This window comes from Mauremys reevesii, linkage group 12 (genome assembly GCF_016161935.1).
Source record: "Mauremys reevesii isolate NIE-2019 linkage group 12, ASM1616193v1, whole genome shotgun sequence".
Classification (NCBI taxonomy): domain Eukaryota; kingdom Metazoa; phylum Chordata; order Testudines; family Geoemydidae; genus Mauremys; species Mauremys reevesii.
The window spans coordinates 25416067-25486940 of NC_052634.1; the positions used below are offsets into that span (position 1 = coordinate 25416067).

Here is a 70874-nt window from a genome sequence, read left to right on the forward strand (position 1 = left end):
CACGTAGCAGAGGATGGTTTCGATCCATCGACTTCTGGGTTATGGGCCCAGCACGCTCCCGCTGCGCCACTCTGCTGCTTCTGCACACTCTCCCCCTGCCACCTAGCTGCCACTATCCGGATTAGTGCCTTACACGCCCTCGCTCTGGCAGGCAGATGCGCAGGCTACTAGGCAGCTGCCCTGGTTACAGGATTTTACAGCTAGCTTCTACAGGGTAAAAAGGATCTATTTGGGGTTTGGACCCCATTGGGAGCTGGGTAGCTGAGTGCCAGAGACGGGAGCACTTCTTAAACTGTTTTCAGTTACGCTTGTGGGGGACGAGGTTCAGCCTTGGATCCATGTCTGCAGCAGGCAAGCACCTCTGGCTCAATCGCCCCCCGCCGTATTAGCAGAGTAAAACGCGGAGCGAACACACACGCCTTGCAAAGGAAGAGGAGCCGGGATCTCGAACAAAAGTCAGCATTTTATTAAGATGAAGTTCAAAGAAAAAAAAGTGTACGGTACAGAGTTTCGGCGTAGAAGTTTCTGGTGCTCAGGGAACAACGTACAGCTTACCCAAGGGATGCAAAATTCAGTTTAAGATCGGGTGGAATAAGGAATACATAATCTGCAATAGCCCTGACGGGGGGGTAAAAGGTTAACGTACAGATACTGAGTTAGGAGGGTATGTTGTCCATATGAGGGCTACGTTCGGGTGTGGAATATAACGAGCGGTTACGACGATGAGGATGGATTGACCCGCGTTTGGTGAGTTTTAACGTTCGGTGTTTTGGAATCTTTGCCACAATCTAGTTGAAGCAGGGTCAGTATGAAGTCTGCCCTGCCATCTGTTGGTGATGTGTTGTCAAGGCCTTTTGGGGCTGATGTCATTTGCATGGTTACACCCACCCCGGATTGCATGATGGGAGTGCTTGTCCAAACGGTCATTTCAGCTGCTGCGATATCCCCAGTCTCTTTGTTATTGGGGCAGGAGTAATCCAGTGTATTTTCCTGTTGATTTTGGATCAAGGACAGAGTAACTGTACCTGGCATTTGAGGCCTGAGAGCGTCACCCTCTCCTGAAAAGTACTCACCATTAAGGGGTATGGGTTCCTAACGGCCGTTCGTGGTGGGAGGTAGAAATGGATGTTTGTTGGTGTCTTGCAGGTGCTACTGCTGTCCTTTCTGCTGTCCCTGGTGTGGAAAGACAGAGGCAGAGGTGGTTTTGAATCTCTTCAAGTTGTTGTGAGTGCTGCAGTTGCTCACCCTAAGCTTATGCCGTTAGATCTCTTTCACGGTGTATTTTAGTCCTGAGAAGTAAAAGGTGTGTTGTTAGGGATTGAGATAGCAAACGTTAGTTGCAGAGATGGTGCATGTACCACAGAAGTTGTGTTTCCCCCCCCCCCGCCCCCTCCAAGAGTCCAGTATTTGCATAAACCCACGCAGTGTCCTGTGACTAACAATCTCGTTCTGCTAACTCTTCCAGCAAAACAGGCCAAAGAAAGTGTATGCGAGCGCTGTACCACAGCCCCGTTGCTCTTTTGGGTTCCTTCCCACAGAACTTTCGCTCAATACCAATCCAGTTCCTTGCTGTTGCTTGTCTATCCACTGCATGCATGTGCTATACCGTACCCTGAGCTGATGCCCGGCTTTTGTGCTCAATACAGCCTTGCCCCTCCGTGTCTCTGTGGCGCAATCGGTCAGCGCGTTCGGCTGTTAACCGAAAGGATGGTGGTTCGAGCCCACCCAGGGACGACGCTAAGCCTGTGCTGCTTCCTTGCTTCCCCGAGGCCTGTGGGGGAGCCTCAAAGGTCCCATTTTGCTGCCTCTTGGCCTCAGTGCTTTCAGCTGGTGGTCCAAAGAGCGGGCTGGATGCCATTCAGAAACCCATCTGCCAGCAGCCGTGCCGGAGGCTCAGGCTTAATCCTCAAGGCCGAGCACAAAAACTTTCAGCCGGGAACATTTCGCTCCCTTCCCGCCTCCGCCCAAGCGGCAAGGGAGAAGTGGAGGAGACACGCCGGCTCAAAGATGCCTCCCTCCCACTTCCCTGTACGCTGTGCAAAGCTCTTGGCCTGCCTCATGCCTCGTCAGGAAAGCACGGCCATGCAGCCCAAGCCTGAGTCACGTCCGCAGCCTGGCCCGCCCCAGCTGACGGCCGCGCAGAGCCACGCGAGTCAATGGCAGGTCGAGTCCGGAGCCTCGGCTCTTTCCCCTGACAGCCACACACACAGCGCTGCCTAGCGCCCCCAGAGCCTCCCTCGTGTTCTCCCGCAGCAGCCGCCTGCCGGGGTGGTGGGAAAAGGGGACCAGGAAGCACTGCAGCCTCATTCCAGGACAGGAGGCCCTCACCACGCCCAGGCCTCCCTCTTGCCTTCAGCCCAGGCAGCCAGAGGTGCCGGGGAGCTCCCTGGCAGGCCGCTTCGCCTCAGCCACCTCTTGCCTCATGGCCTAGGCTCTTGGTGCTCTGCTGGTCACCGGCTCGCTTGAAGGCCCAGAGGGAAAAGAAACAAGTGCATGCATAGCAGAGGATGGTTTCGATCCATCGACCTCTGGGTTATGGGCCCAGCACGCTCCCGCTGCGCCACTCTGCTGCTTCTTCACGCCCTCCCCCTGCCACCTAGCCGCCACTATCCGGATTAGTGCCTTACGCGCTCTCGTGCTGGCAGGCAGATGCGCAGGCTGCTAGGCAGCTGCCCTGGTCACAGGATTTTACAGCTTCTACAGGGTAAAAGGGATCTATTTGGGGTTTGGACCCCATTGGGAGCTGGGTAGCTGAGTGCCGGAGACGGGAGCACTTCTTAAACAGTTTTCAGTTAAGCTTTCAAGCTTGTGGGGGACGAGGTTCAGCCTTGGATCCGTGTCTGCAGCAGGCAAGCGCGTCTGGCTCAATCGCGCCCCCCCCCCCCGCTGTATTAGCAGACTAAAACCCGGAGCAAACGCACACGCCTTGCAAAGGAACAGGAGCCGGGATCGCGAACAAAAGTCAACTTTTTATTAAGATGACGTTCAAAGAAAAAAAAAGTGTACAGTACAGAGTTTCGGCATAGAAGTTTCTGGTGCTCAGGGAACAACGTACAGCTTACCCAAGGGGTGCAAAGTTCGGTTTAAGATCGGGTGGCATAAGGAATACATAATCTGCAATAGCCCTGACGGGGGGGTAAAAGGTTAACGTACAGATACTGAGTTAGGAGGGTATGTTGTCCATATGAGGGCTACGTTCGGGTGTGGAATATAACGAGCGTTCTGACGATGAGGATGGATTGACCCGCGTTTGGTGAGTTTTAACGTTCGGTGTTTTGGAATCTTTGCCACAATCTAGTTGAAGCAGGGTCAGTATGAAGTCTGCCCTGCCATCTGTTGGTGATGTGTTGTCAAGGCCTTTTGGGGCTGATGTCATTTGCATGGTTACACCCACCCGGGATTGCATGATGGGAGTGCTTGTCCAAACGGTCATTTCAGCTGCTGCGGGATCCCCAGTCTCTTTGTTATTGGGGCAGGAGTAATCCAGTGTATTTTCCTGTTGATTTTGGATCAAGAACAGAGTAACTGTACCTGGCATTTGAGGCCTGAGAGCGTCACCCTCTCCTGAAAAGTACTCACCATTAAGGGGTATGGGTTCCTAACGGCCACTTGTGGTGGGAGGTAGGAATGGATGTTTGTTGGTGTCTTGCAGGTGCTGCTGATGTCCTTTCTGCTGTCCCTGGTGTGGAAAGACAGAGGTGGTTTTGAATTTCTTAAAATTGTTGTGAGTGCTGCAGTTGCTCACCCTAAGCTTATGCCATTAGATCTTTTTCACGGTGTATTTTGGTCCTGAGAGGTAAAAGGTGTGTTGTTATGGAGTGAGGTAGCAAAGGTCAGTTGCAGAGGTGGTGCATGTGCCCACCCCTGGTCCCAGAGTCCAGAATTTGCATAAACCCACCCACTGTCCTGTGACTAACAATCTCACTCTGCTAATTCTTCCAGCAAAATTTTTCTACCAGGTTCTCATTCAGCAGTATATTTCTACCAACTTTAGCTTTTAAGTACCATCAAAGACAACCTGTTTAAGTATAGCTAAAATTCCTACTTCTGCATTGAAGATTTTTAGTGTATGCTATAACACATTATTTAAATTAGAATAATTAATTTTATTTTTAAACTAAAGAGAGAAAAAAACCATAAAATATTTGTTTAAAGATTGCTAAAGAATCCCATGGTGCAAAACACAAATATTTAATTTTCAATCTCTTTTAACTTGCTATTGTTTGGAACCCATGTGCCTTGTCTAAAGATTTTTATGTTGGTTTGGGTGAGTTCTGAAATCAAGAACTGCTAAGTACCGTTCTACTGTTCTTGATTCATGTCACCAGGATTACTACACTTAATTACTCTTGCCCTAATAAGAAAGAGTTTGGAGATCCCTCAGCAGCCATAATCACCATTTGGACAAGCACCCCCATCATGCAATGCGGGATGGGTGTGACCATGCACATCAGCAACTAAATGCCTTTGCATCACATCACCAACAGATGGCAGGGTAGAGTTCATTCTGACCCTGCTTACACCCTCCCACCCAGCCAAGAATTGGTGGTCCTGATACATCACACTCCCTGTTATACCAACTCATTGGTATTGAATGCTGAAGTTATGGCTAGCAAAAGTAGCCACCCATCTCTGCCCTTTAGCATCCAGCTTAGCCCTTGTTAACACAGAAGTCAGTGGATTGTTCTCTGTCCATAGCTGAAACTGAGCACCGGACAAGTAGTCTGGAAATTTCTCAGTGATGGCCCATTTCAAGGCCAAGAACTGCAGCTGGTGGATGGGATAGCGAGTTTCACTATCAGGCAGTCCTCAGCTGGCAAAGGCCACAGATTTACATTTACCTTCCACTTCCTGGTAGGCGAGTGCTCCCAGACCCTCCAAACTGGCATCAGCATGCATGATAAACCGTTCGTTTGGGTCAGCAAGGACTAGGACTGGCACATGAATCAGGCAAATAATGATTTCCCGTAAAGCCCTGTCACATCTCTCATCCCGCCATGTCCCCAATGGAGAGGAGAGGAGCCCCTCCCCTGTCCCAGGCCAGGCACACCAGATCTTTGGGGGGGGAGGTGTCCATGGCCCAGCCCAGGCATGCTGGAGCTGCTGGGGAGAGAAGTTCCTTCCTCAGCCCAAGCCCACCAGAGTTGATGTTGCAGTGGGGGAGCGGTATCTCTCATCTGGTTTTTAGATGCTCTGATAAGAGGGAGCAGGAGAAAGATTTTTCTTCTCCTTGCATTTCAAACCCTTCACACACACACACCCCCCAACCACTTTCTGCTCTAGCCTGATCTCTCTCTCTCATGTCTCCAGGGCCGTCATTAGCCATAGGCAGCTGCCTAGGGCACCACTAGGTCTGGGGGCACTGCTCTGCTGGGAGTCTGGACAGACGGGAAGCAGTGGAGCATGTAAGAGCAGGGCTGCTGGGTCCTAGAGAGAGCCGAATGCAGCACAGTCTGAGGGAGGGGATTGGCTGCTGGGGTCTCTGGGAAGGGGAGGGGGTAGGGGTTGGGGAAGGAGCTCACCTGTGAGTGTGACTCTTTCCCCCCGGCTGAGGTGAGGTGAGGCAGGCTCTGCAGCTCTGGAACCAGTGTCCTTTGTTGTCCCCCATAACATCCATTCTTCTCCCCCCCTGCCCCATGGAGCACCCCCTCCTTTCTCCCTCCTCCTCAGGAGCATCCCTCTCTCTCTCCCCTCCATCAGGGCTGGGTTGGGTGAGGTGCTGGGGGGTAGGTGGGGGGAGGAGGCTGGCTGGCTGCCTGCTGAGGAATGACAGTGAAAGTAACTCACTTCCTGGGCAGTGAACCAGGATTGGAATGTCACATGGAGCTGGGATGGGGTTAGCCAGATGTGTGAAAAATCAGGACAGGGGGTTGGGGTAGGGTGAGCAGATATCCCTATTTTATAGGGCCAGTCCCAATTTTGGGGTCTTTTTCTTATATAGGCTCCTTTTACCCCCACCCTCACCCCCTGTCCTGATTTTTCACACTTGCTGTCTGGTCACTCTGGGTGGGGGTAATTGGTGCCTATATAAGACAAAGCCCCAAATATCGGGACTGGCCCTATAAAATCAGGACATCTGGATCTGGTCACCCTAGTTGGGGAGCGCCTCCCCCCGGGCTGGCAGCTGCCACCGATCCATCTCATCCGGGGGGGAGCTGCACAGGGCAGGATGAGCTGCTGTGGCTCCATGGGTGACCTGTCCCTGAGATCAGATGCTGGGCTAACTTCACCATGGTCCGTAAGGCTGGTGGTGGTGCCCATTGGCGTGTGATTGGACCTGAGGGTTTGCTGCTGCTGTTGCTATTCTGCACCCCAAGAGGTGGATTATGGGGTCTACTACTGCAGCTGTTGGACCAGCAGGCTGGGGGTGAGCCAAGCATGAAAGCAGTACTGTGTTGCCATTTAGATTGTCATTTAACAACTTTGTTTGCCAAAAATTCTTGCTAACAATCCTGAATCCAATTTCAATATTTTTTTTAAAAAAAATTAATATCTTAGCCAAAAACAGAAAATTAAGTTGTTGACAATTATTAGTGACAGGTTTGGTTTGGGGCAGGGAGTGGGCCAGTTTTCATCAGAGAAACAAAAAATGTCGACTGACTTTCCTATAGCCTATTACTCCTGATAAGAGCCCGCCAACAACTGTAATATGCTCATCTCCTTACTAGTGTATAAAGCAGGGGTTGGCAACCTACGGCACACGTCCCAAAGGTGGCAGGTGAGCTGATTTTTGATGGTACGCAGCGGCAGGCTGAGCGGCTCATCCCATCACTGCTGTGGGGTACCGGCTGCTGCCCTATTGCCAGCTGGGATACCGGCCGTCGGCCCCACTCAGCACCTGCTGCTGGCCTGGGGACCCCCCAAGGAACCCCAGGCTGGCAGCGGGCTGAGCAGGCCGGTGAACCACTCAACCTGCTGTCAGCCTGGGGTTCCATTCACTCATCCGGCAGCGGGCTGAGTGGGCTGGTGGCGGGCTGAGCAGGGCCGGTGGAGGGCTGAGTGGCTCGGTCTGCTGCCAGTCTGGGGTGCCAGCAGCACTCAGCCTACTGCTACTCCGGGGTTCCTGCTGCCGGCCCCTTGCCAGTCAGGAGCCCAGCCCCCGGCCCCACTCTGCCTCCTGCCAGCCTGGGTGAGCAGAATCCCAGGCTGGTAGTGGGCTGAGGGGGGTTGGCGGCCGGGATCCTGGCTGGCAGGAGTTGGTGGTCAGAACCCCAGACCAGCAGCGGGCTGAGCAGGGCCTGGGATCCTTGTCTAGGGTTCCAGCCACCAGCCCCGCTCAGCCTGCACCCGGTCTGGGGTTCCATTTACTCAGCTGGCAGTGGCCTGAGTAGGACCTCAGATAATAACAATAGTTTATTTATATAATATACACATAGAGAGAGACCTTCTACAAACGTTAAAATGTATTACTGGCACGAGAAACCTTAAATTACAGTGAACTTGGCACACCACTTCTGAAAGGTTGCTGACCCCGGTATAGACTGACCATATGTTGTACTAAGATTCTCCTGCTTTTTTTTTTATCCTGTGAGTCAGTATAGCTTTTGCCAGCCCAGAAGTTGGGCAGCCAATGTTTTACGTTTTCACAATGTTTTCTCCAACTTTCATAAAGTAAATACATAGTTAATATGAGTTAAAAAGGCCACGGACACTTCCTTGTGAAGAATCTGTACAGCAGCTCATGCTAGAGCTGTGAAAATGTCAGTTTTTGATGGAACTTTAGAGGCAGTGATTTATCATGTATTTTATCATGTGAATGTGCTGCTATTGCTAATGTCTTTCCAAACAAAAATAATGCACACTAGGACTTCTGTAACATTTCTGTGCTACCTTAATCTAGATGAGATGATTCTGTGCTGACTTCATTTTGGTCACTTTGTGCTTTACCTAGCAGTAAAACTAGGGTTATATTTTCCCACTGTTTGGAAACCCAGCTTATTAAACTGATTTTGCAGCCAAAGACGCCAGAAAGATTGCTTTTAATTAAAAACAAATCTTTGTTTCAATACCTCTTCATATACATTTCCAATAACATTTTGACAAATTAAAAAAATTATACTATTTGCATCATTCTGTCAAATCAGAATTTTTTCTATAGGGCTACTTCTTTAGTGCCAGTGCATCAGCATTACAGTTTGCTTCATTAAGTTAAACTGGTTTTAATAACGTGAATGTGGCAAGTTTTCCAATACTGTATGCTTATATTTGTGTTGCTAAGAGCAGATCAGGCAGAGGGGCACCAGTTTCATAATCTCACCTAGGGCACCATAAATCCTAAGGACGGCCCAGTGTGTGGGTGCCACTCTCCCCCCCCAGAAGATCTCTGGTGGGTGCCCCTGTTCGCCCTTACAGCATCCCTGGTGCACGGGGGCCTCCCTCTGTCCCAACTCAGGGTCCCCATGGTGTGAGTGCTCCCATCCCCGATACAGGCTGGGGGGGGGGAGGGTATAACTGGCTCGCCCTGTCCTGCCCAGGCGGTGCTACAGCAGCTGTTCCCAGGGGCAGCAACCCCACTGTCACCCTGCAGCTTTAACCTGCTCCAGGGGTGACCTGCTTCACCCTCCTGTGGGAGCCTGGGGACCCCGAACTTCACAGACACCGGCTCAGCATGGCAGGGTGCAGCCCTGAATTCCGTCAGATCGCCTCAGCCTCTGACTGCACAGCAAGGATCCCACGCGAGAGCCTTTGTGCCCCACGTGTCCAGCCAGGTCCGTTCCAGCTCCAGCTTTCAACTCTGCTTGTGAGCTCCCATCTCCGGCCACACGGGGGCAGCACTAATGGTCTCATCTAATTTTGACGCTTCAGACTGCAGATTATAACCGAGCGGGCAGATTATAGCCCAGGAAGCCAAATCCTTCCCCAAACTGACAGTTGAAGCAGAAGATCCCCTTGGAAAGATCAGGATTTTTGCCTTTAAAAACAAGGAAAATGTGCATTGTTCTTTTCTGTCTACAGCGAGAGATTGTAGAAGCTCAATTGATTTAATTGACTGGAGGTTAAGAGGGGATTTAGTCACTGTTTTTAAATACACAGTTTTAAAAATTCCCAGAGGGGGGAATATCAGATTTTAAAGGGTTCTTTAATTCACCAGACAAAGGTTGAACACGACCCCATTGGTTTGCAGTCAATGTCACAAAATGCCATCTGGAAATGACCATTTTTTAACCGTGAGGCTAATTATCTAGTGGAACAAGCTCCGCACAGGAATTGGTTAAATCCCCATCACTGCCCTGCGTAAATGAAGACTGCAGCTCTTGCTGCAAGACACCTGGTGTGTGGGTGTCCCTGTTCCCCCTTCAGAACCTCTGGTACATGGTGCTTCCCTCCTCCCAGTTCAAGATCCCCATCATGTGGGTGCTCCCATCAAGGATCTCTGGTGGGTGTCTCTGTCCCCCACCCCATGAACTAGCTCCCATGTGTGGTTTCCCCTGCCTGCCCCCATCCAGGATCTGTGGGTGTCTCTGTTCCCCTTTTCAAGATCCGTGTTGCTTGGGTGCGTCCCTCACCCCAAGTCAGAATCCCCAGCGTGTGGGTGCTCCCATCCCCCCATCCAGGCTCTGCGGGGGGGGGGGGTGTCTGTATACAAAGAGACCATGTCTCACTGTCTTGCCCAGGCTACGCTGCAGGGACTATTCACAGGTGCAATCCCACTACTGATCAGCAGGGGAGTTTTGACCTGCTCCATTTCCAACCTGGGTCGGTTCACCCCTCCTTAGGCAACCTGGGGACCCCAAGCTTCCCCAGGATCACCATATTGATGCTGAACTTAGTGTGGACACCCGATCAGCACAGCCCCCTACAGCCCAGAACTCCTGAGCTCAAGCGATCCACTGGCCTCAGCCTCCCCAGGAGCTGGGATCACAGGCACCAGCCACAGGGCCCGGCTTGTTTTGCTGCCTGGCAGCTCGAGCTTTAAACTCTGCTTGTGAGCTCTGTGCCTTGGCCAGATGGGGACAGCCTGGAACTGGGAAATGCTCCTGCTTCCCCCACCCCCGTCTCATGTCGAGCTGCAGGCGCCGCTGTCCTGCCAGGTAAGATCCCGGATGTTTCGGTGCCTCCTTCCCCCACCCAGGAGCCCAGGTGTCCGGGTACCTCTGCCCCCCATACAGAATCCTGGGTGTGTGGGTGTCCGTCCCTCTGCAGAGGATCCCGGAGCGTGGATGCCCTTGTCCCCCCCTACAACATCCTGGGTGTGTGGGTGCCACTCTCCCCCCCTAGAAGATCTCGGGTGCGTGGGTGGGTGCCCCTGTTCGCCCTTACAGCATCCCTGGTGCACGGGGGCCTCCCTCCGTCCCAACTCAGGGGCCCCAGGGTGTGAGTGCTCCCATCCCCCGATACAGGCTGGGGCGGGGGAGGGGTATAACTGGGTCTCCCTGTCCTGCCCATGCGGTGCTACAGCAGCTGTTCACAGGGGCAGCAACCCCACTGTCACCCTGCAGCTTTAACCTGCTCCAGGGGTGACCCATGCAGGTCGGGAGTGAGGGGCACCAGCAGAGCTGAGAGTCTGGAGGTCAGGACTGGGATAGCAGGGGCTGCGGGTCAGGAGTGAGGGGCACCAGCAGAGCTGTGAGTCTGGAGGTCAGGACTGGGATAGCAGGGGCTGTGGGTCGGGAGTGAGGGGCACCAGCAGAGCTCTGGGTGTGGAGATCAGGATTGGGATAGGAGGGGCTGCGGGTCAGGAGTGAGGGGCACCACTAGAGCTGGGGGGAACCCAGGGGGCTGCGGGTCAGGAGTGAGGGGCACCAGCAGAGCTGTGAGTCTGGAGGTCAGGTCTGGGATAGTAGGGGCTGCGGGTCAGGAGTGAGGGGCACCAGCAGAGCTGTGAGTCTGGACGTCAGGACTGGGATAGTAGGGGCTGCAGGTCGGGAGTGAGGGGCACCGGCAGCACAGTAACTGGGGAGCTCAGCGAGGAATCCAGGGGGCTGCGGGTCGGGAGTGAGGGGCACCAGCAGAGCTGTGGGTGTGGAGATCAGGATTGGGATAGGAGGGGCTGCGGGTCGGGAGTGAGGGGCACCGGCAGCACAGTGACTGGGGAGCTCCGCGGGAAGCCCAGTCGCTGCAGGTCGGGAGTGAGGGGCACCAGCAGAGCTGTGAGTCTGGACGTCAGGACTGGGATAGTAGGGGCTGCAGGTCGGGAGTGAGGGGCACCGGCAGCACAGTAACTGGGGAGCTCAGCGAGGAATCCAGGGGGCTGCGGGTCGGGAGTGAGGGGCAACAGCAGAGCTGTGGGTCTGGAGATCAGGATTGGGATAGGAGGGGCTGCGGGTCGGGAGTGAGGGGCAGCAGCAGAACTGTGAGTCTGGAGGTCAGGACTGGGATAGCAGGGGCTGCGGGTCGGGAGTGAGGGGCACCGGCAGAGCTGTGAGTCTGGAGGTCAGGACTGGGATAACAGGGGCTGCAGGTCGGGAGTGAGGGGCACCGGCAGAGCTGGAGGGAGACCAGGGGGCTGCGGGTCAGGAGTGAGGGGCACCGTCAGAGCTGGTGGACGCCTAAGGGGCTGCGGGTCGGGAGTGAGGGGCACCAGCAGAGCTGTGAGTCTGGAGGTCAGGATTGGGATAGCAGGGGCTGCGGGTCGGGAGTGAGGGGCAGCAGCAGAACTGTGAGTCTGGAGGTCAGGACTGGGACAGCAGGGGCTGCGGGTCAGGAGTGAGGGGCACCACTAGAGCTGGGGGGAACCCAGGGGGCTGCGGGTCGGGAGTGAGGGGCACCGGTAGAGCTGAAGGAAGCCCAGGGGTCTGTGGGTCAGGAGTGAGGGGCACCAGCAGAGCTGTGAGTCTGGAGGTCAGGACTGGGAAAGCAGGGGCTGCGTGTCAGGAGTGAGGGGCACCGTCAGAACTGGTGGACGCCTAAGGGCCTGCGGGTCGGGAGTGAGGGGCACCGTCAGTGCTGGGGGGAACCAAGGGGCTGCGGGTCGGGAGTGAGGGGCACCAGCAGAGCTGTGGGTCTGGAGGTCAGGACTAGGATAGCAGGAGCTGCGGGTCGGGAGTGAGGGGCACCGTCAGTGCTGGGGGGTACCAAGGGGCTGCGGGTCGGGAGTGAGGGGCACCAGCAGAGCTGTGGGTCTGGAGGTCAGGACTAGGATAGCAGGGGCTGCGGGTCGGGAGTGAGGGGCACCGGTAGCACAGTGACTGGGGAGCTCCGCGGGAAGCCCAGTCGCTGCAGGTCGGGAGTGAGGGGCACCGTCAGAGATGGTGGACGCCTAAGGGGCTGCGGGTCGGGAGTGAGGGGCACCAGCAGAACTGTGTGTCTGGAGATCAGGATTGGGATAGCAGGGGCTGTGGGTCGGGAGTGAGGGGCACCGTCAGTGCTGGGGGGAACCAAGGGGCTGCGGGTCGGGAGTGAGGGGCACCAGCAGAGCTGTGGGGCTGGAGGTCAGCACTGGGATACCATCCAGCCTGATGGTAAGTGATGCCCAGCTGAGCCCATGGCCAGTACGTCCTGCTCCACCCACGACCAGGCTGGGAGCCAGGACTCCTGGTTCTTCTCCCCAGCTGTGGCAGGGCAGTGCAGGCTAGTGGTTAGAGTGGGGGTTGGGAGCCAGGGTATCCGGGTCCCACCGCTGGCTCTGGGAAGGGAGTGGGGGCGAGTCGTGGTGCCCCCCCCCCCCGGCTTGAAGTGGTTTCCATCCTGTGCAGGGTTTACAGGTTTGTTCACTGGCTCTCAGCACCTCCCACTATACAAATTGTCCCAGTGCCGTGGGGTCTAGTGGTTAGAGCCGGGGAGGCCGGGAGCCAGGCAGGGGCGGTGGGTGTAAGGGGCCCGGGGAGGCACCTGGCCCGTGCTCCACCCAGAGGCCCTGCTTCCACTCATCCTCTCCCCCGCAAGGCCCCATCCTCACTTCGCCCTTTCCCAAGCTCCATCCGGACACATGGGGCCGTGGGGGGAGAGGCCGGGGGTGCAAACGGCAGAGAGGCAGGCAGGGGCCTTGGGGTGGGGCGAAGAGGCACAAGTGGCCGGGCCTCGGGGGACGAGACGTGAGAGGTGGGCAGGGGGGGTCAGGGGAGTGGAACAAAGGGGTCCTGAGGGGGGCGTGTGGGCGGGGCTGAAGGGGCGTGTGGGCGGGGCTGAAGGGGGAGTGTGGGCGGGGTGGAGGGGGCGTGTGGGCGGGGCTTTGGCAGGAGGAGGCTGAGTGGCAGCAGGCCTTGGGGCAGGGCCACAGTCCGGGCCCGCCCAGCCTCCCCAAGTGGAGGAGTCCCAAGCTGCCCATGGAGCCAGGACTCCTGGGTTCTGTTCCTGGCTCTCCCACAGACTCCCAATCTGAGCTGGTGCAGCCCATCTCACCTTCCCTGGTGCCTCAGTTTCCCCCGTGTGAGACGGGTCCCAGTGTGAACAGCTGCAGCGCCGTGGAGAATCTCGTCCCTTCTCCTGGCGGCTCCTTGGTAGCCCTGGGGAAGCAGCCAACTGCTGCAGCCCCTGGCTCCCGTCTGGGCAGCCCGGGGTGGGGGTGGGATCTGGGCAATGGGAAGAAGGAATCCCCCCTTCCCGCACCCCACCCCGGGGACATGGGGGGAGGCTGGTGCTGCGGGGGCAGGGAGTCCTGCAGCCCTCGCAGGGGAGAAGGAGCAGGTTCCCGGCTTGGCTGCTGATGGGGGGGGGGTGGGGGGCACTGCTGGACTGGGGGCTCCCCCCTGCGGGGTGGAGATGGAGCACGGCCTGCTGGGAGCGGACGTCTCCTCTGGATGGGGGAGGGTGACACTGGCCAAATTGTGGGAGCCCCTGTCCCCAGACAAGGAGGGCCTCTCAGCCTTGCCGGCTCGTCTCTCTTTCACCAGGATTGGCCCAGCACCTGGCCTGGCCCAGACCCCCCTTCCTCAGCGCCAGCAGCTGCCCATTGTGGGGAGTGGAGCGGCCGGGGGGTGGGGGCCTCTCAAGCCCCCCCGGGGAGCTGGGCCGGGGCACTGGGGGGCAGAGGCTGCGATGGGGGGAGGTGGGTTGGAGAGATGTCGGGGTGAAGCTGGGACTCAGGGGAATGGGGCAGGCTGCAGGGAGGAAGTGTGGGGGCCACCGGAGGAGCTGGGGCTGGGAAGCTGCGGGGGACACAGCCGGGGGTAGTGGTGACACCGCAGGGGCTGCTCAAGAGGCAGTGGGCTGTGGGGCAGGGCGGGAGCTCGGACAGGGGTGGGGGGGTCAGGCTATTGCGGGTCTCCCTGTGAATGGCACCAGGCTGCAGGGAACCCCCCGGCCGGCAGCGCCCCCTGCTGGGGGGTCTGGTCAGTGCAGCCCCCCCCCGATGCACCCTGCTGGGGGCTCTGGTCACTGCAGCCCCCCCCCGCTGCACCCTGCTGGGGGCTCTAGTCACTGCAGCCCCCCCGCTGCACCCGGCTGGGGGGTCTAGTCACTGCAGCCCCCGCTGCACCCTGCTGGGGTCTGGTCTCTCCAGCCCCCCCCCGCTGCACCCTGCTGGGGGGTCTAGTCACTGCAGCCCCCCCCCGATGCACCCTGCTGGGGGCTCTGGTCACTGCAGCCCCCCCCGATGCACACTGCTGGGGGCTCTGGGCACGGCAGCCCCCGATGCACCCTGCTGGGGCTCTGGTCACTGCAGCCCCCCCCCCGATGCACCCTGCAGGGGGCTCGGGTCACTGCAGCCCCCCCCCGATGCCCCCTGCTGGGGGCTCTGGTCACGGCAGCCCCCCCCGCGCTGCACCCTGCTGGGGGCTCTGGTCACTGCAGCCCCCAACCTCACACTGGAACTGGCCGGGGAAGGTTTCTTCTCGCGCTCCCATTGGTCAGGGCTCTGCCTCCTCTTCCTATTGGCTGTCTCGGGAGGCGGAGTTTCCGAGAGGCGTCACGTGGCCTTGAAGCATTCGCGAGGCGGCTCCTGAGCAGCCCAAACACCCCCAGCTCCCCTCCCCAGTGCCGCCCATCCCCTCTCTGCCCCGCCCCCAACCCCCCCCCGAGCTCCCCCTCCCCCAGTGCCGCCCCTCCCCTCTCTGACCCCGCCCCCAACACCCCCGAGCTCCCCCTCCCCAGTGCCGCCCATCCCCTCTCTGCCCCCGCCCCAAACACACCCCGACACTGCTCCTGGTTTTGGGAGGGGAACAGGAGAAAGGACAAAAGAAGCAAGAGACGAAGAGAAAGGAGGGAGGGATGGATGGAGGAAAAGGTGAAACAAAAAGAACAAACCCTAATGTCCCCAGTGATTTTAAGGGACAAAATCCCAGGTACGGAATAAAATTCGGCCTCCTTAAGCTCGTGTTTTCCATGCCTAGAATTCAACGGTCACCAGATGGATCAGACTGAACAGGTTTCAAACCTCGAGGAGGCTCTTACCTTCTAAACAGGGACGGCTGTTTTCTAGTAAAATCAGGAAAAGGGAAGGAGAAAACTCGAAAGAGGTTCCTCCTGGCGCTCACGTCCGTGAACCCGAATACTCTCTCAGTCCTCAAAGAGAGACCTGGAGAAGGAGACTTGCTGAAGCAAAGCCACAGGGGTCTCTGAGGTTTCCCTGGCCCCTCACCCCTCTCCTGCCTGGCTGATGTCAGCATCTCTCTGTGAGGTCACCACCTCCCCACCACCTTTGACCAATAGTCTGAGGTCCTGCAAAAAGCCTTTGTGATGTCACTGCCACACCCCTCCCTTGCTGTGCTAATGTCCTGCCCCTGCCCAGGCACTGTGGAGGTTTGAGCTACTCCCTGTGGATCACCCCACTCAAGGAGCGTTCGTTCTAGGCAGCAAGCCAGCTAGACAGGAAAACGTCAGACGCTGCTCCCAATGCTACACTCAGTTTTTCAGAAATTAGTCGACTTTATGGTCAGAAGAGACCATTAGAGCATCTATTCTGACCCCCTGCATATCACAGGCCTCCTGTATGACACAATAGCTACTTTTGGAGAAAACACATTCCAGAAAGGGATGTTGCTCCTTGGTAAAATGTATTGAGCTCTGTTGACAAAAAAATAGTATATAAGAGCTATGTATTATTAATTCTTAAAGGCAAAAAAAAGCCAACCAAACAAACCCCTCTCCCACTGCCTGCTCATCCATACTCTTCAAGGTCAAGTGCTCCCAGTCAACCTTTGAAAACAAGTACAGGCACAGATTAAATATATTACCACTGGTTTGTTTTTGTTTTGTTTATTTTACTTTTCAATAGTAAATGTCTGGGGAATAGTCACAAAACAATTTCGTGTTGAATATGAAGTTGCTAATGTGAAGAGATTGAGTAACACTGCTTCCCAGAAAAGTGTAACGCACCCCACCTCTCCATCATCACATACTTCACCCACCATGCCAGACTAGAAGTACTGACAGCGGATCAGCCACTGACGCATCTAACCTAGTATCCTGTCTTCACCAGTGGCCAGGACACAGCTGTTTAATTCCTATGTATCCTACTGTGCAATATCATACCATAGGCTTCTCCATAAAGGGATAAATCAGTTGTTTAAGTAGTGTGGGTTCATTTCCAACAATGGCTAATGCATGCTATTTTAATGGTGATCATGCACTGTTTGCATCTCACTGTGTAATACCAAACCATACGGGAGGCAGTGTTGTCCAGTGGTTAGACTGGGACTCAGGAGACCTGGTTTGTCTCATGGACCTACCATGGTGACCGCAGGCAAGTCACGGCATCTCATGCCTCAGTTTTCCTATCTGTAAAATGGAGGATACGATACTGACCTCTTTCGTAAAGCACTCAGCAATCTAATGAAAAGCACTGTAGATAATCTACCGATCATTATTACCGCTACCATGTGGTGGAATAGATGAATAGTCCATTTTGTCTGCTGTCCTATCCCCAATAGTGTCTAATGCTGAATGCTTCAGAGGGAGGCAAAACAAATGTGTCTACTTATTCAATCTTCTGTTATGGAACGTTACAGTATGCCACACCAGAACTTTCTGAGGTCTATTTTAGCTGATATTCTGCCTCAGACAGTGGCCATTTCTGGATGCTTTGGTGAAAGGTGTAATCCTGTTCCCCTGCATAATGTACTTCACTATCTAATATACCATAGGATTTTCCATAGCAAAATAGGTCAGTGGACCTATAAGGTATCCTATCACCAACAGTGGCCAGTGCTACATGATTCAGAGGAAGAATAAAAACCTTCACAAGTTCCTATCTCCCCTCCCCCAACCATCTTGCACAGCAGGAGGGGGCTGAGCAGGAAGTTGTGATGGGGTAAGAAATGCAAATACTCGAAGGAGCCTGTGCCAGGAACCAGGTGGTGCAGAAACCACAGCCCCCCTCCCATCTCTAACCCCCCCTTGGCTGGCACTGGATCGTGCCTCCTGTGCCCCCACTCTGCCACCTACACAAGCCCTGGGGGGCCGGGAATAGCCACGGTGCTGGGCCCCCCATCCAATTGAAGTGTTCAGTGTCACACTGAGTGACTCAAGGTGTGTGTACAGAATGGGGATGGTGTGTGTGTGTTTGTGTATGTCTGGTTTTCTGCAGGGGTTGTGGGGGGGATTATTTGCAGCTGTGGGGGTTATTGTGGCTGTGCAGGTGTGTGTTCATGTGGCTGGATTTGTGTGTGTGTTTGCATCTGTTAGTACTTGTGTTGGTGTTGGCTGGATTTATGCGGGTGTTTGTGTATATTAGCAATTGTGTGTGTGTGGGGCTGGATTCATGCATGTGTTTGTGTATGTTTGCAAGCATGTGTGTGTGTGTGCATGCTCTGCTGCCCTCTGCCAGCGCAACAACCGTTTCTCCATATGTCACAGCCCCCATACCGTCAACCCCGGTGGTGATTTCCTGATCTTACAAGGGCTGGCTGGCCTGACCCTCCTTCCCTCTGCAGAGTGTGGTGGGGCTGCAGCTCACCCCCTGTGGGGCAGGAGTGCCAAGGTGCAGGGCGCTGGGCTCCAATGCACTTAGGGGGCAGCTTGGGTGAGGAGGGGCAGGGCGTGTGGTGTCCATTCTGCATTGCCTGGTGCTGGGCCACTGCACAATCCCCAGCCACACCGCACAGTGCACCCCGAGATGGGGCAGGGGGCCAAGCAGACGATCCAGCATGAGGGGGTGAGGATGTGTGGTTGGGGGGAGGAAAACCTTGGGCTGCTCACATCATAGTTATGCCCATGGTGGCTGCAAAATCTTTTTATATACTTCTTCTTATCAGCAGTGTATTGTTTTCCCTGGAGTTTAGAACTTGACCAAGAAATTTGTACCTAGATAAAATAATCTACTACTCCTGGTTAACGCAATGGACTTGACACCCACTGGGGTGTCCCTACACAGGTACAAGTACTAACAAGATGGCTGCCTTTTAGCCATAGTTTTTAATCAGGCCAATAAATTGAAACAAACCCCTGTTAAATCATTTCTCAGCCTGAGTCCTTCACCCACATTCAAACACCTGTATATGAAGTAGTTGTAGCTGAACGTTTAAAGCAATGGACTAGAAATCCATTGGGGTTGCCCTGTGTGGGTTCTAATCCTGCCAACTACAGAAACACTGAATTATTGTTGTTGTTGTTATTATTATTACTGTAGTCTTAGTGCCTGAGCATCCACAGTGCAAACTGGAGCCAGATCTAGTTTCACTCTATCTACACTTAAAACGCTGCTGTGGCGCTGCTATAGCACTTTTGAGTAGACAGTGACTGGAGGGGTTTTCCCACCCCTGTAATAGCTGCATTGACAGAACAATTCTAACCAGGGCTTGGTCACCTTAACTCTATGGGTTTGGGGTGGGGATTTTTCACACCGTGAGAGACATCGCTCTGCCAGTGAAGTGCCCAGCGTACACCAGCCCTTAGATCCCTCTTGGTATTTCAATGCAGGCACTGACCTGTGAGAGGAAAACATCAGCTCACAAACACAGAGACTGAATTCCCCACATTTAATCTCGCTGCACTTTCCAGAAAGTCACAAAATTCAAATTCATTCTTGCTAGGACAGAGGAAAAATAAGTGACACTAAGTTTTTGGCTTGGGTAAATAAAATTAAGTGTTTAATTAATATAGTAAAAATATGTTCTGATTCTTCTAACTAACACCACAGCGTGAAATAGGAACAGAGACAAATCTTGTCAGTGACGACTAATTTCACAAATGATCTTCCCATTATTAATTTCCACGCCGCCCCCATTGGAGGTCTGGGCACCTCCAGTGTCACTGCTCTGCGTTCACTTTCCCCCTAGAATTGTTCTCGGACATTCCCAAATTTGGAAAATTGTGCAGTTCAGAATGTGAACAGTGACCCCGGCTCCTTCCTGCACCTGCTCTACATTGCTCCACAGCAGCTTCTCCACCTGCAGAGTCACCCCAGCACTGCAGTGCAGCCCCCCAGGGTTCAGCAGGGGCCCCTGGCAAGGACAGTGGGTGCAGCTAACAGCCCGGTGTTCCTGGCACAAAGCAATACCCCCTACACACAAGTACAGAGACTGAATTACCCAACTTTAACATCATGACACTCTGTAGAAAGCCACACGTGTCAGTTGTATTTTGACAGGGAGATGCAAAAATCAGGTGACATTATCTGATTAAAATATGAGCATATAGATCATTATTGCAACCACTGTTATATATTTGCTACAAATCTGGTACAAAATGTGGCATGTAAGATGTGTATGAAAAGATTATGATTTGCTGAATATGATGATGCTATTTGTATGCATGTATAATTTTTGTACTTGAAGTTGTGAGCACTGGCTCCATACTTGTATTTCAAATACGTTTGCTCCTGGGGTAACGCCCACAAGGTAGTTAGCCAGTGAGTGGCCCATCAAAAGGACACAACTCACAGTGGACCATGGGAGACACCCATCTACACTGAACAGACTTTTCTGTGAACGTTCCATCTGATGTATCCTGCAAAGTATCCATCCTGCAATAACTGAGCAAAATCAGGCATGGATGTGGACTTGCCCATGTGACTCCAAGCTCCCATCTTTCACCTGTGATTTTCCACTAGCTGTGCTGAGGACTTTGAAACAATGGCTTTCCCTCCACATGGCAGAAGTTATGCGAGGCCCTGGAAACATCTCCACTGTGCCTCTTTCCTGCTCAACCCTCTGGACCATGGACTTATAGGGGGGAGGAATAGCTCAGTGGTTTGCACATTGGCCTGCTAAACCCAGGGTTGTGAGTTCAATCCTTGAGGAGGCCACTTAGAGATCTGGGGCAAAAATTGGTCCTGCTAGTGAAGGTAGGGGGCTGGACTTGATGACCATTTGAGGTCCTTTCCAGCTCTAGGAGATTGGTATGTCTCCAATTATTATTACCTTACCCAGCCTCACCTGAGCTGCTCTCCAGGTGCATTAGAGCCCTGCACCTTGGCACTTCTGCCCCACAGGGGGTGAGCTGCAGCCCCCGCCACACTCTGCAGAGGGGAGAAGGGTCAGGCCAGCCAGCCCTTGTAAGATGGGGAAATCACCACCAGGGTTGACGGTATGGGGGCTGTGACATACGGAAAAATGGTTGTTGCACTGGCAGAGGGCAGCAGAGCATGCACACACACACAATTGCAAACATACATGAACACCTGCACAAATCCAGCCAACACCAACATGAGCCAGGGGAGCAGAGCAGGCTGGGGCTGGGTCACTCCACTTACCATGCAGGGGTGGGGGGGTGGAACTGGGAAGCCCCCACTGCAGGAGCTCCCCACCCCAGCTCACCTCGGCTCTGCCTTCTCCCCTGAGCTCGCCAGCACGGCTCCACTTCTCCTGCCGCCCAGGCTTGCGGTGCCAATCAGCTGTTTAGTGCGGCAAGCCTGGGAGGGGAGGAGAATTAGACAGGGGGCAGCGTGCTCAGGGGAGAAGACGGAGCAGAGGTGAGCTGGGACAGGGAGCGGTTCACCTGCACGCCCCCTCCCCCCCGTTACTTGCTGCGGGCAGCCCTCCCCCTGCAGCCCCCTGCCCCAGCTCACCTCCACTCCACTGCCCACCCTGAGTGCGATTTTTGGTGCCGCCAACCACTTGGCACGCTGGGCAGCCGACTAGTTCGCCTAGTGGTTGCACCGGCCCTGGCCACTGCCTGTCAGCAGGATTCCTCCTCCTCCTCCTCCTCAGTGAGACTAAATCTCCCCACCTAGACAGCCAGTCCATCCGCTGCACCCCAATCCCCCATGCCTGAGCCTCCCTGCCAAAGCCCTGCACCTGGCTCCAGAGAATTAAGTCTCACATCTCACTGGGAACTCGACTTCTTGTGCCCAGAGAGTCTCAGCCCCCCTCAGTAGCTGACCTGAGAAACACAGTGTCTGCAAAAGCAGCAAAGAGTCGTGTGGCACCTTATAGACTAACAGACGTATTGGAGCGTGAGCTTTCGTGGGTGAATCCCCCCTTCGTCGGATGCGTCAGTGTCGGCCTTTCCCAAAGAAGTGCCTGGAGGGCCTTTTCTCCTGTGACCACGTGGCCTAATGGATAAGGCGTCTGACTTCGGATCAGGCGATCGAGGGGTCGAGTCCCTTTGGGGTTGTGCTTGTGCAGTTTTACCTTTGGGCTGAACGTCCTGCTCCCTTCAGGGCTGGAACCTCTTCTTGGCTGCTCAGGCCAATGCTCTGGCTTCAGCTAGAGCCCCGGGAAGGAGTTGGGTGTCACAAAGGCTGGGGCATGAGCCCCAGGTGCTTCCAGTCTCGCCTTTGCCCTTCCTGACTTGCCAAAGAAAATGGGCGGCTGCCCGGGCTAGCGTGTGGAGCAGTTTCCCTCTGTCCCTGTGCTGGAGGGGGGTTGCTACTTAGCACCTTTGGAGCCTGGATGTTTCTCTGCTTCTTATCAGCTGGGGAAAAGGCTCTTGGGGTAAAATCTCCTGCCCCACTGCAAAAGTGAGCACGGAGAGTCCTTCTCTCTGGTCACACACTCCCAGGGGTTAATCGCCTCCTGAAACTGTCTCTTTCTGTCTCTTCAACCCACCTGGTCCCCGTCAGTCCCCCTTTGTTTTGCTGCTCCCCAGTCACTTACTGCAGGAAGCGCCGTCCACGGGGCGCAGTAGGTCCCACCGCTGCCACCAGTTGTCACGGAGTGTGGGGGAGTCCGGCCCTGCACCCCTCTTCCTGGGACTCACAGTGACTCTCAGCCAGCCAGTAAAACAGAAGGTTTATTGGAGACAGGAGCACAGGCTACAGCACAACCAGGACCCCTCAATCGAGTCCTTCTGGGGTTCAGGGTGCAGGGATCCCAGCATAGGATTCCCTGAACTCTCCCCCCCAAACCGAAACTGACCCAACCCCCTCCAGCCGGCTCCCTGGCTTTGTCTAGCTCCCCGGGCAAAGGTGTGGACCTCCCCTCCCCCCTGCTTAGCTCATGGTACAGGCTGAATACCTGTCCCTCACCTAAAATCCTCCCTGGCTCTCCCAACCCTCACACAGACAGCCCCTACTCCATCACAGCAGGTCAGGACTGGGATAGCAGAGGCTGCGGGTCGGGAGTGAGGAGCAATGGTAGAGCTGGGGGGAAACCAGGGGGCTGCGGGTCGGGAGTGAGGGGCACCTTATCACCATGAGCTGCTCCCCGCCAGGCACCACACCCCATTCACACGCCTTTGGTCACTGTGTAGCTCAGTGGCAATCACTGCCCCGAAGTGACTCCGGCGCAGGCACCCACAGCACAAACTCCCCACACCGGATTCTGTCCACACACAGAGAATTCTCTCCGCCGGGCTCCTTCGGTTCCTCTCGCTGCTCCCCGTCCTGCCGCCAGACACTGCTCATCTGCATAACCCCGCCCATGGACACGTGACACACTCTGTCGTTTTGCTCTCCAGTGAATGAGTCGCCTGCGGGGAGTGAACACGTCACCAGACGTCACAGCCGCCGGGCGGGGATTGTCTGTGAGCCCCGCGCTGGGGGCGGGGCTTCAGGGAGAGACCCAGCCCCATAGACAGCCTGGGGCAGGGAGCTATTGGGGGAAGGGATGAGGGGAGAAGGGGGAAGGGAGAGACCCAGCCCCATAGACCTGCAGGGGCAGGGGATATTGGGGTCAGGAGGAGAGGAGAGGGGGTTGGCAGAGACCCAGCCTGGGGTTCAGGGGAAATGGGGTGGGGTGGAGGGAGCTGGGGGAGAGAAGAGACATGTGGGGTGAGGGGGTGAAATGTTGGTCCAGGGAATCTGAGTCACTCCCAGGACATGCTGTGCAGGGGGGAGCACAGGGGCAGGGAGAGAGCCCCAGCTCCAGCCCCACAGAGCCCCAGAGGGATATTGGGGGCAGGGGAGGGGATGGAGGGGGGAGAGACCCAGCCCCATAGACCCCTAGAGGCAGCGGGATATGGGGGGTAGGAGAGGGGATGGCAGAGGAGACACCCATCTCCATAGACCCCCAGAGGCAGGAAATGAGGGGAGAAAGGGGGAGGGAGGGATCCAGCCCTATAGACCTGTAGGGGCAGGGAGATATTGGGGGCAGGAGAGGAGAAGGGGGGTTGGCAGAGACCCAGCCCGGGATACAGGGGAAATGGGGTGGTGTGGAGGGAACTGGGGAAGAGAAGAGACACAGAACAGGACACATGTTGGGACAGGGAAACTGACTCACTCCGAATACATGCGGAGCAGGGCAGGGCGGAGGCAGATCATGCTGGTCCCAGGGTAATTTCGGGGGGTTCTGATTCCCCACTCAGCCGGGGGGCTCCCCTCTGGGCTGAGGAGCCCTGGGGTGGGCAGGTGCAGGGGCTGGGTGTGTGTGTCAGGCTGGGGGAGCTGCCTGGGTAGAGGGGCTGGAACTGGGGGGGCTACAGCAGCCCCTGGCTTGACGTGGTTTCCATCACACCCAGGGGTTACAGTTGGTTCAGTGGCTCAGCGCCCCCCACTATACAGATTGTTCTGGCACCACTGGCCTAGGGTCACCGTCTAGTGCTCAGGGCCTGCCTGGCTCTCCTAGAGCAGGGCGAGCGCCCAGCTCTCCTGGGGCAGGGCTGGCGAGAGCTCTGGACAGATACTAACAGCGCCGGGGAGCCTGGATGAATATTAGTTGGACAGAGGAGCCTGGGGCAGTTTATCAGAGAGCAGAAATGAATCCTGAACACAGCGCTGGAGCTGCAGTGCTCAGCGCATAGGCCTGGGTCTCCTGCACAGTCTCCCTGCCCCCCCCCCCCACCCCTCGTGGCATAACAAGTTCCCTGCAGAGAAGCAGAGGTGCGGGACCGAGGGCTGCGGCGGGCGCTGCAGCACCCCCATGTCTCACTGTGCAAAGCTCCAGGTGCTGTGGGAACAAAGCCAGCATTATTGTGCGATTCCAGAGAACCCCAGAGCTGTGCTGCCCCTGTGCAGTGTGAGTGGGAATTGCACGTTTTCACAATGCTTGTGAACACCAGGGCCCGTGCAACCATTTGGGCAAACTAGGCGGCCGCCTAGTGGTTGGTGGCGCCTAATAGCCCCCTCAGGCGAGGAGGTGGAGCAGAGATGAGCTGGGGGGCGCGCGGGGAGGGCTGTCCCCAGTAACGGGGGATTGGGGGAGCACAGGGGAACCACTCCCCACCCCAGCTCACCTCCGCTCTGCCTCCTCCGCCGAGCACACAGCCCAGCTCTAATTCTCCTCCAATCGGCGTCGCAAGCCTGGGCGGGGAGGAGAATTAGAGCGATGCCGGGGTGCTCAGTGGAGGGGGTGGAGCCGAGGTGAGCTGGGGCGGGCTCCCCAGGCAGGCTGAGCTTCCGCAGGCAGGGGCGGCAGGTTATATCTGTGTGCGGTGCCCGGGCTCCAGGAATATTCAGAGCTGGGGGCCCGGCTCCAGCAATATTTGGAGCTGGGTCTCTCCCCCGGCCCTGAGCCTCCCCAATGCCCCAAACCCTCATCCCCAGCCAGAGCCCTCATCCCCCTGCACCCTAATCCTCTGCCCCAGCCCTGAGCCCCCCCTGCACAGCATGAACCCCTCATCCCCCTGCACCCTAATCCTCAGACCCAGCCAGAGCCCTCACCCCTGCACCCTAATCCTCTGCCCCAGCCCTGAGCCCCCCGCAGCATGAACCCCTCATCCCCCTGCACCCTAATCCTCAGACCCAGCCAGAGCCCTCACCCCTGCACCCTAATCCTCTGCCCCAGCCCTGAGCCCCCAGCATGAACCCCTCATCCCCCGCACCCTAATCCTCTGCCCCATCCCTGAGCCCCCGCAGCATGAACCCCTCATCCCCGCACCTAATCCTCTGCCCCAGCCCTGAGCCCCTGCAGCATGAACCCCTCATCCCCTGCACCCTAATCCTCAGCCCTGAGCCCCTGCAGCATGAACCCCTCATCCCCCATCACCCTAATCCTCGGGCCCACCCCTGAGCCCCCCTGCAGCATGAACCCCCCATCCCCCTGCACCCTAATCCTCTGCCCCAGCCCTGAGCCCCCCCGCAGCATAAACCCCTCATCCCCCTGCACCCTAATCCTCAGCCCCAGCCCTGAGCCCCCGCAGCATGAACCCCTCATCCCCTGCACCCTAATCCTCTGCCCCAGCCCTGAGCCCCTGCAGCATGAACCCCTCATCCCCCTGCACCCTAATCCTCTGCCCCAGCCCAGAGCCCCCACAGCATGAACCCCTCATCCCCTGCACCCTAATCCTCAGCCCCAGCCCTGAGCCCCTGCAGCATGAACCCTCATCCCCGCACCCTAATCCTCAGCCCCAGACAGAGCCCTCATCCCCTGCACCCTCATCCTTAGCCCCAGCCCTGAGCCCCCGCAGCATGAACCCCTCATCCCCCTGCACCCTAATCCTCTGCCCCAGCCCTGAGCCCGCACCCCTCCACCCTAATCCTCAGCCCCAGCCCTGAGCCCCCCTGCAGCATGAACCCCTCATCCCCCCGCACCCTAATCCTCTGCCCCAGCCAGAGCCCTCACCCCTGCACCCTAATCCTCTGCCCCAGCTCTGAGTCCCCTCCTGCATCATGAATCCCTCATCGTCAGCCCCACAGCCCTCACCCCTGTATTCCCTCCTATCCCCAAACTCCCTCCCCACAAGGTGCACCCCTCCCCCTTCCCACATACCCCTTCCCAACCCCAAACTCTGTCCCAAAGCCTGCACCCTTCACCCCCTCCTGCACACCCACCCCCTGCCCCAGCCCAGAGCCTGTACCCAGCACCCAAACTCCATCCCAAAGCCTGCGCCCCAATCCCCAGCCCAGGATCTGCACCCCAGACCTCCCCCTCCCGAGCCCCCTCCCAGAGCATTAGGCAGGTGGGAACAGAGTTGGAGGGGGCAGAGTTGGGGGGCGGGTTCTGGGCACCACCAAAATGTCTACAAACTTGCCACCCACGTCCGCAGGAGGTCTCCCCAGGCAGGGTAAGCTGCCATGGCAGGGGGTGGGGTGGGGAGGAAGTCTCCCCAGGCAGGGTTAGCTGCCACGGGGAGATGGGAGGAGTAGTTGCTGCAGGGGGGCTCCCCGGGTGGGGGGCTGAGTTAGCTGCGGGGGGTGGGGGAACGGACAGACGCGGTTAGCTGGGTGGGAGGGTGCAATGTGGAAGTTTCACCTAGGACCCAAAACTTCCTTGCACCTGCCCTGGGGCTTTCTGCACCCCTGACAGGCTGATTAGACACCTGCAGCCAATCAAGGCAGGCTACTCAGGGCACCTGGGTTTAAAAAGGAGTCACTTCAGTTTGTGGTGTGCATGTGAGGAGCTGGGAGCAAGAGGTGCAAGGAGCTGAGAGGGAGAGGGTGTAGCTGCTGGAGGACTGAGGAGTACAAGCGTTATCAGACACCAGGAGGAAGGTCCTGTGATGAGGATAAAGAAGGTGTTGGGAGGAGGCCATGGGGAAGTAGCCCAGGGAGTTGTAGCTGTCATGCAGCTGTACCAGGAGGCACTATAGACAGCTGCGATCCACAGGGCCCTGGGCTGGAACCCGGAGTAGAGGGTGGGCCCGGGTTCCCCCAAACCTCCCAACTCCTGATCAGACACAGGAGGAATTGACCCAGACTGTGGGTTCCATCAGAGGGGAAGATCACTGAGGTGAGCAAATCTGCCAATAAGTGCAGGACCCACCAAGGTAGAGGAGGAACTTTGTCGCAGCCTCTAATTGCAGCATTTTTAAACGGTCTGCATGCTGCTTGCAGGCTCCTAACACTTGTGACAGCAGCTCCTTTTAACTTCCATTCAACCACCTGTACTTATGGCGATAGGTCGACTTTAGGTCTTTAACTTTGATTGGTAGCTGAGAAGATGGTATATCGGACAGTAACCCGTTCGACAAACCTCTTCATTTCCTTGTTATTTCCTGACTTCTTTATTCATCACCTTTTCCTTATTTCCCAGCAGATTGACTAGATCCGGGTGCTAGCAGGGGGACCTGACGGGCTCCTTATTTTCTGATTTCTTTCGGAAGCATTGAACTTGCCAGGGCACAGTCAGAACCTGGATGCTCATGTAAATGTAACACTTCAGGCTCAGCTTTAGTTCTGTTTCTCAGCTCTTTTGGAAAATCGATCTTTAGTCTGTCATGTAGCATCCTTGCATTAGGAGATGGCTAATTAATAAGACCATAAACCTTGGCAATCAAATGGAACCTGAAGTCCACAGAAGAGCCCGAAAGGCCCTTGGGGAGTGGAGTGCAAGTTGAGGAAGACTTCCCTGCACAGCTTCTCTCTCAATACTCGTTTTCCTGTATTGAGAGCAAAAGTCAGGAATCAGCTCAGGGTAGGGTTATACCATGTGTGTGCAGTGGTTAGACAAGGAACTGGACTGGTATGGAGCAAAACTATCTTATGTGTGCCTGATAACTGTACGTTTGAGAAGGAGCAGAAAAGAGCATTGGGGCTGTGGGATAGCACTTGCAGAGGCTTTCTCTGGCCTGTTTTGCTGTAAGAGTTAAAACAGTCAGAGATTGTTAGTCACAGGTCAGTGGGTGGGTTTATGCAAATTAGGCGTGTACAGGGAAACCAGCAAGAGGAAGGAGGGTGAAAGACTTCTCTGTCTTTGAACAGAATTGTGTGTTAAGGGCTCTTGCTTTGAATTCTTCCAGTGGAGTCATTTCGGGGAAGAGATCATCACTTTGAGTTACCTAGTTATCAAGTGTCGTGAATGGTGTTTGGTGCGTGTCTGGGTGCTCCTCGTGCTGAAGTAGAAAGAAGTGGGGGAAGAGTGGCTGCCTAGCATCCGAGACTAACAGCATCGCTTCTTGGCCTTTTGGCTAAGATAAGTGTAGTGTCTGTTCTTATCAGCTTAATATCTGATAGGTCCTTTATTTGAGGACTGTATATTAAATTGATTTTTGAAACAAGGGGATGGAATAGGAGCTTGCTCTGACCACCCCATGCATTGACCTGGTATTGCACTATTTCCAGGACCAGTGCCTCTCTTTCTGGGGAGAATTGTGTGGTTAAAAAAGCAGAATAAGATTCACTCTAAAGATGGTGATTTGAGAAGATTTTTTTGAAATTAGTTGGAAAATCAGGTTTCTTTAGCACTTAAGTTCTTCATAACAATGTATTGTTAAAATTCCTTGGGAGTGTTTTCTGAGTCTACAGCTGTGAGTTTCTTTGTCTTGCTGGAAAATTGTTTTAAAAGCTGAGATTCTTCTGTTTGCTGTGAGTTTTTTCAACAATATGAGGGATGAATGCTTTCCAGACTGAGGGTCTGTTTGGGAGATGGTTGGTTGGGGGGGACACAGATTGGTAATATTCGAGGTCACATGTATATCAATAACTGGATGAGTTACACAGACATCTCCCCACCCAGCCTACGTTCCATATATCTTGACTGAGCCTGTCGCCCACCATCCCAGAGCAGAAGCCTGAGCCCCACCGCACGTGGGGAGGAGGGGAACTCCCGCTGGTTGCCGGCTCCTGCAGTGTTTATGACTCCGGAAGGGGGTAGGGACCAGCCCCTGCAGGCAGTCGGGGGGGATGAGCCGCTGCTTTGCTGCCCCCGATTCCCCCTCAATTACAGCCCGGGAGGCTGTGGCCACAATAAAAGCCCCTGGTGGCCACATTTGAGAAATGCTGGAGCCTCACAGTAAACAAATCCCAGCAGGTTTGTCACACCCTATCCCCCACCCTGGGGATTTCCTGCCCTCTCCCACCCAGACCAACCTCCCTGGAAGTTCCCCCCCCCTGTATTTACTGCCCTTTCTCCCCGCCAAGGGAACCCGCCAGCAACTCCCTGATCATCCCTCCCTCGACTGGCTCCACTGCAGCCATTTCCCTTCCCCGGCCCCTGGGAGGACGGAATGAGCTGGAGCAAAACATGGATGTTGCGCTGCAGCCTGTTAAGGCAAAAAGGGCAACTGGGGACATGTCAGAACAGGAAATAATTTCCCAGCACAATTCCCCCCAGGCTCTTTCCCTGCACACGGATATTCCAGCTTGTCCTGCATGGGACAGAAAAATTCAAATGTAGGGCTGTCAATTAATCGCAGTTAACTTACACAATTAACTTTAAAATATCATGATTAATCTCAGTTTTAATCACACCATTAAACAATAGAATATCAATTTAAATTTATTATATTTTTTGATTTTCTACATTTTCAATTAGATTGATTTCAATTACAACACAGAATACGAAGTGTACAGTGCTCACTATATATAGTTTTATTACAAATATTTACACTGTAAAATATAAAGTACTGTAGTGCAATCTCTTTATCATTAAAGTGCAACTTGCATATGTAGATTTTTTTTTGCTGTTGCAGAAGTGCACTCAAAAAGAAAACAATGTAAAATTTTAGAGTCCAGTCAGTCCTACTTCTTGTTCAGCCAATCGCTAAGACAAACAAGTTTACTGAACGAATTGAACAACAGAGGGATTGGGATGGTGATGGGGAATAACGGAATCCCTCTGACTTACCCTATCTTCTTCTATTGTTACAGAGGGTGAAATGACATTTTCCCCTATCCCTGCCCTGTTGCTGCTCTTCGTTATAGTTCAATATATTTTAAGTGAGGAAAATGGTAGGAAAAATATCTGCTCCCCAGCACAACCTGAAGCAACATCAGAGCAACTGGGAATGAAACAATTTGTTTCCAAAGGGGGAACTCGATGACTAACAATTGCTGTGAAATGGGGGAACAGTATAACCGTGATGCTCAGGGTTTGTTTAGACTAGGAAAAGTGATGGAGTTTAGGTCAGGTCCAGGGGAAAGCTAATGCCAACCACTGCCCCTGGGCTGCATCCACTCTACAACTATAACTGTCTTTTTACACCAAGATCACTAACTTGAGCAGCCAACACCATGTGCAGCCCTAGTGGATGGAAGGCACAGGTAGCTTTTGCCTCAGTGTTGCTTGTTGGGAATCAAACCTCTCTCCCCCACCTGGAGCTGATGAACATTCCTGGCTGGAGGGGGGCATGCTCCTATGAGTCAAAAGGAAAGGAGTTGATAGAAAAGATCACAGGACTGACCCCAAAGACGCATGAGCTGCAAAAGGCAGAAAGAGGCAACTCATCTGGGGGAGCTGAGAGACCACGGTGAAGATGGTGCAAAGATCACTATACTGGAATTAGCAAATGTGATTTTTTTAAAAAACAAATCTTTGGCCAGCCCTAATCAAGGCATTTCTTACAGTTCTCTCCCATTTGGATTTTCTGATGTCTAATAGGGAATGACCTCTGATTGAAGCTTTTCCCAAATGCAGAGCACGTGTAGGGTCTCTCTCCACTGTGGATTCTGCGATGTCTGACAAGGTCTGAGCGCTCAATGAAGGTTTTCCCACACTCAGAGCATGTGTAGGGTCTCTCTCCTGTGTGGATTCTCTGATGTCTGCTCAGGCTAGAGCTCTGACTGAAGCTTTTCCCGCACTCGGCACATGTGTAGGGCATTTCTCCTGTGTGGATTCTCAAATGTGTGATAAGGCTTGAGCCCCGACTGAAGTGTTTCCCGCACTCAGAGCATGTGTAGGGCGTCTCTCCTGTGTGGATTCTACGATGTGTGATAAGCTGTGAGTGCCAATTAAAGCTTTTCCCACACTCAGAGCATGTGCAGGGCATCTCTCCTGTGTGGATTCTCTGATGTCTGATAAGATGTGAGCGCCAACTGAAGCGTTTCCCGCACTCAGAGCATCCATAAAGTTTCTCACCTGTGTGGATTATCTGATGTGAGGTAAGGTGTGAGCTCCGACTGAAGCTTTTCCCACACTCAGAGCACATGTAGGGTCTCTCTCCTCTGTGGATTCCCTGATGAGTGAAAAGGTCTGAACTCCCATTGAAGCTTTTCCCACACTCATGGCATGTGTAGCGGGTCTCTTCCAAGTTGATTCTCTCATGTGTAATAAGGTCTGAGAGCCTACTTAAATTTGCCTCTGGCCTCTGCTGAGTCTCACAGGCTTTTGCTTTTTCTGGCAGTGCACAACTCCCAGAAACATTTCCTTTGGGTCTTCCTGATAACGTCCCATGTGGTTCTACTTGCTCAGCATCTTCCTGCTGGGGATTCTCCTCCTCTTTCTCACTCACTATCTCAACACCTGATGGGAGACAGAGAGAATCCAGACATAAGTCACTCCCTGTGCCTGAGAAAAAGGAAATGTCAGAGACAGGAATGGAATAAGGGAGAGCCTAGTAGTCTTGCATTAAATGACCAAACTTTTCTGTATGACCCTTCCCAGTCAGTGAAACCTGCAGTGAAAAACTTTCCCTTGACTTTACTGAATTTGGATTTCCTGTCTTGTTGAATGGGTCCCTGGGAGCTGTCAGGCAAATATCCATGGAAAAGGGGAGTAGATGTGAGCTTTGTTGGTTGGGAGATTTGACTGTGTTTTGTCTCCTTGTGAGATGGGCAAATTGGAGGAGATCTTGCAGCATTTCTGATGATTGAGTTAAAAACTGCTACCACCTTTTGTTTTCAAAATAGCTCAGCCCTCAGTGTGTTCAGCCTTTCTGAAAACCTGGCCAACATTTTTGTTGCCCAAATGGCAGCTGAGTTCGTCTGAAATTCTGGCTCTAGGGGTGAGTGTGAGACCTTCTGAAAACTCTGGGCTCTGTGTCTGGAAGCTCTAAGAACCTTCAGAACTTTTATCTTGTGTGAGAGCCTGATAAGAAAACCTTCCTTCTGTAGAACTCAGCAGAGATTTTCTCACGGACTTACAATCACAATGTTTTATCTTGATCTCAGGTTTAGATACCAACAAAATGCATTTATTGTATTTTTACAAGCAATTTGAAACAAACATCCCTACTTGGGCAGAGAGATAGAATTAGGTCTGCCACTAAATCACATTCCCTTTCATCAGTAGCTACCTGAGCAAGGTAGTAACCAGTGGGCAACAGGTGAAAGGCCCATTGTCCATGCTTAGAACACTTCAGCAGTTTGCTAGACCTCAGGAATGGAAGAGGCTAATGATCAGTTTCTCCGGGATAGTTACTTCCAAAGAGTGGGATGAAAATTTTTGGCTGAATATTTTATTTGCTGAAATATTTTGGTTATCCCAAAATGATTTTTTGGTTTTGTTTCAGCAAGAAAATTGGGGAAAAAAATTCATCTTGGGTCAACCTGAATGTCTATTATTGTTATTATAATGTTGGTTAGGCTAGCTAGCAAGGGGGGGGGAATAATTTACACATCTATTTGTGTAAAAGGGCATGCAGCCTGGACTTCTAGGTGCACACGGGAAACATGCCCATATTCTGTTACTAGTCAGTGGGAAGCTTTGATTTTTATATGGTCTCCAAAGCCCTTCCCAACATCATGTAGAAGATGGGGGAACCAGGAAAAAACATGGATTTGTTTAAATTGGAAGTGAAAAATAATTGAAGGTTTCTGATGTGAAGTCACTTTTCCCTGACTGGGAATTGAACCCAGGTCATTGCTGTGAAAATGCCAAATCCAAACCACTAGACCACCAAGGAGTGATGATGTTGTTCTTTTTCTCACTTATGCTACACTTCCTTAGGCTACTTTCTGTCCAATTTCTGAAGCAGCTCCATTGTCCACTCCCTGAGGGGCTAGGAGCAGAGTGCAGGAACCCCTATACTCAGGGTCACAACCTGAGCCCAATCCAAGCCACTGGAACAAACTCAAATGATGCTTCAGCTTCCTCCAGCAGGATCACAGAGCAATACAAAGAAAACCCATGAGGAACAATTGTCCTCTGCCTTCATTTAACCCATCGCAACCCTCTCAGCAGCCGACTCTTGCAGGAAGGACACTGAGCTGATAGGAGCCCTGGCACAGAGACCAAGGGAGGGGTGTTGCTCCCCCTGGGTGTCAGCTGATCACATTCTGACTCGGGACTCTGAGCTTTGCCATCTTGTGAGTTCTGTGTCCTCAACCAGCAGCCAAAGTGCTGAACTCCCCGGACCCTTCTGCTGGGAGCATGGGGATTGCACAACAGCTGCAAGCCCTTTTTCCTTCTCCTTGTCCGCCTCCGCTTCCCTGGCCCTTCCCCACAAATGGTTCTATCAGGCGCTGGAGGGATCTAAGGACCTCACCCACCTCTTAAAGCGCAAACTGATTCCCTTCTCTGACATTCCTGGGCCTGGGTTTCTTTTGAGTTTTTCCCAAGGCGGGCCTGATTCCCTGTGAAAATGTGTGTGTGGCACCAGCTTGTCTGCCCCCTCTCTGGGAGCTGAGAAGCTTTTTCAGACTCTCTCCCACTAGATGAGTCTAACAGCACCTCTCCATTGTGGGAGAATCCTAAATTTCACCCTCCCACACTGGTTTCTCTGACCAGCTGATGGCGACAGCATGCTAAATCAACCCCAGCTCTCTGGTCTAGAAAGCAGCATCTAACCAGCCTTGTGACAGCTCCGGTTTGCTCACTGGAGACATAATCAGGAAAAAAGGCGAATGTCAGAAAGGGAACCTCAGCTCGCAAATAAATACCCTCAGGGCTCCTTCTACATAGAGACTGGGCAGCTGAACAGACTCAGACCTGGCTAGCTCAGTTGGTAGCACATAACACTTTAAATCCCATGGTCGTGCATTAAAGCCCCACATTGGGTGGTAGTGACAGCCACTCTTCCTCTTATATTCACAACCGAAAATGAAATAAACTCTCTGTCCTCTCTACCACCTTAGGCAGGTAATGTGTCTTCCTCTCTCTAAGCTTCTGTAAAACATGAAGAGAGAACAAACTGACGTTTGCATCCTCTGTTGAGACAGGTTTTTCTCCTCTTCCATTCTACCCCAGGCAACAGAGGGGGGATAATAAACATTTAATGGATAATTCCAGAGAGAAAAGTTTGGTCATTATAAATAGGATGATCTATTGAATCATATAGAAAGGTGGGGCAGGGAGGGATCCCGAGAGTCAGGACCAAGTATCCCTAGGCCATCCCTGACAGGTGTTTGTATAACCCCTTCTTAAAATCATCCAATGACAGAGATTCTGAAAATTTCCATTGAGGCCTCTGCCATGCAATCAACAATGCTTGGCTCATGGTTAAAGGCCAGGCTGTGATTCAGAAAATTTGGATTTAGTTCCCAGTTTGGTCCCATTATTTTCTGTGCAAACATGGACAAATTACAGCACATCTTCGGGCCTCAGTTTCCCTATCTGTAAAATGGGAACTGCCCTCCCACACTTTTGTCTATTTCACCTGTGAGCTGTTGGCAGCAAGGACTCTCTCTCTCACTCTGAGTTGTATAACACCTGGCAGAATCAGGGCCCCAACTCTCGGTCAGGGTCTCTGCAGTGCTTGGCACAACGAGGGCACCCACTCTTGGATGGGGTATCTGCAGTGCCCAACCCAATGAGACCCCAATCTAGGAGCCTAATGAGGATACAAAAATCTCCCTTTTCATTTGTTTATTTTAAAAAGTCCATTTTTAGCCTTCAAGTTCAGCCAGAAAACAGGGCCCAAGAGTCTCAGAAAAACCAAGAAAGTAATAACATTACCCCCAAAGGGAGCATTTTTAAACATCTCATGATTTTTAAGCTGCCCTCTGGATTTTTGAGTCCAGACTCCTAGTTACTCTTCTCAATCTAACCATGGCTGAACTCTGGAACTGTAACCAGTGACACTGAACTAGTAAGTGGAGTTGTACAAACAATTTTCCTTGGGCCGTTGGTCATCATAGCTTCCTTTACTGGGGTCGAAACCAAGAACTGAGTGTGTGCTCTCTCCACTCCAGTTCTTTCCAAATCCTTGGCCTTGGTTAGGGTAAATTTACACTTCTCTGAAGTAGAATCCTTTACAAAACCACTCCCAATCTCAGCAGTGTTAGTAAGCACTGGCTTCCCGAAACATGCTCAGCTTTTCTTTAATTTGGTGGCACAGTTCCAGGCAAGGGACTGGATACAGGGCTGGATCATAATCTTTGTTTGTTACCAGAGCTGGAGATTGTATTCAAAAATAGCTATTTTTCTGCAGCTATTAGATTTCCAACAGTGATTTTGTACACATTTTCAACACCTACAAAGGATAAATTCAACAAAAAGGCCACTTCTATTTCCTCAACATCTGCATCAAGAAGGGCAGCATTCCCTGTAACACAGGATTAGCTAGGAGAGATCTTTTGTTGGGCCTGGGGTACATATCATTTGGGAGCCAAATACATGGGAATTTTGCCTAGTTCAAAATCACCTAATGTGGAGTTCTATCCCCAGATCATCTGAGACAATATTGACTTCAACAACTGAACTACAATGTGATCATATGAAGTTCCTTCAGTTAGTTGGGGTTCTGCTGTTGTTAACCATTTCTGAGTGGAGAATCACTGCTGTGTCTTTGTTAGTATGTCCAGTAAATTGGACAGTTCTCTCCTGTTGACAGAATTGCACTTGAATTGTCTCCCTGTCATCATGGAGGGATGGGGGAAAAGCAAAGCTGAAATCACAAATGAGGACTTTAGAAAATGGTCATTTGTCTTAAATTCTCCAATAAATCTGAGCTACATCCTATCAAACTGAACTAATATCCAACTGGGTGACCAAACAGCCTTCAGGAAAGATAGAAACCCATACCACAGAGAGACAGAATACATGGCAATGGAAGTGTTAAGTGAAATTCCAGAGCAGGTTATATCTGATTATTCAGAATCAGGACAAGAGATTCTCCCATCACATTCTCCTCTGATCCATTCAAACCTGCTTCACTCAGCACTGTCTCAATAGTCAGTTATGTTATTTACAACGTTTAATATCCTAGCATCCCCATAATGGGGGACAAAACAGATACTTTGTAAGAAGTGGCTTTACCAATAGATGGAACCTGGGATTTAAACTCCCAATGATCACACTGTGTTTGGGATCCATTTGGATTCCCCTCCCAGGTCTTTGACACTTACATCTGCACTCATAGCCACTCTGATATAGGATTAAAGTCAAACCATCATCTCCAAGTACAGATAATGGAGAATGCTTCATCACATGACATTTTGAAAAGTGGATGGATAGAATGTGAAGGTAAACTATACATGGCTCAGACAAAAGGTAACCGCTCTGCAGTGATGGGGAAGGAGGGAATCTCTGAGTCGCCCCGTATCCTTCCGGTGTCACAGAGGCTGAAATGACACTTTTTTCCTGCCCCTGCTCCTCTTCATTTAGATATAATTTGAAAAGCTCCCAATAGAACTGCTCTTCAGCACAACCCAGAGCAATGGGAGAACAACTGGCAATGATACAATCTGAATCACTGGTGACTCTAACAATAACTTTGCAATAGGAGGAATGCTATAAATGTGATGCTCCCTTGTTTCTTATGGAAAGGGCTCACTCAAATTACTCATAAGACAATGGAGTTGATAGAAAGGACAAACTGGTCTACCTCAAAACAGCGCAAACTGTAAAAAGGCAAAAATGGGCCACTCATCTGGTCAAACTGAGGGATAATGGTGATGCAAACAGTTCAAACAGCTTCAAAAGTTACTGTGTGGGAATCAGTAAAATTATTAAAGAAAAATAAAGTATTGATAGCCCTAGAGGCTTTTATAGTGTTGATCTCCTTGGCCGATTCTCTGATGGCTAACATGAGTTGAGAGCCAAGAGAAGGTTTTCCCACACTCACTGCATTGATAGGGCCTCTCTCCTGTGTGGATTCTCTGATGGGTAAAAAGGTTTGAGCTGCGATTGAAGGTTTTCCCACACTCACTGCATTGATAGGGCCTCTCCCCTGTGTGGATTCTCTGATGTTCGGAGAGGGTTGAGCTGCTAGTGAAGCTTTTCCCACACTCACTGCATTCATAGGGCCTCTCCCCGTGTGGATTCTCCGATGCCTAATAAGGTGTGAGCTGTGATTGAAGGTTTTCCCGCACTCACTGCATTCATAGAGCCTCTCCCCTGTGTGGATTCTGTGATGTTCAGAAAGGGCTGAGCTCTTAGTGAAGCTTTTCCCACAATCATTGCATTTATAGGCCCTCTCTCTTGTGTGGATTATCTGATGCCTAATAAGGTGTGAGCTGCGATTGAAGCTTTTCCCACACTCACTGCATTCATAGGGCCTCTCCCCTCTGTGGATTCTCAGATGGCGAAAAAAGCCTGATCTGTGAGTGAAGTTTTTCCCACACTCACTGCATTCATAGGGCCTCTCCCCTGTGTGGATTCTCTGATGTTCAGAAAGGGATGAGCTCTTAGTGAAGCATTTCCCACACTCACGGCATTCAAAGGGCCTTTCTCCTGTGTGGATTCTTTGATGCTTTATAAGGTCTGAGTAGTCAAATAATTTCTTCCCACCTTCAGTGCATGTATTTTTTCTCTTTCCCATGAGGATTTCCTGCTGTGTTGTGGTTTCGTTGAGGTCCGTCTGAGTTCCCCAACAGGAAATACATTTATCCACTTTCTCCCCTGGATGGTTTCCCTGCTCTCTTTCTGGTCTGTGCTGAATCTCACAGGAGTTTCCCGGCTCATGATTGCAGGACACATTCCTTTTCGATCTCTGCGATAATTCTCTGTGTTTATCCACTTGCTCAACATTTCCCTGCTGAGAATTCTGCTCATCTTTCTCACGTACCATTGCATCACCTGCTGTGATAGAGACAGAAACCTCAGACAGGGATGGAAAGGGGAAGGCCAAACCAATACAAGTGCTGGAGAGAGGTCAAATACAAATCAGGAACTGAACTCCCCCAAACTCTTCCCCCAAATGTAGTGGTGGGATTTTATGTTTGTATTTTATATAATTTTGAATGAAGAATAAAGAATAATTATGTAGCATGTATTAAGTGTATTGGTGTATGATCTGAGCACATCCTGCCAGCCACCCTTTTTGAATAACAGAAAGGAATGGCTAATGGGCCAATGGGTAGAGATACATCAGCCAGAATCTGTGTCTGGACTGATTTCAAGGCAGTAACAGACCTTTGAGGGTCACCAATTTGTTGCAGGTTTAGCATTTTAAAATAAGCAAAAGAATGCCATGGTTGTTTTCTTTTGCGTTGCAATTTGATGTTCCTGTTCAAAATGTTCAGTGTAAATTAATTCTGGTTTGTGTGTGAATAAGGAATGTACATGTTAAGAGGTAAGTGTGAAGGTCATCGCTGAACCAGATGTACGAGGGAGGAACTGAAGAAAGACGTAAGGGCGCCAGGAGGCTGCAACACACCCCTACTGAAATGTCAGAGGAGGGCAGACTGATGATTCTAAAGATGAGACAGGCAGGGCCACCCAGAGGATTCAGGGGGCCTGGGGCAAAGCAATTTCAGGGGCCCCTTCAATAAAAAAAATTGCAATACTATACAACACTATATTCTCGTGGGGGCCCCTACGGGGGGCAAATTGCCCCACTTGCTCCTCCCCTCACGGGCGGCCCTGGGAAAAATGAACTTTCCACATCTCGGCACAAACCCAGTTTTGAGAAAACTTCTTTACAAGGTATCACTGGTTCTCAGCATCAGCTAGTGCTAAAAGGCACTAAAGCTCATTAAAAGGGTTGGACAAATATTTTCCATCAAAACTTTTTTTGGATCGAAAACTAGGGGTTTTTAAAAAGCAGAAAAAAATCACGGACAATGTCTGCTTTCCTTCAAACTTTGTTGTGGTTTTTTAAATTGAAAAGCTGAAATTAGTCCGCCAAAACCTGAACATGGTTTGGGGTTTCAGAAGTGTGTGGCCAAATATTTGCTGCTTGCTGTGTTTGATTGCTTAAAGAAACAATAAAAAAATTCTGCTAAAAAAAAAATCCAAAACTTTTGAACCACCTCAGCTTGCGACCAAATGCCTGAGCCCATCCAGGCAGAGATTTTTCCAGGTTTCTGATACTCTGCTGGCTTCCTTGACTAACATCTGTCTGCATAACTTTGGGTTCACTTACCTTAGAACATAAGAACAGCCATCCTGGGTCAAACCAAAGGTCCATCCAGCCCAGTATCCTGTCTACCGACAATGGCCAATGCCAAGTGCCCCAGAGGGAGTGAACCTAACAGGTAATGATCAAGTGATCTCTCTCCTGCCATCCATCTCCACCCTCTGACAAACAGAGGCTAGGGACACCATTCCTTACCCATCCTAGCTAATAGTCATTAATGGACTTAACCTCCATGTATTTATCTGTTTCCTAGAGACTGGCTCCACGGGGTCCCTCACAAACTGGAGACGGTTACTGTGGGTTTGTCTTTACTATAGCTTATGTACATACTCCACGAACTGAGCATTTGAGCTTGTCCAGAATCTGGGATGAGCCTATGTTGTGAAAACTGAAATGCTCAAAATAGCACATGCATGTGAATGGACACAGGGTGCTAAATAAAATTAACCCAGAGCTTCTCAAACTGGGGGTCGGGACCGCTCAGGTGGTCATGAGGTTATTACTGGGGGTTGCAAGCTGTCAGCCTCCACCTCAAACCCCGCTTTGCCTCCAGCATTTATAATAGTGTTAAATATATAAAAAAGTGTTTTTAATTTGTAAGTGGGGGGGATCACACTCAGAGGTTTGCTGTGTGAAAGGGTCACCAGGACAAAAGTTTGAGAACCACTGAATTAACCCCTCTGAAGCCTCAGGGAATGCAGGGGAGGGGGGTCTCCTTTCGTAGGGTTGGGAAGGATATTGCTCTTCTCATGTGATCCCTCCCCCAGTGGCTAATTTTAAATGAAGCTCCCCTCCCCTGACACGAATCACCCTATGGCACTGAAATTAAATACAGACTATAACTTGGCATTTGAGAAGTGAAAGGGATGGGAGCCCTAATGGAAAAGCTAACAGCTTGGCTCTTCTGCAAGCCTCAAACTGCTGAATGAGCTTTAGGGTAGGGAAGGCTGTGCCTCCCAAACAGCCTGGCCCTGCTCCCTATCTGACAACTGATTACAACATGACGGTGCAAAACTCATTGGTCCCAATGAAGGAAAATCAGTATATAACCAGGGTGCCTTGCCATGAAACTTTGGGTTCATCCTGCCAAGACTTCCCCAGAGGATCATGTTGCAATTGACAGAACCCGGCTCCTCCTACCCATGATCAAACTAGCTGGCCACTAGGTTGATCTGGACTTTGGACTGGTAACTATAACATCGACTGGCGGGACAGTGTGTGTGTGTGGGGTGTGTGATTGAATGCATATGATAATTGTTGTATCTTCAATAAATGCGGCGTATTGCCTTTTCCCCTGAAAAAGATCCTGTGTGCTTCTTATAAGCTACCCCCAAGGTAGCTAGCTAGCACATCTTGGAGGGACTGTTCAAATTAAGTGGTTCATCAAGACACATTTGGTTGACAGTGGATCATGAGAGAAGCCCATCTACACTGAGTGGACTGTCATGTAAATGTGCTGTCTGGAATCTAGGTAATGGCTTCCTGCAATGACTGAGGGAAAATGGGCATGAACATGTGACTTGCCCATGTGACTCCAAACTTCATCCTGTTGCTCTAATTTTCCACAGTAAGAACCATGGGATGCCTTTCACACGGCAAAAGCTATAAAAGGCCATGGAAACACCTCCATTTTGTCTTCAATCCTGCTTCTTACCTCCAGAGGAACTTTGCTACAGACTGAAGCTCTGAGTAAAGGACTGAATGACCCATCCAAGGTGTGGATGTACTCCAGAGACTTGATTTGAACCTACAGTTTATTCCATCACTGCTACAAGCCTGAACCAAGAACTTTGCCATTATGGATGTAATTGATTCCCTTAGCCAATTTTAACTCCCCCCTTTCTTTCTCTTTATGAATAAACCTTTAGATATTAGATACTAAAGGACTGGAACCAGCATGATTTTGGGGTAAGATTTAAGTTGTATATTCACCTGGGAGTGGCTGGCCCTTTGGGATCAGAAAAAACTATTATTTAATGACACTGGTTGTAAAGAACCACTTATCTCTGAATCCAGTATTTTTTGTGGTGATATAAGAACCGGAATGCCTGAGAAAACTGCCTTTATGTTTCTTGTTAGCCAGTGTGGTGAAACAGGAGTTTACTTTTGTGGATGGTTTGGTCTATCTTATAAAAGAACAGGAGTACTTGTGGTACCTAAGAGACTAACACACTTATTTGAGCATAAGCTTTTGTGGGCTACAGCCCACTTTATCAGATGCATGCTTATGCTCAAATAAATGTGTTAGTCTCTTAGGTACCACAAGTACTCCTGTTCTTTTTGCGGATACAGACTAACATGGCTGCTACTCTGAAACTTATAAAAGAATATCCACCAGTTTGGGGTTGTGTTTGCCCTATTTCTCAGCAGTTCGGTCTAAATTTGGCATCCTCAGTTGTGACCCACTAAGGCTCGGTGACAGGGTGCCAAGGGAGAGGGCTGGGTCATGGATTTACAGGGAGTTAGGTGACCCAACCTTCATACAGTCTCCCTTGGACCGCCCTCTTTAGATGCACCCTCTAAGGTGCATCAGGGAGTCAGCCGCCTTCCAGGCTGAGTCTCATGCTAGCGCATTAAAAATGGCTGTGGAGACATTGCTTTGATGTTAGGGCTCCGCTTGGAGTTCAGACCATCCAGCCCACCCACCCCCCTCAACCCCTGGCTTTAGAACCCAAGCTACAGCCGCAACCGACAGCGCCTGCACCGTTATTTGTAGTGAGTCAGCATGGACTCTGGCTGGGAGGCAGCTTCCAGACGCAGTGCAGACATACCCTTAATGGGCGACACGCTCACTTTAGCTTTTTCCAAGGGTGAACCCTGGTTCCCCTTAGAACCATAGAGTTAAAAGGACCACAAAGGTCATCTAGTCTAACCCCCTGCCTTTTGAAAACCTCCAGTGAATAACCTTCCACCACCTCCCTAAGCGTCTGTTCCATTGTCCTACGGTTCTTCCAGTTAGGAAGTTTTTCCTGAGATTTAATCTAAATCTGCTGTGCTGTAGTTTGAACCCACTGCCTCTTGTCCTTCCCTCTGTGACAAGAGAGAAGAACTATTCCCCATCCTCTGTATGGCAGCCTGTAGTGGGGAAGACCAGCAGGGACCACAACCTGCCCGTTGGGCTACAGAGCCAGGAAAGCCACCTCCATCCCTCCAGAAGCTGAGGGGCGGGACAGGAAGCAGAAGTACAAAGGGAGGGGGCCCTGCAGCTCAGGTGGGCTGGAGCTGCCGCGGGAGACAGACACTTATCACCCGCTGCCGGAGTGGGACACCGAGGACCTGCTGGGGCGGCCACCAGAGGACTGGCCAAAGCTCCCAGGGTCACCAGCCAGTCGAGGTGCCAACGAGATGATGGGCTGCCACAGACCACCAATCCCTGGGGAAACGGAGGCCAGAGGTATCAAACCCTGGGGATTGTAGGAAGTAGCCCAGGGAAACTAGACCATCGTCTGGCTGAGTGTTGGCCTGACACTAAGTAAGGGTGTTGTGGGCGGATCCCCCCGATCCAGTGGCGGATTACACTGCCACTGCTAGGGCCCAGGACTGGGTCCCGGTGGAGTCAGGTGGGCTGGGGTCCCCCTACCTCCTGCCACCCACCTTCGGCCAGGAGGCCTGTGTTGGTCGTCCGGCCGCCGAGCTAGGACGCTAGACTGGTGCTTGGCCCTGCCTGAGCCCTAGACTGTTTGGTGCTCGCCCTGGGCAAAGCCCCTCATTGTTTGCTGCCCCACCCTGCCTGAGGGCCTGGGCTTGGCGACTGTGAGGCTCTGCCCTGGGACAGACCAGGAGGGACGGCCACACACGCTCACACGGCCTGTCGAGTATTTGAAAACCACTGTCATATCCCCCCCCCCCCCCATTAACTCATTTCCAAACTAAACACACCCAGTTCCATCAGCCTTTGCTCACTGGCTTGTGTTCCACCCCTTTGACCATCTTTGTCACTTGCCTCTGGATTCTTTCCAGTTTCTCTACATCCTGTCTAGTCACTGGTGACCAAAACTGGACCCAGGACTCCCCCTGAGGCCTGACCAGTGCTGAGTAGAGCAGTACTATCACCACCTGTGACTTACATGCTATGCTTCTCTTAATGCATTTGCTTCTTTTTGCAGCATCATCACGCTGTTGACTTCATGTTGAGGTTGTGATCCACCACAACTCCCAGATCCTTCTCAGCGGTGCTGCTGCCATTCCAGTTATCCCCCATTCTGTATTTGTGCATTGGGTTTTTCTTCCTGAAGTGTAGCATCTTACATTTGTCTTTGTTGAATTTCATTGTTGTCTATAGCCCAGTTTGCCAATTTATCAAGATCTCTTTGAATTCTTGCTCTATCCTCCAAAGTGTTGACAACCCCCCGCCCCAGCTTTGTGTCATCTGCAAAGGTGATCAGTATGCTCTCTATTCCTACATCCAGGTCGTTAATGAAGATGTTAAATAGCAACAGACACAAAACAGATCCCTGTGAAATCTCATTTGAGAAATCCCTCCAATCTGACATCATTCCAATAATAGTTATTCTTTGCTTGCGGTTGTGTAACCAATTATATATCCACTTAATGGGAGTTCCGTTGAGCCTGCATTTCTCCAGCTTACTCATGGGACTGTGTCAAACGCCTTTTTGAAGTCCAGGTTTTTTAGCCACCAAACCAGTTACCCTATCAAGGAAGGATATCAAGTTGGTTAAATATGTTATGTTCTTAGTAAATCCATGCTGGCTGCTACCGATTACCCCTTCGGTAGCAGCCAGCATGGATTTACTAAGAACGTAGCATCCTCCAGGTATTCACAAATTGAATGTTTTATACATTGTTCTAGTAACTTCCCTGGTATTGAGGTCAGGCTGATTAGTCTATAGTTCCCCAGCTCCTCCTTTTTCCCCTTTGTAAAGATGGGCACTATGTTAACCCTTCTCCAGTCTTCTGGGACCTCTTCTGTCATCTGAGTTTGCAAATATTGCCAGAGGCTCTGAGATTTCATCAGCTAATTCTGGGCTGAACAGCAAGAAAGGAGGTGGGGGGCTGATTTGGGGGATTAAGAGCTCTGTTATCAACATTTCAGCTGTTGAGCTGGAGTTGACGGCTGCCATCCATGAGGAGTCATCAGAGGGAGGCGGGGATTTCAGTTTGGACAGAAGCAGACAAGTCTGGAGCAGAGCGGTAGATCTGTGACTCATCAGCATATGGACAGTAGCTGAATTTGTGTCTGGGGTGAGATTTCCCAGAGATAAAGTGCAGAGGAAGTGACCAAGGACTGAGCCCTGTAGAACCCCCACAGAAGAGTGGAGTGGGGGTGAGGAGGATCTTCCTAAGGACACGCTGAAGAAGTGGTTACAGAGGTAGGAGGAGAACCAGGAAGCAGACAAGATGTCAAGACGACGACCATGGTCAGTGGTATTAAAGGCGGCTGACAGGTCAAGAAGAATAAGGATGGAGCACTGGTTCTGAGCTTTGCTTAGGGAGACGTCATTACAGACTATGGCAAAAGCATTCGCAGTGGAGGGCCCCAAATATCTGCCTCCCTGAAACCTTCCCTTCCCACTGCCACCAGATCCTTCCTGCTCCTTGGAGCAACCACTCCCCATCCCCTTCCCACTATCCTCAGTCTTTTCCACTTCCAAGGAGCCCAGATCTCCTACCCAATCCCCCCAGCTCCAACAGCACCACTGCTGGGACCTCCACCCCCTTTCTCCATTCCCAGGCTCCCACTCCCCCAAACCAGCACACTCCCTGTTCCCAGGAGATTCTGTCTCTGATTCCTCACCTCCTCTTCCTTCCATGGTACCCATCCCTCCCTGATTCCCTCTAGTCTTCCACATCCCTATCTCTTTCCTCCCACTACACTCAGCCTTCCCTACCTTGTGGCACCCCACAACCACTAGCTCCCCCATCATCTTCTCCACTCCCACTGCTCCCTGCTCTCCTTCCCCCTACCCCCCAAGAACTCCTGAATAGGAACCTCACACTGCTCTCACAGTCATTGGCTGGTTGGGTCAAGAGGACATGCTGTGGCCACTGCCTCTGAGCTACACCCATTCGTCTGAGTTGGAGCCGTACCACTGTTAACTTTCAGACTAGGTGTATTGTGCGTTTTGCTTGCATTCTGAAGGAGTTCCTCTTAGACGTTTCCCCCTGATTCCAAAATTTAAGGGCTGAGAGCAATATTTTAAAGTGTTTTAAAATCCACTCTGGCCTCTTCTGAGCTGCAAAATTTTGTCAGCATAGCTCTGTTTGTTAGGGGTGCGAAAAACCACATCCTTAATTGATATAATTATGCTGGCAAAATGTCTCATGCAGACACAGAGTGCTGAAAAAGTCTAATAAAAAAATAAGGAAATCAAATGCCCATAACCTACATCAATACCGAGTACAGGTTGCCCAGTTGTGCCACATGCCTTTCCACTAGGTGGGTGGTGGCTAAACCTAAACCTCTGAAAACCAGAAGAGCAAGAGTTAATATACACACCACCCCTTAAATGCAACCTTAACTCTGCCCCTGGCCCTGCAACTGGTACTAGCCACTGAGAATGGCTCAGTAAGTCTGGTGCAAAGGTTAAGAAACTAACAAAGGAAGTGGAGGTTTCTCCATTTCTTGAAGTCATCAAGTCGCAGTGGATGCCTTTCTGGGGGCGGATTGAGTCCAACACAAGGTATTCAGCTCAGTACAGCAGTAACTGGGTGAAATTCTATGACCTGGTTATACGGGAGGTCAGACTAGATGACCTAATAGCCCTTTCTGGCCATAAAATCTATGATTCTACAATAGCTATGAAGGACTAGGAACGTGCCATTGTTTGTGTTGTGTTCAGAGATGGGAATACCAGCATTTCTCCACATGCCTCCAGCTGTGTGCACTGGGTCAGCTGTAGCTGTAACTGGATGGTGGCGGGAGGAGTTGGAGCAGCTTGGCAGAGCTGTGACTGTGATATGAAGGGAGGTGCATGTGAACCCTGAGGGACCTAGTCTGCCCTATTTCAATGCACTCAGTGGGCTGTTGCTGAGACAGGGCAGAGCAGAGGTGGCATTGTGGGGGTGGCATGAACCTTAACTCTTCATTTTCCCTTCTAAGAACCGAGGGGACGGGAATCCTTACCCAGCGAGGTCACATTCTCATAGTTCTCCTGCATGACGTCTCTGCAGAGGGCTCTTTGACGGGGGTCCAGCAGAGCCCACTCTTCCCTGGTGAAATACACAGCCACCTCCTCGAAGGTCACCGGCCCCTGAAAGAGCAAGAATCCAACACTGAATACCTGCTGCCCCACTCACAGCCCCACTATTCATGGGGGAGAGGAGCCAATCAAATGGATGCTCTGAGAGAGAGACAGTCAGCAGGGTCCCACCCCCACCCTGCTCAGAGCAGCCAGGAGGCAAAACAGGAGGGGAGGTAGAGATCCCCTCACCCCCCCCCCAGCAGACAGAGGGGGAAGGGTCTTCTCCTCCATCACACACCTACAAGCCAGAGGCTGATACGGGGGATGGGGCCCCCAGCAGGCTCCAGGGTTGGCTCCCCAGTAGGAATCCCAACAGGCTTCCCATTGCCAGCAGCTGGAAGGAAGGGGAGGGGTTATCTGCTCTAGGCCCCACTGGTGGGTAACCTCCCACCCCCTCCTTCAAATCTCCTAGCCGCCTCTGGCCAGTAGGTTCATGTTCTTGCACTGGGAATCGGATACGTTTTCTCCAGCGCTGTCCAGGGTTCCCCCACCCCCAACACAACCCCATTCCACAAATAGGGTCATTTCCTCCCCCAAGGCCCATGGGTCTGTTCCCGGAATCCAGGACTTGGGTTAAACAATTCCCAGCAAGTTTGTCTCACTCCTTGTCCCCCTCCCTTTCTCCACCCTGGGTGTTTCCTGCCCCCATCCCACCTCCAGACTGAGCTCCCCCAAAGATCCCAGGCCCTCAGTATTTCCTGCCCCTCCCCCTCCAGCAGGAACCCACTAGCAACCCCGCAATAATCCCTACCTGGACTGGCTCCACTACAGCCAGTTCCCTTCCCTGTCCCGTGGGACGCTGGGACAATCTGGAGCCAAAGGTGGGCGTTACTCTGCCACCTGTCAGGGTGAGAAGGGTGACAGGGAAGCTTTCAGAAGTTAGTTCCTGTCACATCATGATCTTCCCCGGCCCTTTCCCTGCACAAGATGTTTCTGACTCGCATGCTGGGAAAACATTCCATCACTTTATCACAGCCCAGACCCGGCCCTTCCCACCAGTGCTAAACCCACTGTGCTAGTTTTAAAACCCTGAGGGCAACTCCCCCAACGGTGGGGACCAGGTGGAGGCAGGGACAGGACAAAGTCTGCCCAGTGCAGGTGCAGTAAATTAAATGAAGTGGTGATAGCTGGAAGGCTTGGTCAATAGAGACAAATAGTCGACCATGAAGTGGGGCTCACTTCCATTTTATGTATTATCTTCCTCACCCTCATGCTTCAGGGTTTCAGCCAAAACTGCTAGGGGTCAGGAAGGGATTTTTCCCCCTCTTATGTATTTTTAGAGGGTTTTTTTAATCTCTTTCCTCTGAAGCTTCAGGAACGGCCAGAGAAGAAGACAGGATATTGGGCAGGGTGGATCTCTCTCTCTCTCTTTGTGCTCCGATGCTCAGAGTCTAACTGATCATTATAGGTGGGATGTGGAAGAAATTTTCCCCCTGGGTCAGGTTGTAGGTGACCTGGGGGTTTTTCATCTTCCTCTGCAGCGTGGGGTGTGCGGCACTCACTAGGATCACCCAGAAATATCTCACTTAACCATTTCCCTGCCACTGCAGGAGTCTGGGGCACTGGTGCACCTTGGTCCCTCCTATTCTCTGCCTAGGGCATGTAAGAGTCTAGTCTCCTGGGGGCTGCAAGGCTTTGGTCTCACTCCAGCTGTTGGGTTTAGTTGGCGGGTGCTGGGGGGTGTTGGCAGCCAGTGCTAGACAGGAGGTCAGACAAGATGATCCAGGGGTCCCTTCTGGCCTTAGACTTTATGACTCTATGACCAGATGTGGGCAGGTTTGGGAGCTTGTGACCTCCGACCCCCCTCCCTCACTTATTTCTCCTTCATTTTCTGACATCTGTTCCCCCACATCCCTTCCTCTGCCTGGGAGACTTAGTGACCAATGATCCCTGGGTTCTTTTGCTCTCCTGCGATCGCTGACAGCACTCAATGCCAGTTTGAATCAAAACTTTCTGCCTCGTCCCCATTTCTACTAACCACCGCAGGGGTTTCAGTCTCGCTGGCTGGGATACAGGCAATGAAAGGGTTACTGTGCACAGCTGCAAACTGCCTCATTTCACAGCTGAGATAAGTAAGCAAGTACCTCTTAGTGGCAGTCAATTTTTTTCTGACCCCTGAACATTTACTTAAAAAGTAAGAATAAAACATGTATCCCTGCTGAGTCTATATATCACTTGTATATTTCAAGAGGCTGGCAGAGAACACTGACCACAATGAACAGGGGACTGCAGGAGTGGGGGAGTGAGATTTTCTTTGCTTTAGATCATAATGAAACACTCAGCATCTCTCAGCCTCCTGACTGCCATTCCTGAGCCCCCGGGGGTCACAAACCACCAGCTGAGAAACACCAGCCTAGATCATTCGTTTGTATTGGCACTGACTACACATGGGAAGAGAGTGCTACATGGTACCCGGACAAAGCGTGAATGAGCCCAGTGCAATGGCATATATGGACCAACCCTGGGAACTGTTAATTCCAGTAACACCCACGTTTTGAACTCTCTGCCTTACTTCACTGTAAAAAGAAGACAAAAGTTCATAAGATCTTACAATACCCTATAGCAGCAAGTTGATGAAAAGTAGGTTAAATTCTTTTCAGCCACGAAGGCCATGCACAGGTGCAAGACGACCAACGACAGAAAATTAAATTAGTCCAAACAAAAGGGGGCTAATGATGTCGTTCAGGGCCAGCACTAAGCTCTGTGCTCGGTGAACAAGAAAACGTGGCAACAAAGTTACCTAGGCCAAATTTGGCCTTAGGGACATGGATTTAATTAGTAAACAAAATAATAAAAAAATAACTATGCCACCTACATAGAGATGGGGGGGGGGGGGAGAGAAAATCATCTCCCACCTCACCCCTGACATGGCAACACTGCTACTAAACTATATATTTCCTTTCTGAGAGGCTTTGTTTTCATTATATTTTAATTTGTGCTCCTTCCTCTTCTCACGATGCACGTTTATTAATTTGCACTTCATTTTGACCATAGCTCTATCCTGTTTCTCAGAAAGGCTCTAAGGGCTTGTCAGTTAAAATATGTTCCAAAGAGACCCATTGCTCCCGTGATTAGTGAATTTCTTAAAGTCTCTCAGTGCTTCTAAGTTAAACTAGTTTTCTAAAAAGACCCCTCTTTTTAAGAGCAGGATTAGTAATGAAACTTACCCTCTTTCCCACAAGCCACTGCCTCTGTGCCGCCTTTACTGTCTGGTGCAACACCTTCAAATAATTCTGCTGAGGATGTTTCCCAGAAATTAATCATCATCGGGATGGCTAGGAATGTATGGGGAGAAAAAAAAATTAAGATTCTATCTTAAATGCATAAAATTAATTTAAGGCATAATGTAAGTATAAAAAAAAAGTTTAGAGCAAAAAGTTAATTAAAAGAACCAAACAAACGTTGCATTCTTAAAGTAGTGCAGGTTATGCAAAAAAACGATATATATATATATATATATATATAATTGCTGTTTTAACCAAATTAGATGCTAATAGCTGTTTTATTTATTTAAAGTGTAAAAATCAGCTACAACCTGTGTCACAAGAGGTAAATAGTGCACTAAAATAATTATAAGTTAAAAATGTGAATACATTACCAATTTAGAGTCACAACAAAAAAAGTCTATTTTTTTTTTAAAAACTAACTATACTAACAAACTTTCAAATAAATAGTTTTTAAAAAAAGCTCAGCTTTTGTATTTTTTTTTAAAAAGTATCAAGCAGCCACTCAAACACAGGAAAAGTTGTCAAAGACCTTAGTGGTTTTTTAAAAAAAGCTTTAAAATCAGACTATGCAAACTTAATTAAAAACACTATTAATATTACTGAAATTAAAACTGCAAAAGAAAATTCTTAAAATGAATGTAGTCAGTTAAAAATGCAATAATTAAAGAAAGCAAAGGTAAAAAAATGAGTACTAAAAAAACTGCAAAACACTTTAAATGCTTATGTGACATTGTTGAGCTAAAATATTTAAGAAACAATCAGTTGAAAATATAGTGGTGCAAGAACAAAGTAACATCCCTTTCCATTGTTACACAGCTTCCAGGTGCTGGAGGCTGCGATCCCCTGTCGTTAACATGGTTATTGGTCTGAAATCTCCCCATGGCCAGTCAGAGACAGACACGTACCTGTGTCGCTCCCCAGCCCCCGTCGCAGCGTCTCTAGGGGAAGGAGAAGATGGGAGAGGTGAGGATTCAGGCCCTCGCATTCATGGAGAAATCCCCATTGCTTATTAATGGAACTGCTGTTAACTACAAGATGGTGACAGAGATCAGAGGCCGATAACGCAGCCGCTGCAGACAGAGCCAGCCCCACAGGGCTGCTCCATGGGGAAGGGCGACTCGCTGAGCTGGGCTGTGAGATGGAGCCGAGGATCAGTGACATCACTAGAGTCCCCGACTCCTCCCCAGGGCCAGGGTCGCTCTAACCAGAGGAGACGCCACCCCCAGACTCCAACTCACCTTTGAATCCCAGCAGCACCTCCTGCAGCATGGCACTTTGCAGAGAGAAATCGCTGAGTCTCTTCTCCAGCTCCACAAACAACGGCTCTGGCTTCCGAAATGTCCCATCCTCCCTGCTGGGGAAAGGAGGGGTGAGAAATAGGCCTGAGCCCCAGACCCTGAGCCCAGCAACCCCCAAACTCCAGGAAACCTGGATCTGAGCTTTGCAGCCTGAGATGGTCGTTGTCAGGGTGAGTCACCTCAGCCCCGTGCTCCCCAGAGAGACGGGAAGTGGGGAGACACTAGAGCAGGGAACGGAGACATTGTTCAGGGGCTTTCTCAGGGACGCTCTGGTTCTGGGGGGGGGCAGAGCCACCCCCTACGCTGGGTTACGGCAGTAACAAGGGGCACCAGCACGGGGATCATGTGGAAAGGGAGGAGACACAGAGCAGAGAGTGGGCAGGTCCTACATGCTGACAGTGGCCACAGACAGAGCTCAGGGCTCCAGCAGGGAATGAGCCTGGGCCCTTAAACACCAAAACCCCCGAACCCTTCAGCTGAAGCAGTAACCCTGGGGTGTCCAGCTCATTTGGCAGAAAGGGCCACATTGCCCTGTCCATTACGGCCAGTGGCCCAGGGCATCAGGTTAGGACTCTGTGCCCTGCTCCATTCACAGCAGAACACCCACTGCTCTCCATGGGACACCCACATAAGAGGAACAAGGGGAGAATCAGTGTCACTGAGGAGGAAACACACTCCCGGACACACTGTAGGGCCCTGCTGGTTCTTCCCTGTGTTTCCTGCCTTTCCCACCCTCCTTTCTCCATTTCTCTCTTGCTTCCTTGTTGTTGTGTCTCTCCTCTGTTTTTCCCTCCCTACAGCAACCCCCTATTCCCACCCCACAAAGGCTTCACTCCCGCCCCCTCCCCATTCCACCTGCTTGAGTGATCAGCCAGGGAATGTTCAATGTTGACATCAAAGTGTTGCTATTTCAGTTGACGCCCCGATGACATTACCAGGGGACAGGAGAGTTCACGCTCTCAGAGCTACGGCTTCAGGCTGCTGGCAGCCCCAGCAAGGCAACACTGTCTCCGTTTACACTGGGGAGGTGCTGAGGGCCGGCAACTCACTGTAACAAATGTGAGAGCTGAGATTCTGCGCCCTCGGAATACGTGACGCGGCCACATCAGGCCAGGAGACAGGCCTGGTCCGTCCCATCGACCCTGGGTCTAGCAGCCCTGCTGTGACCTCCTTAGCAACCAGACAGTAACCGGCTCGTCTCCTACCTGAGTCAGCCACTAGGGGAGCCAGAATCACACGCTCCCAGGGCAGGGGGCAGCTTCCTATTCAGCGCAGTTATCAAACCTAACGACCCATGAGAGGGAGCGAAATGGAGCCCAGGACTTACCTGCCCCCAGCGCTCCCAGCACCCTAAAGAGGGGGAGAAAGAGGAGGCCGTCAGGGGGAGTGTCCCTGGGTGGGGAGGCCTCCTGCTCTGCAGGGGTCACCACTGAGGCCTCGGGCAGTAGGGGAATTTCAGGTTTACATTCCCAGAGCAGCAGACCCCCCCCAGGGACTTTCCCCTACGCAGCCCCAGCAATCCCTGCGGGCAGGACCCACTGCGGAAATCTTCTCCCCGGGCACTTTACAGGCAGAAGATATTTCTCTGCATTGAGAATCAAATTCCCCCCAGTGCCGAGAGACCCAGAAGGCCCCTGGCCCCACTAAACCCATTAACCTGCAGTGTGAGGGGCCTTGGGCCTGGCTCGGGACCTCAGCATGGTGGGGGAGGGGATTTCACCCTCCAAGTGCAAATGCAGAGAGACATTTCCAGGAGAGAAGGTCTTGGGGCTGCAGCATCCAGGACTTCCAGGACCCATCCGTGGCGCCGCTGCCAGACTCACTGTGTGACCTTGGGCAGGGCTCTGCCCCTCCCTCTGCCTCACTTTCCCCATTTGTCCCAGAGGGATAATGCCCCTGACCCCACTCTGCAAAGTGCTTTGGGGTCCAGGGCTCAGAAGTGCCTATAGAAATGCTGCGTATGATCCTTGCAATGACAGCCTGACCTGCAGGGGTTGGCTCAGCGGCTGCTGCCCCTTCTCTCCTCCCCTCTCGCTGAGCAGGGAAATCTCCCAGGACAGGCTGCAGACGCCCTCATCCCTTCTCTGGACAATGGCTCTCTCTAGCTCTTCCAGCCGGGCCAGCAGCCGCTGCTCCTGCTCCTCCAGAAACCCTCGCAGCTCCTGCCACTCCCAGACGATCTTCTGCCTCTCGGCTGCCGTCTGTTTCTGCAACAGGGAGAGGGCGGCTCAGTAACAGGGGAACATAGAACATAAGAACGGCCAGACTGGGTCAGACCAAAGGTCCATCTAGCCCAGTCTCCTGTCTTCTGACAGCGGCCAGTGCCAGGTGCCCCAGAGGGAATGAACAGAGCAGGGAATCATCAAGTGATCCATCCCCTGCCACCCATTCCCAGCTTCTGGCAAACAGAGGCCAGGGACACCATCCCTGCCCACCCTGGCTAATAGCCACTGATGGACCTGTCCTCCATGCACTTCTCTAGTTCTTTTTTTAACCCTGTTAGTGTCTTGGCCTTCACAACATCCTCTGGCAAGGAGTTCCACAGGTTGACTGTGTTGTGTGAAGAAATACTTCCTTTTGTTTGTTTTAAACCTGCTGCCTATTCATTTCACTGGGTGACCCCTTGTTCTTGTGTTATGAGGAGTAAATAACACTTCCTTATTTACTTTCACCACACAAGTCACGATTTTATAGACCTCTACCATATCCTCCCCCCTGCCCCCCAAGTAGTCTCTTGTCCAAGCTGAACAGTCTCAGGCTTTGTCTACACTGGCACGTCTCTCCTGCCAACAAACAGCAGCTACTCTGTGCGCCTGTTAGCGGCACGGCTGTAGCGGCACAGCCGTGTTGCTAAAAGCTGCGGCGTGTAGCCATAGCCTCAGTCTTATTCATCTCTCCTCATACGGAAGCTGTTCCGGACCCTTCATCATTTTTGTTGGCCTTCTCTGAACCTTTTCCAATTCCAATGGTTTTTTTTTTTTTTTTTTTTTGAGATGGGGTGACCAGATCTGCAGGCAGTATTCAAGGTGTGGACATACCATGGATGTATATACAGGCAATACGATATTTTCTATTTTATTGTCTATCCCTTTCCTAATGATTCCCCACATTCTGTTTGCTTTTTTGACTGCCGCTGCACATTGAGTGGATGTTTCCAGAGAACTATCCACAGTGACTCTAAAATCTCTTTCTTGAGTGGTAGCAGCTAATTTAGACCCCATCATTTTATGTGTATTTGATATTATCTTTTTCAATGTGCATTATTTTGCAGTTATCAACACCGAAATTCACCTGCTCGGTAACTGGGGAAAATCATAAATGCGCCTGGGGGCGGGTGGCAGAGTTATTTACCAGAACACGAGATCTCTTGCGGTGAGTGATGGGAAGTTCATTTATCCCAGGAAGGGAGGCGGGATCAGGGCCGGGGTGAGCTGTACATCACCAACAGGAGGGACACTTCTCCCCGAAACCTCATCAACTTGCACTGAGCCAAATCCTCCATCTCCGCAGCCCACATTTCATCTCCTTCCTCCCCATCCCCCGCAGGAGCTAGAAAGGATCCCTGGTCACTGTGACATCCAGACAGCCCGTGGGCAGGGGCTCTGGGCTAACACAGACTGACCCTGTGCTGCCCAGCAGCCTCCTGCGTCCTAAGGGCATCATGTTACCCCCGTGTCTGACCCTGCAGGCTCCCTGGGCTCCAGTGGGGATGGGTCCCTGGCTGAGGCGGGCAGGGTGGGCCCTGCACTCACCAGGTAATTCTTATGCCAGGCAAACCTCAGTGGCGGGGGGCTCTGGGCACCTACCAGCAGCTCCTCGCTCTGCCGCTGCTCCTCGGCTTTGGCTGCTTCTCTCTCTTTTCCCAGGGGGGCCGGATGCTTTTGTGGAACCTCCTGGAAGAAGCAGGGGAGGGAGGGTTAGAAACTGCTGCAAACCTCCCAGCTGCCAGATTTCAGGGCCCGTCCTGCCCTGCAGACACCTGGGCAGGGTCCCTGGGACTCAGACTGAGAGGAGCTGGTGAAACAGGGAGCAGCTTTCCCAGAGGAAACGCAGGGCCCCAGGCTGCAGGGACAGGGGGGCAGCCCAACCCCCAGCTCCCCGGGGCCTCGCCCACATCCCAAGCAGCCAACTCCAGACAGTCCCCCACTTTCCCCAGCGCCAGCCCCCAAAGCTCCCGCAGGGCCAGATCTGAACATGGAGCCCCCGGAACATCCCTGACCCCCCAGCCCTGACCCCCCAGCACACCCCAAACTCCCAGCAGCCCCACAGGCCCCCCCAGCCCTGACCCCCCAGCACACCCCAAACTCCCAGCAGCCCCACAGGCCCCCCCCAGCCCTGACCCCCCAGTGCACCCCAAACTCCCAGCTGCCCCCCAGGCCCCAGTCCCGACCCCAGCACACCCCAAACTCCCAGCAGCCCCACAGGCCCCAGCCCTGACCCCAGCACACCCCAAACTCCCAGCAGCCCCACAGGCCCCAGCCCTGACCCCAGCACACCCCAAACTCCCAGCAGCCCCACAGGTCCCCCAGCCCTGACCCCAGTGCACCCCAAACTCCCAGCACCCAGCAGCCCCACAGTCCCCAGCCCTGACCCCCAGCGCACCCCAAACTCCCAACTCCCCCCCAGTCCTGAGCCCCCAGCGCACCCCAAACTCCCAGCAGCCCCACAGGCCCCTCCAGCCCTGACCCCCAGCACATGCCAAACTCCCAACTCCCCCAGTGCACCCCAAACTCCCAACTCACCCACAGTCCCCCCAGCCCTGACCCCAGCGCACCCCAAACTCCCAGCAGCCCCACAGGCCCCCAGCCCTGACCCCAGCACACCCCAAACTCCCAGCAGCCCCACAGGCCCCCAGCCCTGACCCCAGCACACCCCAAACTCCCAGCAGCCCCACAGTCCCCCAGCCCTGACCCCAGCGCACCCCAAACTCCCAACTCCCCAGTCCTGAGCCCCAGCGCACCCCAAACTCCCAGCAGCCCCACAGGCCCTCCAGCCCTGACCCCAGCACATGCCAAACTCCCAACTCCCAGCGCACCCCAAACTCCCAGCAGCCCCACAGTCCCCAGCCCTGACCCCCAGCGCACCCCAAACTCCCAGCAGCCCCACCGTCCCCATCCCCAGCCGCTCCCGTCCCCAGCCCGGCTCTGACACCCCAAATCCGCCCCCGATTCCCCCTCCCCGCTCCCGGGCCCAGGCTGGGCTCCGAGCTCTGCAGCCGAGCCGCGCTCCGGCCCCCCTGCAGCTCCCGGGCTCCGCCCCGCCCGGGCCACTCGCCCCCCGCAGCCCCGGGCAGCCCCGCTCCGGCCGCGGGGAGCGCGGGGACCCCCCCGGGCAGGGGGCGAACCAGGCAGCTGGGCCCGGCCCCTCCCGGCAGGAGCGTGTCCGCCCCACGCGTGTCCCCGCCCCGCGCTGCCCCGGCCCCACCGCGCTGCCCCGCGGGCTGCAGGGCTGGAGCAGCCCCCGCGCCGCGCTCCCGGCCCCGGCCATGGCCCCGCTGCCGCACACAGGGGCGGGGGCCGGGCCGGGCCGGGGGGGGGGCAGGAAGGGGCGGCTCCTCCCCGGGCCTGGCCCCGCCCCCGGGCCCCTCGCAGGGGGGTTGGGACCCGCGGGGAAGCGGGACCCGCCTCAGCCCGGAGGGGGCAGGAGAGGGGCCGGGTCTCCCCAGGAGAAAAGCGGGGGCGGGGCTGGTGCTGCTGAACCATCAGACCAAGGAGCCCCCGGCCGAGAATGCAGCGAGCGGGGTCAGTTCAGCGCTGGGGGTGGGACCCAGCGCGTGTCAATCACCTGCCGCTAAAGCGTCTAAATCCCCTGGGCACAGCTCGGGAGCTGCACTGGGAATCCATCCTGCAGGAAGCCCCCCTCCCCCCACAGCAGAGTGGCACAGCGGGAGCGTGCTGGGCCCATAACCCAGAGGTCGATGGATCAAAACCATCCTCTGCTAGTTTGGTTTTTATTACAGCCCTGGAAATAATCCAGCTGCCTGCGTGTGTTCAGAAAAGAAGAACAAATTCTCTCCCTGTTCACCCTTCCACGGTGATTAAAGGAAGGAAGAAAGCCCCGGCAGAGCCCTGCCCCACAGAGTCCCCTCCTGGAGGGCGAGAGATGGGCAGTGACTAGGGCTCCAGCTCAGGGCTGCCAGGTTTATATAACTTTTGGTGATGCCCAGAACGGGTCCAAGTCCTGCCCCTCCCCCTCCCCGCCCCCCCCCCCCATCTCTGCCTAAGGCTCTGGGAGGGAGTTTGGGAACATGAGGTGCCGGTTCTGGGATGGGCAGGGGAGGCAGTTTGGATGCAGGAGGGGTGCATGCTCTGGGAGGGAATTTGGGTGCATGAGGTGCAGGCTCTGGGCTGGGGCAGGGGTTGGGGTGTGGGGGGGCAGTGGCAGACTCAGGGAGGGAGTTCGGGTGTGTGCAGGATCTGGGCTGGGGCAGAGTGTTGGGGTGTGGCACCTTATCTTGGGAAGCTCCTGAAAGTGACCCGCACCCACATCTGGCAGCAACTTCTACATGGAGGAGGCCGGGGGGAATCTCCTGGGGCCACTGCCCACAGGCACCACCCCTGCAGCTCCCATTGCTGCAGTTCCAATGGCAGAGTTGGTGCTTGGGGCAGGGGCAGCGTGTGAGAGACACACCCCGCAGGGATGTGCCAGGTGCTTCTGGGAGTGGTGCGCCGTGCAGAGCGAGGGTGGGCAGGAATCCGCTTTAGCCCCACGGTGCTGCCGGTAGTAGTGGCAGGAGCCCCCAGGGCCAGCTGATCTGACTTTCTGATAGGGAAGCCACAGGAGTGGTCATGCACCCCTCATGAGCAGTTCTGGGGAGTCTTTTGGGGGCTCCTGGAGTAGGCAGCAGAGAGGTGCAGCCTCACCACAGAGTCTGTTTCCCTGGAGGGGAGAAGGGGCTGCAAGGTGATCTCCCACCTCTGGGCATCCAGGAGCCTCTGCTCCCCACTGTCATGCTGGAGCCTCCACATTTATTTATTGGCAAATAAAATTTGCAGAATTCTAAAATATTGTGCACAGAATTTTTATTTTTTTTTGGTGCAGAACTGACTCAGGGAACCTCCTTGGATTGTCACTGCTTGGTGAACCACTTACCACCACACCAATGCACAGAGAGTGCCAAGCCCTACCGCTATGTGGGGGTGGGGGCTGGGGTTGGGTCATACACATTCAGACTGTTCGCTCCCCCAGCTACAAACCGCTGTTGATTTCCCATTTAGGACATTAGCCGTTACTGACAAGGTTTGTCCAGGTTCTTTTCTTTATCTCATGCTGCTAGTTAGGAGGATCAGTATTGATTTTTTTTTTCAAAAATACACAACCCCCTAAACCTGCTTTTAGCAATCAGAATAATTTAGTGTCACCTTATTTTTGCCTGCCCCAGCACAAAAGAAAAGGCTTTTGTGGGTTTCCTGACTCACAGGATGAAAATGAACGTGTGTCAGTCCACACTGCTGTGGATAGTTGTCGAGCAGAACCCCTTGTTGGCATTGGTAGTGTAGACATGGCCTCAGACTCGGTGCTGGCCAGGGGAAGTATTGCCCCTAGAGACACCCAGGGTGGTGTGGGATTGTCCCAGGTTACTGGGTGGGGGCTCGAGCGGGTTCTGTGTTGTGTTGTTAAAAAGGATCCCCAAGATATTGAACCCTGGGCCATGTTGCTGCCGACTCCAGCTGGCGGAAGGGTCACAGAGAGAAGTGGGGGGAGGGGAGGAGCACCAGTGAATTTATGCAGTTATTCAGGGAGGCAGAGGCCTGGCAGGAGGAACTACCTGTGCAAGCCCCCTGGGCAGAGGGGGATCTGTGATGGCCTCGGCACTGGAGCTACAGCCCAGGGATGGGGCAGTAACTGGAGCGGGGAAGATCTGTGAGCTGGGAACCCCTCTCCCTGGGGATTTCCCCTGCAGGCCTGTTTCAGGGTCTCTCTTTGCTCTTTCCCTGTGTAACCCAGTGGGGCTCAAACTTTTGGAACTGGTGACCCCTTGCACAAAGCAAGGTGCCGAGTGCGACCCCCCCCCCCATCAATTCAAAACACATTTTTTCATATTTAACGTTATTTTAAATGCTTAATTTATAACCCAATTCTTTAAAATGAGTTTAACTTTTCTCCCCACTTTTAAATTCAGCCTAGAACACACGTCGATTGAATTATTGTTATAAGCAGAAAAGGGTTTTTAAAATAGTTACTGTGTAACACTGGGGGTGTGAAGACATTTGTCAATATCACTTTTCACAGCAGACTTTGCTCCATTGCCACCCTCACTGCTGCTGCCTGCAGAGCCGGGTGGTTTGTGACCCCCACATAATAACCTCACCCCCCCACGAGGGGCTGTAACCCCCCGTCTGAGAACTCCTGGGCTGCCCCCTTCCCGCTCTGGCTGGGACACTTGGCCCCTGTCCCGTTCCCAGGGGGCACCTGCTCTCCTGGAGCTGGATCAGCCACTCCTGAGGGGAGCCAGAGCCAGAGGGGGTAGGGGGGTTGTCAGTGGGGCCAGCAGCGCTGGGAGCCACAGACACAGGGGGGCAGAGATGGGCTGAGGAGGGGCCGCTTGTGCAGAGTCACTTCCCTGCCCACCCCCAGCGCTTGCCCCGCCTCCATCCTCTGGGCCCTGCCTTAATTCAGACAGTCCCTTTCCCGTCATATCCCCAGCACATCAGTGATTGCGATAGCAGGGGGCAGGTTTTCTCCGGGGCACTGAGCTTTGCCAGGGGGTTGGTGGCTCCTTTCTTTCCTCACTCTGGAGTAAACTCAGCTTTTTATTCCATCCTTGATGATTCATGGAATAACAACAGCAGCATGAAGAAAGAGGTGGGCACAGCGGGTCTCAGGGTGGGAGCAGAGGGTGGGCTGGACTGGGCAGGGGAGGGGACAGAGAGGTGTGGGTGGCAGGCAGGATGGGTGTCATGGATGGGGCAGAGAGGTGCAAGTGGTGGGCTGGTCTGGGTAGCGTAGGTCAGGGGAGGGGCAGAGAGGCGTGGGTGGCAGGCAGGATGGGTGTCATGGGAGGGGCAGAGAGGTGTGGGTGGTGGATAGGATGGGTATCACAGGAGGGGCAGAGAGGTGTGGGTGGCAGGCAGGACGGGTGCCATAGGAGGGGCAGAGAGGTGTGGGTGGCAGGCAGGATGGGTGTCACAGGAGGGGCAGAGAGGTGTGGGTGGCAGGCAGGACGGGTGCCATAGGAGGGGCAGAGAGGTGTGGGTGGTGGGCAGACCTTGGGGCAGAGGGTGTAGAGGCATGAGCAGCGGGTAAGGAGGAGGGAGGAGAGGAGCGAGCAAGAGGTGGACTAACTTCTAGGGAGCTTCCAGCGCTCATGCCCAGCATCCCCACATGCAAGAGTCATGGGCCACCTGTTCTCTGGGTCGTCACTAACCAAGTCCCTCCCCAAGCTCTGTTGATGGAAGAAGCCCTCCTGTTGACACAGCGCTATCTGCACATGGGTTAGGTTGATAGAATTGCATTGCTTGGGGGGGGGTGTAAATTTTTTTACAACCCTGAGTAATGTAGTTAAACCGACCTAATTTTGCAGCATAGACCTGTGCAAAGAATCACACACCCACCTTAGGAGTAAAACTTCACCTGCTCCTCTGCTTTACAGAATCCAAACAAAAGCAAAACTTGTCAGGCCCCGGTGGCGATGGCAAGGAGTCAAGTGTGGGTAGACACTGTGTTATAGCTAACTACAGGCACCATGGCTTAAAGCATCTGTTTTGTAAACAGGAGATCCTGGGTTCAACTCCCAGTGGTGCCTGGTTGTTGGGGCACCTGCCATTGGCTACTGTCAGAAGACAAGATTCAGAGCTAGATGGGCCTTTGGTCTGGCCCAGTGTGGTTTTTCTTATGGTTTAAATAACACTCACAGGCACTGATAATAGAGTTACTGAAAGTTTGGGAGTTAGGAGCAGGTAGGTCAGTGGTCCAGTCCCCACACAGATGACCCCCTTCCTCTGGGATAGGGGCAGGTCTGAGCTCTCACCCAAATGCTCATTGTGGCTGCCAGAATCTGTGGGCAGCTCATTTAGTTTACGCCAAAGGTTGAGTTCTGCTTTGTGCACCGTGTGTGAGACTGAAAATCCTAAACTGCCCTTTGAAATAACGAATGCAGCAGGATGTGTTACTGTCCCTGCCCCAAAGCAGACAGACCAATGGAGAAATGCCGTCGAGTCCAAGGTAATACTCCCCTGCCATTTTACCTTTTTTGCTGGCTAAATTCCTTCTTCTCTGCCCGGCCCAGGCTGTCCTCTGCCTCAGCTGCTGCTCCCGGCCTGCTGTAGAGTCAAACACGCAGGGCCTCCAGGGGAACAGAGGCTGGGACAGGGCAGCAGCCTGGGCTGGGCTGGGAAGATGCTGGGAGTTCTCGTTCCCTGAGAACTGGCCTGGCTCCCTTCTCAACAGCAAACAAATCAATTCCACATCCCCTCCCCAGAGAAACCAGCCTGGAGCCAAGGGCAGCAGGGGACGATTCCCTCCAGTTTCCACCAAGGCAGGAGAGAAGCCAGGGTGTTTCTAGCAGAGCTTATGGAACTGACGTGGGGAAACCAGCCTTTAACAAAAGGCAGTTCCAGTTTAAGCTAAGAGTTTTTAACAATTTCTACAATATTAAATAACCCTTTAATCGTACTGTCACCATCCATAACATTGCATCAGCCTTATAGGTTCCCAAGTGCAAAACTAAACATTTCTTCAAATCCAAGGGAGTGGAGATCAGTCAGTGTTCAGAGTCATCCCACATAAAAGAACCATGTTGGGGTACATACTGGCTCCATCATGTGGCCATCGCCTTTCCCTCCTCCTTCAGAGTCAGAATGTGATCAGCTCACACTGAGGGGGTGCAACACCCCTCCCTTGGTCTCTATGCCAGAGCTCCTATCAGCTCAGTGTCCTTCCCACAAGAGTTGGCTGCTGAGAGGGTTGTGATGGGGTAAATGAAGGCAGAGGAGGATTGTTCCTGATGGGTTTTCTTTGTGTTGCTCTGTGATCCTGCTGGAGGAAGCATCATTTGTGTTTGTTTCAGTGGCTTGGGTTGGGCTCAGGTTGTGACCCTGAGCACAGGGATTCCTGCGCTTTCTGCTCTTAGCCCCTCAGGGAATGGACAATGGAGCAACTTCAGAAATTGGATAGAAAGTAGCCTAAGAAAGTGTAACATAAGTGAGAAGAAAAACAACATTACTTCCCTGGTGGTCTAGTGGTTAGGATTTGGTATTTTCACTGCCACAGTCTGGGTTCAATTCCTAGTCAGGGAAAAGTGACTTTAAACCAAAACTGCTTCAGTTTTTCACTTACAACATAAACAAATCCCTGGTATTTTCCTGATTCCCCCCATCTTCCCAGTGTCTCCATAGCAGGGCCGGCTCCAGGCACCAGTGCAGCAAGCAGGTCCCTGGGGCGGTCAATGGAAAGGGGAGGCTTCAGCAGCAATTCGTCCCTCTCAGAGGGAGGGACTTGAGGCCAAAAGCAGCAGAAGTAGAACTGCAGCTTTTTTATTTTTTTTTTCCACTTGGGGTGCCAAAAACGCTGGATCTGGCCCTGCTCCATGGAAGAGAATTTGTTAAATCCCAGATGAGTGCAGTTCTATCAGTTCTCAGCCTGAGTCATTAGGTCTTAATCCTGAGGATATTGTCCCACCATGGGGCCATTTCCCACCTCTCTTTCCTAGGGAAGCACAATTTTCCTTGCACAGACACAGGAACAGCAAGATCTTTCTCTGTCCCTTGTGCAAAGCAGGGGGCCAAATTCCATGGAAACAATGGACAAGCAGGGGGTCCTGGGCACATCCAGCCCTGGCCGTGAGATGTTCCCTCCCCTCTTTCTTTATGCCCCTGGTGTTATTTCATGGATTGTCTGGGATGGGGGAAAAGCTGAGTTCACTCCAGGTGGAGGGGAAAAAGGACCCTGAAAATCTCAGGACCCAACCCCTGCTACCAGGATCACCGAGGTGCTGGGGATTTGAGTAGGAAAGGGACTGTGTGAATTGTCAAGGTGGGGAATGAATAACAATCTACCACAAGATCCACCTCATTAACCACTGACACAGGCTAATCCTGCTGTCGATAGAACGGAAACTGGGAATGATTCTTTGCTGTTCAGCCATGGAAACAGTGACCCAATTGCACCGCAGTGAATGTGCTGGGGAAAGCTGGACTTCACAGGCAGGTGGAAACACCTGGAGCTCCCCACCCCACTTCTGCCGCCAGGGTGAGGTGTTGAGCTGCTCACAGCGTCCCCCACCATGACCTTGCAGCAGGGGGTGGCAGCACCCCCCCACCCAATGCAGGGGAGAGGGCTGAGTGTATCTCTGCACCCTGAGACCAGGGCACAAACTCTCTCTGTCCCACACATAGAATCTGGCCCTGCTGCAAAGTGACCCCTATGAACAATTAACCTCCAGGAGAGCAGGATTGGCCCTCAGAGAGGGGAATGGGCTTCTCGTGAGGCTTATAGGTCACTGGATGCAGTGGAAAGAGGAGGGCTCTGAGTGTAACCCATAGCCCACCTAAACCATCTGGGGATGTAGCTCAGTGGTAGAGCACATGCTTTGCATGTATGAGGCCCTGGGTTCAATCTCCAGCATCTCCAAATTCATTTTTTCACCCTGGTGTTTTGCTCATGCCCAGAGGAGATGTGGCCCAGCAGTCTCCCTGCACCAGTTTCAATCCTGCTCACTAAGGGGCAAGTGCCAATTGCATGGAAGGTCTGGGGGGGTTTCTGCTCCTAAGTCACCTTGGTACATGTAAGACTCCCACCCGCTGTGCTGCTTGGGACAAGGGTAGATGAGAAGGGCGAATCCTCCAGCGCTGGAGGGAAAGGTCCCATCTGCACAGACTGAGAGGCAAGGAAACACAGGGGCAGTCAGTGCTCAGAGAGGAGAGAGGTCAGTGATTTACACCCACCAGGGGACACTGTCTTTTTGAGGCGAGTGCAGTTTGCTTGGGATGATGCTGATGATGGATAGAAAAAAGGCTGGAGTCAATGACAGACGAGACCACAGAAGGGGAAGGGGAATGGCAGCCCCACAGAAGGTCCTGGGTGCTCAGATGCCCCAGTTATTGCACCCTGGCCTGTCACAGAGAGAGAAAAGACACCGAGGGACCCAGCCCCCCTACAGTGATCCCATGTACAAGAACCTGGCTGGGAGTGGGGTGAAGGTTCCCTCTGGGCAAAGGGGAGCTGAAATCCCTCAGTGTCCTGGAATTTAAGCAATGGAAGCTTCAAACCCTGCACGGGTGGGGGCTGAGGTGCATCAGCAGAAGGTTGGGCTGGACAGGGGCGGCAGGTTTGTACAATTTTTGGTGGTGCCCAGAATGGGACCAAGTCCTGCCCCCCCCCACACACACACCTGCCTAAGGCTCTGGGAGGGAGTTTGGGTGTGGGAGGGAGAGGGGCTGGGCTCTGGGAGAGTTTGGGTGCAGGGTCTGGACTCAGTCAGGGGATTGTGCTGCAGGAGGGTGTGCAGGGGGCAAGCTCTTGGAGGGAGTTTGGGTGCAGGTGTGGGGTCTGGGTTGGGGTTGGGGGTGCAGGAGAGGGTGAGGGGTGCAGCATTTACCTTGGGCATCTCCCAAAAGCAACCTGCACCCTCCTCTGGCAGCAGCCCCTAAGCGGGAGGGCCAGGGGTGTCTCTGTGCATGGCTGCCCGCAGACTTCACCCTTGCAGCTCCTATTGCCACAGTTGGCAGAGTTGGCACTCAGGGCGGGGCAGCGCACGGAGACCTCCCCCACACCAGGGACGTGCCAGCCGTTTCCGGGAGTGATGTGCCACATGGAGTGAGGGTGGGCAGGAAACCGCCTTAGCCCCCTTGTGCTGCTGGTGGTGGTGGCGGGGGTCCCCGGGCCCTTTTAAATTGCCCAAGGGTGGCAGGCAGCACTGGGGGGACACTCCCAAGGGCCTAATGTTGCTTTGCACAATGATAAATCTTGGAACAGGACAGAAATGAAATGGCAGCAGAACCTAAGGAATTAAAAGCCTCCGGATTCTTGTGTGTGCACTGACTCCGAACAGAAACTGTAATTTGACTTGCTTTGTGTCTGCGGCTGGTAAAATATCAAGGCAAAATCATTCCAGTGATTGCGACCTTGGGATTGAGGAGGCTTTGGTCTTATTAAAATGTAACTAGCATGTTACACTTGTGTTTTTAAAGGTGGCTTCCCCAAGCAATCCCAAATTGTTCTTCCCACAGCTGGCTGATGGGGGGCAGCAGGGGATCTCCCCAATCTGGGGGAATCTCTCTGGGCCCCACTGTTAATTCTCCATCCTTTCTCCCCCTAACCATGCCCACCCCTCCCCCCCATTATCAATGTTTTGGAGCAACCCCTCCCTCCCTTTATGGGATACCGACTCTGTGGGCTTGGCTACACTTACAAGTTGCAGTGCTGGTGGAGGCTTTCCAGCGCTGCAATTACACCCCGTCCACACTTGCAGGGCACAACCAGCGCTGCAACTCCCTGGTTGCAGCGCTGGCTGAAAACCCATCCCGGCAGGGGTATAAGGAGTGCAGCGCTGGTGATCCAGTGCTGCTCAGCAGGTGTGGACACTCACCAGCACTTTAATTGTCCTCCAGGGAATAAGGAGGTATCCCAGAATTCCTGTTCAGCCACTCTGCTCATCAGTTTGCACTCTACTGCTCTTGCCTCAGGTGACCCGCCCTTTAAATGCCCCGGGAATTTTAAAAATCTCCTTCCTGTTTGCTGCAGCCAGGTGTGGAGTGCAATCAGTTAATCTTTCCAGGTGACCATGCCTCCACGCGGCAAACGAGCCCCAGCATGGAGCAATGGCGAGCTGATGGACCTCATCAGTGTTTGGGGTGAGGAATCTGTGCAGGCACAGCTGCGCTCCGGCCGTAGGAATTACGATATCTTTGAGCAGATATCAAGGGCCATGCTGGATAGGGGCCATGATCGGGACGCACTACAATGCAGGGTGAAAGTTAAAGAGCTGCGGAGTGCCTATTACAAAGCCCGAGAGGGGAATCGACGATCCGGAGCTGCCCCCACGACCTGCCGTTTTTACAGGGAGATGGACGAGATACTTGGGGGTGACCCCACTGCCAATCCCAGGATAACGATGGACACTTCTGAGCAGGCTGGGGGACAGGAGGAGGAGGCGGAGGCGGAGGCGGCGGGGGGGGGGGAGGAAACCGCGAGTGAAGCTCCTGGGATGGGGGAAGACACCCCAGATTTCCAGGAGACATGCAGCCAGGAGCTCTTCTCAAGCCAGGAGGAAAGTACCCAATCGCAGCAGCCAGCAGTTGCAGAAGGACAAGCAGAGGAGCGGGTTACCGGTAAGCGGCTTTTATTTTCTGGGTGGAAATGTTTCTGGAGAGGAAGGGGGGTTATGGCTGCATGCATGCCAGCCTCTAGATGTGGAATAGCCCGTTGATATGGTCTATCACGTCGCGGTAATCTGCTTCAGTTATCTCAGCAAAAGTTTCATCCAGAGCGTGGGCAATATGCCTGTGCAGGTTTATAGGCAGAGCCACTGTGTCCCTTGTCCCAGTGACGGTGACGCGTCCGCGCCACTGTGCTGCCAGTGGTGGGGGGACCATTTCTGAACACAGGCAAGCCGCATAGGGTCCCGGGCGGAATCCACATTGCTCTAAAAGAGCCTCCCGCTGTTCCCTAGTGACTCACAGCAGGGAGACATCTTCCAGGATTAACTCCTGTGAAAAATGTTGGGAGACTCTTTAGTGAAGAGATAGGGAGATAAGATCACCCCTGGAGCTGCATCTTCACTCAACCCCTCTAGCACTCCAGATTACCCGAAGCAACCAGCTCCCCTCTATCACCCAAGCCCCACTTCTCCCGCACTCCTCACTCACCATTTCGTGGCTTCTGTTGTGTTATGCGTGTGGGGAAAAGAATGCTTAAATGAGAACTCACTCCCTCAGTGTAACAATTCATGTCTGGAGATAGTGGATACAATGCTGCCCGTGTTAAATGTTGTCATTTCTGTTTCTACAGTGACCTTGACTACTGGACTGCCCAGATGTTCAACATCACAGAGGCTTCAAAATTTGAGAAAAAATCCCCGAAAGAGCAAAGAAGACATGCTGAAAACTGTTCTTAATCAGTCTGCTCGAGAGAGTAAAGAATTGAAGGATTGGCGAGAGAAAGAAAGCAGGACTCGCAAGAGAAATGCAGTGGCCAAGAGGAAAAGCACGGAGCGGCTGCTAAGCATCCTGGAGCGCCAAGCGGAGTCTATAGAGTCACTCGTTGCCATGCAAGCAGAGCACTACCGTGCTACTCCCCCACCCGCCCCGTCCTTTGTGCCTTGTGCCCCAATGTCAGCTCAAACCACCTTTCCCCAGCATCCAGGTTCTTACCACCACCAGCTGCCTCCAACACCTGTACGTTCCCCAACCAGCCCTGATACCTACCACCACCCTTACCCTCTGCATTCAACCCCCATCAGCATGCAGTATATGCATCCTGAAGTGCAGGATTCATTAAACAGCAATCCAGACAGGGCATATGCAAACTTGTGACTGTACAGTTCACCAACCCACACCCCTGCCCTCTTGTGTTCATGAAATGTTGTGTGTCTGTCTGTCTGTCAAGGAAGTTTTTTTCTTTTCAATAAATCAATTCTTGGCTTTGAAAACAGTCTTTATTATAGCAGATAGTGAAAGATACCTTAGCCCAGTAAAGAAAGAGGCACTACAAATCATATTATTATTATGGATAATAGAATAACAGTGTAAGCAGTGCAATTCACTCCCATGCAAGGCAGCAAACATTACTGTTGGCTTTCAGCCTCAAATTCTTCCCTCAAGGCATCCCTAATCCTTGTAGCCCTGTGCTGGGCCTCTCTATTAGCCCTGCTCTCTGGCTGTGCATATTCAGCCTCCAGGACTTGAACCTCGGTGGTCCATGCCTCACTGAATGTTTCACCCTTCCCTTCACAAATATTATGGAGGGTACAGCAAGCGCTTATAACCGCGGGGATGCTGCTTTCCCCCAAGTCTAGCTTCCCATACAAACATCTCCAGCGAGCTTTTAAACGCCCAAAAGCACACTCCACAGTCATTCTGCACCGGCTCAGCCTGTAGTTGAACCGGTATTTGCTCCTGTCAAGCTTCCCTGTATAGGGTTTCATGAGCCAAGGCAGTAACGGGTACGCGGGGTCTCCAAGGATCACAGTGGGCATTTCGACATCCCCTACTGTGATCTTCCTGTCTGGGAAAAAAGTCCCTGCCTGCATCTTCCTGAACAGGCCACTGTTCCGAAAGATGCGTGCATCATGCACCTTTCCAGGCCAGCCTGTGTAAATGTCAATAAAACGCCCGCGGTGATCCACAAGCGCCTGGAGAACCATAGAGAAATACCCCTTACGATTAACATACTCTGATGCCAGGTGGGGGGGGGCCAGAATAGGAATATGCGTCCCATCTATCGCCCCTCCACAGTTAGGGAAACCCATTTGTGCAAAGCCATCCACAATGTCCTGCACGCTCCCCAGAGTCACGGTCTTTCTTAGCAGGATGCGATTAATTGCCTTGCAAACTTGCATCAAAACGATTCCCACGGTCGACTTTCCCACACCAAACTGGTTCCCGACCGACCGGTAGCTGTCTGGAGTTGCCAGCTTCCAGATTGCAATAGCCACCCGCTTTTCCACCGTCAGGGCAGCTCTCAATCTTGTGTCCTTGCGCCGCAGAGTGGGGGCGAGCTCAGCACACAGTCCCATGAAAGTGGCTTTTCTCATACGAAAGTTCTGCAGCCACTGCTCGTCATCCCAGACTTCCATGACGATGTGATCCCACCAGTCAGTGCTTGTTTCCCGAGCCCAAAAGCGGCGTTCAACGGTGCTGAGCATTTCCGTGAATGCCACAAGCACTGTAGTGTCACACGCGCAGGCAAATCCATATTGATATCATCGTCGGACTCCTCACTGTCACTTTGGAGCTGAAGGAATAGCTCGACTGCCAAACGTGTTGTGCTGGTGACACTCATCAGCAGAGTCCTCAGCAGATCGGGCTCCATTTGCCACAGAAAAGAGTAACAGAAAGACACTCACAATGGCGCCAAACGCTGCCGGAAAGAGTGAATGCTGGGATGTGAAGCGATGCACCACGGGGCGCTGGCAAACAGGAAGCAGAATGACCCGCACACTTCCTTCCCCTTCCCACAATACTCAGCGCCAAAATGGGACAAGGTGCTCTGTGGGATAGTTGCCCACAATGCACCTCTCAATACAGCGCTGGAAAGTGCTGCAAGTGTGGCCACACTGCAGCGCTGGTAGCTGTCAGTGTGGCCACACTCCAGCGCTGGCACTACACAGCTGCATGACCAGCGCTGTAACTCCCAGCGCTGCAAATTGTAAGTGTAGCCAAGCCCAGAAACCTATATATAGATTATGGAATGTATCTGCCTGCTTTCCCATTTAACTTCATTATTTTGTTCATTCTTTCTTCTAAACATTTAGTTTAGATGCTAAAGGCTTGGCTGGCGGCGTGGTATTTTGGGTAAGATCCAAACCTATAGTGACCCGGTAATGTGGCTGACCCTTCCACCTGCCCACTTCCTGGATCCAAATAGGCTCACTCTCCTGCTGCCCTCTGGCCTTGCAGTATCACAGTGAGCAGAGTTTTTAAATAACCTCTCACTGACCGGACCTAAGTGCTGATTGGGAGTCAGAGAACTGTCATGCAATAAAGGGGGCTGCACAATTTCTTTTTTCAGCGTCTCGTTAACCAGTGTGGGGGATCAAAAGCACAGTTTGTGACTGGTCTGTGAGTTTAACTTCAGTGTTAACCACCAGTTTTGGGAGCATCTGCTCTCCCTTTTTCAGCCTGCCCTGACCCTGGCATTTTCAGTGAGGACTGCCCCAGGCGCACCAGCTCACACTAAACACTGAAGATCAATTAATAGAATGTTTGTTTTATATGATCAGGTTTTATGAAATCAACTGAACTCCTTTGTTTTCTTTCATCTGAGAAGGGTTTCCAGTTTCCCAACCTGATGTGATCTCCCAGCTGGAACAAGGGGAAGAGCCATGGGTCCCAGACCTCCAGGGTTCAGAGGAAAGAGAGATCCTGGGAGCACCCTGCACAGGTGAGGAAACATTAAAGCAACTCAGAATCTGTAAGTGCCTGAAGGAAACATCTGGGATGCCCTACAAAGCCCTTGGGAGCTCTCTTGTTTCATTATTGTCCCTAGCAGAGGTCGTATCCTCGGAGTAAATATAGCTCATGGCTTCCTATAGATCCTAGCAGACACCAGGCAGTAGCTTCCTCCCTTCCTCCTGCAAAGTTGGATGGGATGTGAAGGCTGAATTGATCCCCTCCTCTCTCCTGTTTGGGGGAGTTCAGTTCCTGATTTTTATTTGACCTCTCTCCAGTACTTGTATTGGTTTGGCCTTCCCCTTTCCATCCCTGTTTGAGGTTTCTGTCTCTATCACAGCAGGTGATGCAATGGTATGTGAGAAAGAGGAACAGAATTCTCAGCAGGAAAATGTTGAGCAAGGGGATAAACACAGAGAATTATCGCAAAGATCGAAAAGGAATGTATGCAGCAGTCATGAGCAGGGAAGATCCTGTGAGATTCAGCACAGACCAGAAAGAGAGCTGGGAAACCAGCCAGGGGAGAAAATGGGTAAATTTTTTTCCTGTCAGCAAACTCAGAAGGGCCTTAAGGAATCCAGAACGCATCAGGAAATCCTCAGGGAAAAGCGAAAAAATACATGCACTGAGTGTGGGAAAAACTTCACTCGAAGATCAACCCTTTCTCAACATGAGAGAATCCACACAGGGGACAGGCCCTATGAATGCAGTGAGTGTGGAAAATGCTTCACTCAAAGATCAGCCCTTTCTGAACATCAGAGAATCCACACAGGGGAGAGGCCCTATGAATGCAGTGAGTGTGGAAAATGCTTCACTAAAAGCTCAGATCTTTCTGAACATCAGAGAATCCACACAGGGGAGAGGCCCTATGAATGCAGTGAGTGTGGGAAAAACTTCACTCACAGATCATGCTTTATTAGGCATCAGAGAATCCACACAGGGGAGAGGCCCTATGAATGCAGTGAGTGTGGAAAAACCTTCAATCGAAGCTCACACCTTATTAATCATCAGAGAATCCACACAAGGGAGCGGTCCTATGAATGCAGTGAGTGTCGAAAAACCTTCAATCGAAGCTCACACCTTATTAGGCATCAGAGAATCCACACAGGGGAGGGGTCCTATGAATGC

General features: G+C 52.6%; 5 non-coding genes across 5 annotated transcripts; 4 read left to right on the forward strand and 1 right to left on the reverse strand.

Moving 5' to 3' along the window:
• Positions 1-1660: 1660 nt before the first annotated feature.
• On the forward strand, positions 1661-1734 carry TRNAN-GUU. Its single transcript has one exon. It is a non-coding gene; the product is annotated as a tRNA-Asn (tRNA).
• Positions 1735-2498: 764 nt separating this feature from the next.
• On the reverse strand, positions 2499-2570 carry TRNAM-CAU. Its single transcript has one exon. It is a non-coding gene; the product is annotated as a tRNA-Met (tRNA).
• Positions 2571-27961: 25391 nt separating this feature from the next.
• On the forward strand, positions 27962-28151 carry LOC120376324. The gene has a single exon (XR_005587211.1). It is a non-coding gene; the product is annotated as a U2 spliceosomal RNA (small nuclear RNA).
• A 33711-nt stretch (positions 28152-61862) lies between these two features.
• On the forward strand, positions 61863-61934 carry TRNAE-UUC. Its single transcript has one exon. It is a non-coding gene; the product is annotated as a tRNA-Glu (tRNA).
• A 1261-nt stretch (positions 61935-63195) lies between these two features.
• TRNAA-UGC lies at positions 63196-63267 on the forward strand. Its single transcript has one exon. It is a non-coding gene; the product is annotated as a tRNA-Ala (tRNA).
• Positions 63268-70874: the final 7607 nt, after the last annotated feature.